General features: G+C 39.2%; 1 long non-coding RNA gene across 1 annotated transcript; it reads left to right on the top strand.

Moving 5' to 3' along the window:
- Positions 1-43,560: 43,560 nt before the first annotated feature.
- On the top strand, positions 43,561-64,851 carry LOC123019876. Its single transcript, XR_006413977.1, has 3 exons — positions 43,561-43,623; positions 46,674-46,679; positions 64,841-64,851. It is a non-coding gene; the product is annotated as an uncharacterized LOC123019876 (long non-coding RNA).
- Positions 64,852-72,089: the final 7,238 nt, after the last annotated feature.

The following is a 72,089-nucleotide window of genomic DNA, read 5'->3' as shown; positions in this document are numbered from 1 at the left end:
TTTTATTGCAGTGTCGGCACTTTGTGATAAAAGGGTTTGGGGTTGCAGTTTGGGCACTTGGTCTCTAAAAGATTCGCCATTACTGGTATATAGTATAAATTCAGAACACACACACATGCTATATAAATTCAATTAGAACTTGCCAAGCAAATCAGTTTGCGAATCTGTTAAAAATACCATAGTGGACCATCCAGATAGAAAACGTGCAACCAGTCAGAAACAGTTTCAGCAGCAAACCAGATTATATGGCATATATTTGCTTATCATCAGTTTTGCAACACAAAAAGAGAGCTGACAAACACGTCCCCACTCTCCTTCCATGTGTCGTGAACTCAGGTTGCTCCCTTTGCACATTCAAAAGCCACAGACCCTTTTTACAAAATGTTCTTTGCTGACCGAAGCATTTTTCAGAAGCACAAACACCCAGAATGAATCTCTGAGCTTGCATGGAGTGGTTCATTGAACGCAATCTAATATTCACTTCCAGAAACTCTCCTTATGAGCATGCCTGGGCCTCATCCCTTCAGGGTTTGGGGCTTTCTGGAAATGAGCACACGTCCCCTCTGCATGCTGATCTTCCAACTGGCCTGCCCTCCTTTGTCGACCTCACATCATGGGGGCAAGGGTTGTGCTGGCTTCATCTAGCTATGAGCAACTTCCCAGTTCCAAGTCCCTTCTCACCAACTGTACATTTTGGTTATTCCCAGAAGCTGCCTGCCTACCTGGGATGTCTGCCTTGAGATAAACACCTTCATTTCTCTCAAGTCAGTGTCTGGAATTGATCCACATCCCAAACAGCCTCCACTCCACAGCATTCCTTGAGAATGTGCACCCAAAACAGCTTTCTTTCTTATTTCCAACACCATGGCATCTTTCTTGCTATCTCATGCCTAGTATGTCCTGGGATAACAGTAGGAAGACTGGGGAGGAGAGGAGAGGTGGTACCTCAGGACCCATCCTATGTCCAATCATTAGTTAGGCAACATAGGGGTTTATGTTAACAATGTTAAGTCCCAACTGACTACATAGTCGTCTGGACCTGCCCTTAAAGTTTGGTGTCTGAACTTTACTCAAAATTACTAATATCACAACAAAACAGTGGGGCAAGAAAGAGGTGTAAGTAAAGGATGCTTGAACTTACTTCTCTGCAAGGCAAATCTCACCTGGAAGATCTTGTCCTTAATCCCCAACCTATGGCTGACAATGAGTCAGAACTGCTTTCTGCCCATATTAAAAAATGTAGCTAGCATTCATTTCAGATGTTTAGGTCAAGCATTTAATTGAATAAAGGTTCTAAGATCTCATGAAACCTGGATCATATTAAACTCTATCATAACTGATACCTTCTTATATATAGTGAATTATACATTGTAGGAATAGCTCCAAAACTGGTGACCAGCTGACAAGGCTTGCATGGTCCTGTAATAATAGCTAATTTCATGCCACAATTGGTTGCATCAATCAGCCACTGACAACACTCTGAGAGAGCATTTTCCTAAATAGTTTTAAACCACAAACCGACAGAGAAGTAAGTTTAAATCTATTTGTTTTCTGGCCAGTGTAGGAAACATTGGGTGCTTGGGATGTTGGAAATGTCATTGTGCATGGAAATATTTGTCTTTCTGTTTTGATATGATCACACTTTGGAAGCTGTTGGAGCTAGCAGCTTCTAAAACACATATAATCATATCACAATATGCATTCTTCACACACTAAAATTTGCTGTTGTTTCTATGTGCCATCAAGTCATCTCCAATTTATGGCAATGCTCTGAATGAAAGCCCTCCAGAATGTCCTGTCCATGACAACCCTGCTTAGCTCTTCTAAAATCAGTGTTCCAGCTTCCTTTAATCAATCTTTTCATACTCGGAACTCGGTCTTCTTTCATCATAGGGTTTTCCAGACAAGAAAAAGCAGAAGTGGTTTACCATTTCCCCTTTTACACAGTACTAACCAGAATTAGTTTGGAGGTCGCTGCCACTTTCTGCAAAAGATCCTCCATCAGTGTCATCTTCAGCTACCACTGCTGTGCAGTGGCTGCCCTTCAGAAGTTTCTCTGCCCATCAGCTTTAGAGAGATCCATTCTGTTCTGCTAATGTGACCATTACTCCTGAAGAAGTGGGTGCATCTTAGTATGGTGCCTCAGCTTTGACCATTCTGCCTTGGGTGACTCTGTTAGGAGACCAGCCTAGTGAGACAGTCTGACCACCCAGAGGCACTGCTCTCAGCTTCCCTGTCTTTCTTGACCCTCTCACCACATTAAGGTGCACATCCAAGAGGAGGGACATTCAGTCTACATGTTTTCAATACTTTTTCCCCTACCCAGATACATCTCTGAAAAGGAAAAAGTGTGGAATGCTAAGCATTCCTAAGTGGATTCTAGGTCTTGACATGCCCTTCACTTTGTAGTTACTCATATCCCAAGACACGCCAGGAAGGGTGCTGAACTCATCACATACTAATAGGTGATGTTCAGCACTGGAAGAACTTCATTGTGAAGGAGTTTGCTGAGCTGCACTAGTGAGCCAAGAAGTTTTTCAAAAAGAACAGAAGTGGCGGAAATGCTGAATAACAATGTGCAATATTGATCCTACGTAGATGACAACTGGGATTTACAGGGGGACCACCTTTTCCTCTGTTCTGTGCATGTTTTTTACTCTAGGACTGCTTAAATATTCTTTTGGAGTGAATCCAACGTTACGCATAGATCTGGCATAAATCACAGATGAAGTTAGCTGTCCAGATTCATTTCATATTGCTTTTAACACCACTAGTTCAAATGATCCAACCCTACAAACATCTACCTGTGAATGCTCTGATAAGTCTGAACAGTCAAGTTCTATTGTTCCAGGATTTCAGCACTGTCATCGAGCAGATAGAAGAAAATCCCAGGATAGTGACCTTGAATATGATTTGCAGAGCTGCTGAGAGGGGGTGGGGTGGACTTGGTGTTGGAAAGGGACCTCTCTAGCAATCTGTGCTGAAAACAAAGCGATATTACACACCCAAGGGATCCAAGGGAGAGAAAGAGAAGGAGAAAACAAGTCTCACCAAGTTGTTTATCAAGGTGGTCTCTCCAGCAAGAGGATGTTTTATATATAAGTTATCACAAGCAACTTGTTACTACCAATTTGCTGGGTCTGCTTTGATATTCTATTGCTGTTTTTCCCTTTTTGCTTTGTGTTAATGTGCTTTATACATGAGGATGTTTTTTCAACTGCTTCCTGGTAGCCTATTTTCTCCCTACAACTCCTGGAAGAGTTAGGAAGTAAAAGAGAGAAAGCAGGAGCTGAATCACGGCTCTCAATTGACTGACAACATCCTTCTCTATTATTAGGGCTTACAGACTGCCAAAAAACTAATGTACTTCAGATATCAAATGTAATTAATTCAGGACTACAAATCTGAATCGCAAATCTGCAATATATGGAAAGAAATCCACTCTAGAACAGGAGGAAAAAAATTACCCTTTTGCACAACTACCTCTAATTTTGTGAAGAGGGTATAAATTAAACATTCTTTGATAATAATATGCGATGACAGTATAATCATATGCTAAATTTTAATCACCTTTCATATACAATATTACCCTGATTCTTCTTTAAAATTTTATGTTGTATATTGCTGTACATTTTTCTTGCTGATTGATTCTCTTTATTACTCCTGATTTTATTTATGTGGCTAATTTTTTTCTTTTTCTTTCTTTCCTTTTTTTTTTAAAGAAGCATATATTTTAATGAGTAGTTTTGTTCCACTAACATCTACAGAATAAGAGAATTCAGCACACCTGCCTAAATAAGATGCTTGAGATCACTGAGGAAAGAAATTGACATTTTACTTTACCCTCAGCATGGAGCCAGGGGCAAAGTTTGATCTGAAAACTTGCAAATTAACCAAAACTGTCACTCAGGAGTTATGGGCCTGAATGCTGCAAAATATGTTCTTTGAAGTCCTCATTTCAGCAAAATTATTAAAAACTTTATATCTAATTAAAATTGTAACTGCATTCCCATTTTTCAAAATCTCTGTATCCTGGGGGCCAATTGGGATGAGTGAATCCGCACCCTCCTTTCTGCAGCACACGGAACTGCTCCTACAGCAATATCAGATCATTACCATCTCCCCAGCTGAGAGGGAGCAGCCATTATCATGCAGCATTATTAATCTTCTTGTCTTATCAACTTGCAAATCACAAGCCATTGAGCCTTATGGCATGGTTCTGGGTCCATAGTTATTCATTTTGTAGGTCTACCTAGCCTTTGAGTCTCCTTAATCACCTGAAGATTGTCAGTCTCTTACCTCGGCCTGCCCCTGTGGCCCTCCTCAGCTTCTGTGAAAAGTCCATGATGTTCTCTCAAAAAAGGACCTTTTTATTTAAAGAGAGAGAGAGAGAGGGAGAGGGGGAGAGAGAAGGAGCAGTAAGGAGGATAAATTTCATTAATAGATGTGAATTAACAACCTACTGCCAAGAGCTGACCCTTTCTCCTGACATGTACGTCTAAGTCATTCTTGTCACTCTTTCCCCCATTAATATTCCGAAAAAGACAGAGCATTGAAGAGAATAGAATACGATAGTTCCCTTAAACAGGCACTGTTGACCTTAGGTTGGGGATTTTTCTTTAATTTGCTTTTCTTAAAAAATAAAATATTAATCATATTGGCAAAGGCAAGCAGAGTTCCTTTACATTTTCAATATATTCCATTTAAAATATTGCATTCATTAAATGAAGGCATTGAACATTTTGGGATATTTTCTTAAGTGCCAAAGGAAAATAGAAATGTAATTTTCATGGGAAAGTAGACGTGACAGGCTAAGGGACCCTGATGACAACTTTGATTTTTTCCAACTTCAATAACAGGGGTGCCACAAATACAAATCTAGGAATATTTTGCATCTTTACAGCCTGTACTCATTTCAAACTGTATTTTTAAAAAGAAAGAAATTGTTCACACTAACTTTCATAAACATAATTTTATACCAGTTTTGGCAAGCAATATGTATGGATAATAGATCGTATGCATTACTGTGTATGATTACACCAGAAAGAAAACCAGAACCACTAGCATAAATTAGCATTTAATTCAAACAGTGAGAGGTATGTACAGAAATGTGGATTTAAAAAGAAATCCTGTTATTTCAGGGGTACAATAACCCCACATTAGCTTGCTTAATGATAACATGATGACTTCTTAATTGGAATCGTTTTGTATTGTAAAAAATAATAATATGCCAATAATCATTTGACAGAAACCTTTGCCCTTCTTTCACTGCTTAGAAAAGGTTTTTGGGGATTTTTTTAAAAGAAATTGATAGAACTATGAAAAGGTATGTTGTGGCCTAATGCACTAGATATTCTTCTAAGGAAGTTAGAAACTAAAACTTGATTTAGGCTTCAGATGTGACAACATGACAGCCTAAGATTAAACCTGAGTTTGGTTTTATAATACAGACATAGCTAGCCACAAAGTCTGCATTAAATTCTGGAAAAGCCTATTTGTGGAGACTTTCAGTCAATACAAAAGTACAGGAGAATCAATGTGATGAAAGATCACCCCTTATTTTTCAGGGCATCATAGCCTCACTCAGGTCTTCTGCTTTAGGATACAAAGTACACATGATGAGGATTCCACTGTTATCTTCTCCCATCCTGTAGCAGCTCTTGTCCTCCAGGTATGGAGTGTGAGCATCTACAGAGAGGCCTCTTGCCTATTTGTCCTTATGCATCAGTACAGTCTCCTGGCACGATTCTGAGCTCAGGAAATCACTGGGAAACATTACAGAGGGAACCTGTATCCACACAAAAAGTGCTTCTCTGCAAAGGGTTTCCCTCCACATCAAGACAAAGGCGATGAGGATGGCAATGGAGGGGTGGAGTGAGCATGCTTATCCCTACTTTTCACCCTTGTGGGCTACTTGTGACCCAATGGGACTAATAAGGATCTCAATTCAGAGTTGCTGAGACACTCTCACTTCCTGTTTCTTTGGTAATGCCTTGAAAAACAGCTTAAGAATTTTTTGAGTCAGACTCTTTGCCTTCTAGCTCAGCATTGCTTTTACTGACAGGCAGCAGTTCTAGAGATATAAACATAGCAACACTGATCAATTTAAATATAGAGTTAAGAAGATTTGGCTTTCACACATCTAAACAATCACACTACAACCACAACAGAGAAAAGTAGTATCTAAAGTTGAAAAAGCCAGGGGAAATTTTTAAAAGACCATTCCCTGGAAAAGGTACTCTAGGATGTACCACTGAACTGCTTTCTTGTGGGAGAGCGGTCCTCTTTCCCTTAGTGCAAGGGTTTGTCTGAGAAATAAACCCATCCAGGTTTTTCTCACTGACCCCGAATTCTGCCCTGGTTAGACAGAGAAGTCAGACATCATTGTGTTTTGGCATTTCCCCCTGTGTGATCTATGTTCCCATAAGATCCCATTATAAATGAATTCAAGATCCAATAGCAGATGAAATGTTAAAACAGAAGGCACCTCAAAACAGAAAGTGCTTCCAATTTCAGCACAGACCATGCCTTCCAGAAAGGGTGACAGTGAAGGGTGAAATTGCCCATCCTTCCTTCTGGAGAAGAGGAACATTCTTATGTCCAGCGAAAAGCAGGGAATGACTGGAGAATTGTGAAGCACTGCAATGCCAAACTGCATATGGCACCACTCTTTATGCTACATTTACTGTTCTGGAAATACGCACTAAATCCTGTGCAGGCTGTCAGCAACTGTATCCCTGAAAATGTCATTCAAGCAATAATCTTCAATTAGAGATTGGTCTGCACTCTGAGGTATGAGGATTTATCATTTATTCCACATTGTTAATTGTTCCATTAATGTAAATAGGTTAACATGAATTAGCAAGCGAAGCCAAAAGTATATTAAAAGATAAACACAAACACCAGCACCAGTGCAATTTGGAGGGCACAGAAATGGATGGGTTGAAATAGTGGTTTTGTGTTTCAAAGGTAAAAAGCTGCGGGGTTAGCAAGTTGGGCTTGCTTGGTAACTTATATAAATAAGTAGTTTCATGTCCAGTCAGGATGTGAATCAAGAGCCATTTCAGAGGTAGGAGAGTCTTATTCAGCATAGCTGTTAGGAAACGCCCATTTCAGGGGTGGCCAAATTCAGGGGACTGAGTTCCTCTTTAGGATGGCTGGAAGGCAAGCACTGTCCTGGAGAAGGCAATACTTAGTAAGTATAAAAGGCACGGCCAGCCATCCAGTGAGGAATCTGGAGTATGCAACTCTGGATGGAGTAATCCACTGGTTAGAGTAGATTATGCTCCTCTCGCAAATGCCCTTTTAAAGGATATTGTTAGCACTGCCACCTGTATATCAGTAAACTTACAGTCAGAGGGTGTTTGCTTGTGTTTTAAACCTTGGATGTAGAATAAAGGAGAAGTGGTTAGCTCTGAAGTACTGAAGACACCCGTGCTGTACCTTAACCAATGCTCGGCGTTGAATTCCTTTGTGGTTTTCATTCTGTAACTCTTAACCCACAAAAAGCTAAGTTCTCCTCATAAGTATACTATTTCCCCTGAAACAGGCACTCTGAGAGAATTTCAATTCATTGCCACTTGAATGGGTTCCCTAGACTCTAAAAGCGGGAAAGCACGTCCCTAGGGAGGAGAGGAGTTTCAACTACTGAGCGCAAGCAAGGCAGCTGACTGGTCCCTGATCCAGCTGTGAGAGACACTGGCCAGCTGCCTCAGCTACACCATCACTTGCCAGCACAGACAACCAGGCATTCAGGACTTCTCACCTGTTTACCCATCTGTAGAATCAAACAAATATCGGTCTGTGTCATAGAGTTGTTCTAACAGCTGCTGCAAACATTCATAAAAAGCCCGTGCTTTTGTAAGCATGTGAGGTAGCAGTGCAGTCCTACACATGCCTATTCAGAAATCAGTCCCATTCAATGGGACTTAGTTCAAGGTAGGTGTACATAGCATTGCAGCCGAGGAGGGGGAGCCAGTGTGGTTGGCCATAACACTTGTTCTCCAATTACAGCCATCTAAATGTTCTCCCCTCCTGATCAGGGGAACAGACTGAGGCACCAACCAAAATTACTTGGAGGATGGTGGTGCCTCACTCCTTATCTTCTTCCAGCATGCCCCCATGCCAGCTTTGAAGATGGACTTCTGCCATCACAGGCTAGCTCTTGTTGAAAGAACTGCTTTGGCTGCAAGGGAAGAGTGGGAGTCTTCTGATGACAGAGTCCAAGCTCTGACCTTGAACAGAATCCATGGTCAGAACTGGGACGCCAACCTATTCTATGGCTGCCCAGAGAATATAGGAAATTGTACCCTAAATGTGCTTAATTTTGAATGAATTATAGCCACTGTTTATCAATTTATATTTCCTAGTAAGATGAAAAGGATTCATACATCTGGTTTTCTCATGATACATATTGAAAAGCACTGGAAATAATAATTTTATGATTAGGAACAAGAAAAGGACAATTTGGAAGAGGGCACACATTCACATATGCCAGAAGCCTCAAAGACAAGAGGAGTGATGAATTGGAGTTAGAATTGGAGTGATTAGTACTTAAAGAGAGCAAGCTATAGAAAGCATATTAGTAACCTGGTAGAACAAGGAAAAGCTGTGGAATAAAGCTATGGAAAAACCTGTTCTTTTATCCTTGGTCTAAGGAGCAACATACTACATCTTTCTGATGTTCATTAAAACCATGTTCTCCAACTTGGTTTTAATGGACATCACAGAACATGGGTTGTTGGAGAGCTTCACTCACTCTGCATTTTTAGAGAACTGATCTAATTTAACATCCCAGATAGATCAACCTATGGGTATCATTCAGAATGCACATTTCCCCGAGCTTCCCAATCCGTGCAAAACAAGTATAAAACCCAACAAACAAACATTTTAGGAAGACAAGAAAAAGGAAAAAATGCATTTTCAAGGGCAAAGCCATACAATTTTTCACATTTAAAAAGGGGATAAAAGATCACTTAAGATTGAACACAATCTTAATGGAAATTATACAGATTCATCCACCTTTAGAATGTAGTGATAAATATTCTTATCCATACAATTGATAGAAGTGGCAGAAATTCCACTGTACACTATGACCAAGTGCTTAATAAAGAGGACAGCTATCTAAAGGGTGCCTGGCAGAATCGCCAAACACACACACACATACAACCAAACCAAACCAAACGGCCTCTCTTGAACAGTATCAGAACAGAATTGGCCCAGTCTGTATAAATAGTCACTGTCCGGATAGCTTTCTGGGCTGGATTCCAGAGAGAGATTGTGGTCTCTGCCTTGCCCAGAACTTTCATGTTTCCCAAACTTTGCCATCTTGAGTTAGCAGGGGATGAGTCTGATGCTTGTCATGTATCAACAACTAAATCTTCCTCCTCATGTTAGGTTTTCATCCAGCCAAATGAAGAGGAGCACATCATTATTCTTGTGCTTGTATTCAAAGTGTCATGTTGCCTAGCAATGTACCATTAAACACACATAAGTCTCTGCTTCTACAGACCATTCTACTAAGGCGATCATACATAGGAGCAAATATAGTTTTTTCCTCTTGATGGCACACGAGCACGGTCCCTTCATGCTCATCTCAGACCGAGCACCAGCCACCAAGATAGGCAAGCCCTGCGAGTGATGTGGCAGAGCTGTAGCCATGGCAAGGAGTGTTCCTCTACATAGTCCAAGGGGGTAAAAGAGAAACCTGCCTTTTGTCCTGCTTTGGCTGAAGCAGAATCTGGGTAAAAAGGGTAATCCGATATGCAAAATAATGCATGCAAATGTTCAAGCAGAAATCTTTCAGTCCAGAGAGGATCAGAGTAGTCAAAGGAGCAGGCAGAGGTCAAACATTTAAGCAAGCATGAATGGCTTTCACTGGTAGATTCTGCTAAGCATCGCCCAGGACCCAGCTAATAAAATGGAAGGAGGTAGTTTTCAGTTCTCCAACCTCTCTCTCCTCTTCCTTCTGGATGGGCCTCTGAGCCAATCCAGAGTAGCCCTTTTTCCAGGGGCAGGGCGAGGGCTGGGAAGCAACTGCTGTAGCCTGGCCTCTCCACCCATTGGAATGTCCATTTCAGACCTCCAAGACTGACCTTGCAGCCTCAGAAAGAAGCCAGCACAATTTTTCCGTGGCAGCTATGAGGGAGCCGGAGTAGGAGGGATCTGCTTCCCAAGTCTCCTTCTGAAGTCTTATCGGTGTTTACAGTCTTGGAAGGGAGACTCTGAAGAATCCTATGACCCCTGAATGGTCTCCCCATAGGACCATAGACTTGCTGTCCCAATGAGAAAACCATAAAGAATCATTCTGGTATATGGACAGAGCTGCATCAGTCATTGTCACAGTGTAACCTGCTGTACATTATGGTAATGGTTAGGGTTGATGTTTCAAGAAAAGTACAGCAAGTTTGGCCAAACCACATGTTAGAAGACAACATGTGAATTTAAGCCCTGACAGGTTTTTCAAGGGAAGCAAGTTTGGGAAGGGACAATTTGGAACAGAGAAATGGTGAAAGATGAAGAATGCTCTTCTGTAACATTCAGGCTCTTTTTCAGATATCCTTGATAAGCAAAAAAAAAAAAAAAAAAAAACCTTATCATGCTTTCGTGTAGAATCAGTGCTTGGCTGACTTCAAGGCCTTTGCAATACAATATAAGCCTACAGAGTTTGAATGTTGTTGTTTGAGAAGGGTTAATAAGCACTGGTTTTGCTTTGACAAAAAAAATTAAAAATCTGTAAGCATCAGCAATTATTAGTACAATGCATGCCATATTTACAGCAAGGGAGGTAAATGCTGAATTGATGCCGTTTATCTGCAAATTAAATAAATCTATTTTTCCCTGCCCTTGAGAGCTAGTTGATTTATCAGTTAATAAAATAATCATAAACTATAGACTAGTGCTTCCAATTTATTTTAAAAAGAACTAACATTGCATTTTTGACATATATGAATACAAATGTAACACTAGAAGAGACTTGGTTCAAAGCAATATAATATACATCTATAGCAAGGCATGAATTACATTGCTTGCTTTTATGTTGCTATTTATAAGATTGATCTGGTAAATACTAACTTCCTATGCTAGTCTTGCTTATGCCACATCCAATGGACCTCAGCAAGATTATTTATCTGTGTGGAAATTATTCACATGAGTAAGAACCGCATGATCCAGCTGGACACAAAACTGTGGTATGATTTTAATTATGCACTCTAAACTCTGTAGAAAAAGCAAAGTTCACTGTAAATGGAATAAATCACGAAAGGCTGTTTCACCATTTTATGTTCTTCCTGAAAAAGCAAAGATGGCAAACAAAACACAGTCTTTCATTCTATCTGAAGAACCCATGAACACCAAGTCTTTAATTTGGATCACTGAGAGCCATAGATGGATACCATTCCGAGCCGACAAACAGTTTCATTGTGCTTGTTCATGAAGACTGCATACTTCCTTAAAAAGATCATTCTAAATTTACATATTTTAAAAGAGCATTTTCACAATATAGGTTTTTTTTTAAGACAATGTGTCTTACACTGAGCAATTAAAGTAATTTGCGATGCATTGAACATTCCTCTCTGCATCACGGGTCCCTGCTTTCAGAGCTTTTTGACTAAAGCAGGGCATTCATGTGATTTCTTTCAGTGTGAGGAATTGCTCTCCCAGCAGTAAAGTTTGCATGAACAGGTCCTAACTTCTGAGCTGTGGTTGCAATCTAGGTTTTGTTTTTTGGTGTGTGTTTTTTTTTCTTTTTTAAGAATTCCCATTCCATTCCTACTGCTCTAATAATCTTCTAAGATGGTGCACACCATCTTGAAATCCCCTCAGCTGTCTCTGGTATCTTAGCCCTAGCCATGCTTTGTTATCTTTGCTGCTTGTTTCCTACCCCTCCAGTCAGTCATCTCCCTCTGTTGTGTTCTTCAGGGACCTTCAACATTCCTGCACAATTGAACAGCTTTTACTCTGAGTTTCTTTTCATATTTTATAAACTCAGGGCTATATTCCTCCTGAGAGGAAATTGGTGGTGGGAGGGGGACCAAAACAGAAACTCCACTCCTTTTAGTTGTGAAGACAAATACTCATTTCAAATGGATCATGGTTTCTACCAGAGGAAAGACTGGGCCTCCATCACAGGGAATTCTTAGGCTGCCTGCTTTCTGCTTTGCCAGTTCAACTACAAACTGTTCCAGCTACTAACTATTGTTTTACTACAGAGCATAGTCCTTCTTGCTCCAAGTTGTCCCTTTCCAATAATGTTTTTTTTCCTAGAAAGCTTTGGAGCTGGTCCCAAGCTAATAAAAGAGATGAAATGATTAGTGTATTGTACTGGGATTTAGGATATCTGAGTTCTAGTCCCTACTCAGCCAGGATAACTGAGTGGGGAATAGAACTGAGCACCTTTGGGCCAGTCACTAAGCCCAACTGACCTCAAAGAGTTACAGGATAAATGGAAAGGAGTAGCCGCCTTGAGATCCTTGTAGGAAAAGCTGTCTTAATATCTCACTTTATAGGAAAAAGTGGGATATTAATATAATATAATAAAATGAATGAATGAATAATTTACATAATGAGAAAAAGCAATGCACCAGAAGCATCTCCAACATGAGTTCCTTTGAAAGAAATGGCAGATTAACAATAGCTGATCCACAACTCTCATTAACATGAATGGTTCCAGTTGGGCTCTGCTGGCTGAAGGTCTGACCTATTAAGTCAATGGTAGGAAGATGTCTTAACAGGAAACTAAAGCCAAAGCCTTACACAGGCTGAGAAGGCTTCTGCCCCACCACACACTGGGCATTTGAGGGACCTTTCTCTGATTTTGTTGCCTTAGACTTCTGGAGTCCAGAGAAACTGAGGTTCTGCAGGGACTTGTTCTCTGAGACAGAGGTGTGTGGCAAACATTTGTCCTCTCAGCAAGACAGCCCTGAATAACATTGCTTGCCTTTCATCTGAGGAAGTAGCCTGAGCTCCATCTTATTAGAGTCCCTCCACTGCATCCTGCAAGGTACAAGGGCTAATGACAGGTAAGGGCCAAAATATGGTGGTAGATCATCTACTTGACCCACCAACTCCAGTTAAAAGGATTTTCAGGCTCAGTGACAGGAAAAAACAAGTCAACAGATAGCCATGTAGGATAAATTGGAGTAGATCAAACCCTTAGAATGATTCAAGACTAGGTGGCCCCTTCCGGATAAGAACATAAATATTATATTTTGTGCAGGTAAGATTTCAGTGTCAGTTTCTGACACCTCCAATTAAAATAACATTGCACTGCAGAGCTGGGAAAGACACCTGCCGGTGTTTTGGAGAGCTGGTACCACTCAGAACAAGCAATAACAATGAAATAGGGGCAACCAGAGCTAAGAGGAAACCCATGATGGATGTTCCTTGGCCTGCTCTGTTCACATATACCGTGTGGTGGCAAGTTGGTTTGTACACATTAGAGTGGGTGCTATGAGCGATCTGAGCTGGGAGGCCTGAAACACAGGCAGACAATTTAAATATAGGGAAAATTTGACTTCTTTCACCTGCTGATCCCATTTGATTCCCCTATTCCTTTTGATAGAAACATTTTATTTGACTTCCAATTTTCAACTTTTAGCATACACAGAGCAGATATAATTAAACAAACACAGCTCTTCCCAGTCTCACTGCACGTACTTTGGTCCTTAGATAGACCAATTCACTAGTAAGCAACTATTTAAGTGTGTTGTCCTGCCACATTCTCCTAAACAAAAAGATCTGTGGAAGGATCATAACATTCTTCTGACCAGGAGAACTCTGTTTGTATCTCTGCATAAAACATGAACATCTTCTTTTTCCAAAACTGTTGCTCTTAACTCCTAATCATCAGGCATGATGGATGATCTTTCCTGGCGTTAGAACATTTTGTTTTATTATTTTTTTCCAAGTGGTCATTTTATAATCACACTAAATGCTCTGGGCCAAGGGGTAGTGCTGATTAATCCACACCTCAGCTGTGCAAGAAGCAGGAGCTGGAATGCACCCAAGGTGTGCATTAATGAGCCCTCCCGTACAGTCTGTCATGTCTTACTGTTTAATTAAATCCCCAACCAAATAGTTTTGAAGAGAAGGTTAGAAATGAACATTTCTAATGTTTTTTGTCCTTCTTTAGATGATCTTCTTTGCCAAGCAGGGAAAAAACAAGATATATTTAGAACAATATTTTAATTTGTGACACTTTGCGCGATTAGATGAAAAGAATGTAATAGTTTATACAAAAAAGAGGAAGAAAAATGTGATTAAGATGCTTAAGTGCACAGTATATTACATGAAATTTCTGATCATAAAAAGGTAATATCTACTCAAAATTATAATTTCTGTACTTTGAAATCATCTCAGCAAGAATTATCTACCCATATCAAATTGTAGCACTTGTCAAAATCAACTGTAAAGCAGCTCAAGTGCTCTTCTGAATCAACAAAACAGATGTACAGCGATGTGAGGTTGCAGTGAGATGGAAATAAAAGTGAACTATATGCCAGTCATTGCCCTTAATCTCTTGAACCCAACACTTAACAAAGTGGATATCATAGGTCTTTGAGACACTATTTATAATGGGGGGGAAATCAAGGCTTGAATCTTAATAATATATGCAAAAACACTCTATAAAATTATTTGCTTCTGGTTTTGTTAGACTGCAAAGCTCACAGGGACTCGTTCATAAACATGGGCAGGAGGGGGGAAGATGAGAATACATTTCTTCAGGTTTCTCCAAGGTCAGTGATAACTCTGGTTTTCTATAGGAAATTAACTCTTGACCTGAGTGAACAGGTGCCAAGTAATCTGGCCGATTCAATGGTGCTTCTGCTTTTCAGTAGAATTAAGCAGAACAGAAAACTGAACTTAAACTGAACTGTGGTTGCAGTAGGAAAATCCAGGCAAAAACTTCCTTTAAAAAACTTTGTAAAATGTAAAGCATAAATGAGCCACAGCAGTACAAGAGGGCCATGGATGGTTTTCTGCATCGCAAAACATCAGACATACCATGAGCCAGGCCCCATGTTCCTTTCCGTGTTGCTAACAGCCTTGCACAATTCCTGCACACAGATGCCGTTAGCTGGGTAGTGTGATTGGGAAGCACGACTGCACTGATTGGTTGCTTGTGGGCTGCCAGGCATCAGGTTGACACTATCCATAAGTATGTAAGGCTATAAGAAGTGCCATGCCAGTTCAGACCAAATGCCTCCTAGTTCAGCCTTTTGTTCTACTGTAGCCAGCCAGATGTCAATGGGAAGCCTGCAAGCAGGACTTGAGAACAGTATAATCCTTCCGTTTCTGTTCTACAACAATATAGGCATATGTGCTTCTGGTACTGGAAGTAAGATATAGACATCATATCCAGTAGCTATTCACAGCTACTAGTTCACCTTCCATGAATTTGTCCAACCCCCTTTCAAAGCTATTCAAGTTGGGGCCACCTTGTGTTAGTGAAACTCATCGTTTAGGCTTATTAAGAACAGAATACTTAAGTAGATAGCATGGTGCTTTGGTTCAGCAGAGCTCTTATATACTTTAGCTGAAGAGACCAAGTCACCACGTAAGAAGTGCATGTCTGAATTCAGTGTTCTCACGAACATCAGATCTGACATTTCATATGAAATAAGGAGTTGCTGGAAATAGGCTCTTCCATTATTGACATTGTCCTGATGCTACTATATAGGGAATGGAAGAAACACTTCCCATTTAATGCATCTTGTGGCTCTCTGGCCTACAGAATGAATCAATGAGCAGGGCAGAGAGGTACGTGGACTTCAAATATGGGGCTGAGATTCCAAAAGGCACTGGCTTCAGTGACAATTTGTACAGCACAGATCCATGAACATGGTCCAAAATATTGGTCCTTTAATGCTGAGCCAGTCATTTTCCCCAAGAATTTCATACATGAAATTAATTTCTACCAGGTGCCTAATTTGCAACATGCTGCTGCCTGCCTAACCATTATTGGGTTCGTCGTACATGCCGCATGCAGTGTATACATTTTGTCAACGCATTAGTTCTCTCACCCTGGTGCATCTATTTTTTTACACTAAACTAAACTGTCACATGCATTTTAGCTATCTCAGGAATTACCTGGCATGCAGATTTCACCAGCACCACTGAAGGCAGCCTTATCTTTTTCAGAAAGATTTTTTTTTTTTTTTTTTTTTTTTTTGCTCTTTAATTTACCCTCCTCATTTTCCAGTTTTGGCTATTCAGTGCAACGTGAAGCAATGCAGCATTATCTGTATCATCCTCCTGCTTACATTGTTGTTCCCAAAGGTTTACTTGTAACATTCACAGCACCATTTATTTGGCTTCTTTTCCCCCCACTGTCATTTCTGTACAGATTTAATACAACAGAAACATGGCTTCCACTGAGAGCTACAGGTAGCATCGTTCGGAAGCTCCCTATAATTGGTGTCTGCCATGCCAGCTGACAGCAAGTTATGTAAATCACAGCAAGGACCCTACAACCCCTAAAGGCATGATTTTTTAAAACTCAGTGCACAGGAAAACTATAGTAAAGTACCTTCCACCAAAGGGATCGCCACAGCCATGCACATTCAACCTTTTCAAACGGGCTGTGTTCAGTTCTGCAGGTTATAAAGCCCCTTTGAAGGGCAGTAGAGCAAGCCACCAGAAGTGACATTATTGTCATGGCTCCTTTCACTCTTACCTTTCTGGCAGCTTCTATTTACATGCATTCAAAGTAGTAACAGTCTCCTAGTTCTGAATGATGACTGTCTTGTTATGAAAAGGATGTATGTTTACCTTTAGCAGAGGAAATGGATTGTACATCCAACAGACTGCAAGAATACCTGTAAATTTACAGCAATCTGTTGTTACCTGATTCTGATAATGGTCAGTACTAAAAGCATGTGCTTTGGGTAGCCTGGTGGGACACCACCTCCGGTTGTATCACAGCCATGCCCTCCAAGAAGCTTCGCTGAGCTAACTTCCACCTTTTGCTATTCCAACAGCTGTACAATGCCTGTCTCACAAATAGGCAGCCAGTTTCTGTGCAGGGTGGATAAAAACCTAAAGCAGAAAGCTTTACTATCACATGTGTAGCAACGGCAGTGGTACGTGTACTATTGGTTTCCAGACAAACAGAGAGTCATACACAGAGAGCTACTGATACCATACTCATTGCTGCAAGACCACAGTACAGGCACAGTCACTGTCTCAATCCAGCAATCATTTCTCTGGACTGAGGGCCCCCTCTCAATGTTACCCCCTCCCAAGTATGGAAGTATCTCCCCACAGAGGCTACCGGGTGCCAACACTGTCTGAATGCCAGGTTAAACTTGGCCTATACTTCCAGCCAATTAATTGCACGTGACAGAGCACTTAAGTTAGCATTCTTTAGCAGGCGGAATATTGCATTTATATTAAATTTTTAGCGGCTTAAACTGAAAAAGGGGAGGTAGATTGTGTTGGGAATTCCGAGGGAAGTTGCATGAACAGAACAGATAAGAATGGGTAACAAAATATAGCTAAGGCAAAAGAAAGGGAGTAAGGGAAAAGAAAAATGGGAAAATCAAAAAGAAGCATGGTGGTAATGAACACAATTGTCCCGAGCTTTCACTTGATGAACTTCTTCCACTGGATAGTATGCAGAGAGAGAGAGAGAGAGAGAGAGAGAGAGAGAGAGAGAGAGAGAGAGCGAGCGCACACGTGCGTACTTGTGTGTGCAGGCATGCCCAGATGCATTTATGTGTCTGGCAATGTTCCCATTTCTATCGACATATTGCACCTGGTCCAACTCCCACTCCTAACCATCAGTTGACAGCATTGTGGAAGGCAAACGTGTATCCACAGCTGTGACCACTGAGTATATATTTGAAGGCTGAGTGTTCTGTGTAAATAAAAGAATCACCAAAGATTCTCATATACATAGAGGCTGTATTATATTTGGAGCAAATTCATCTGCAAACAGAATTTGGCCATCACTTACATTTTGTCTAATCAGCTTTCCCATTGCTTCTACATACCTGGTCCTCCTGTATTTATTTATATTTTCGTTTAAATAAGATGAACTAACTTCTTTCATCTCGTGTTTTGCAAGAATCTACATGAAAGGTTGGGCAGAAAAGTCACCTTGTTTCAAAATTACAGCCCAGAGATTTGACAGTAGGAAAGAATGAAACATGTTCAGATGATAATGGACCTGCAGCTTATTTTTCAGATGTTAAAGTGACTTAACAGTTCATTTATTTACCAGTGCTAAGACTTGTTTAAGGCTGCCAAAGAGCCATAGAAAACCTTTTAAAATCCATGAAAAGTATCATTATTTCTCCTTCACTGTCCAAAATCAAGCTGCAATAGCACAGTTGCAAAATGTCTCTTGAGATTCCTAAACTAAGAATATGTTGGGCCTGGAATATTCACTCTCTTTTGTCATTTGAGTCCATAGGTAGTAGAGTGAATAATACATATTTTACCTCATTATCCAAGACTCCAAACTGAAGGTTAGATTTAGGCTAGTTTTGACTGAGCCGTAAGCCTTTTTCCAGGTTGAAGTCATTATTGTCTGGAAAAAAATATGCTGGAGGAGAGGAAAAAGAGAAACAAGTGTTATAAAATTTTTGCATCACCCGAGGTTATGTCAGATGAGTTATGATATGGAATACTGACTTTGACATGAAGCATCACATCACGTAAAAAAAAATAAAATAAAAAAGGAAAGGAGGGGTAGCTCATAAAGATTATATTCCAAAATTGTGGTATGGTTAACTTCATGGGCTGGGATTGTTTTTCTACCTTTTTTATGACCTTTCATATAAAAGGTAGCTAGTACTGTCTCGCACTTACACACAAACACATACATATGGATTTTGGGCCTGCTCAAAACTTTTCACAGTTAATTAGTAATGCCTGTATCAAAACACTCACCCTACCTCTGGGCTTTGGGGGATTGTCCTGTTTCATGGTAAGTGATTTATTTTTTAAAGTTGTTTGGCACATCTCCACCAAAAATGCTTCCAAGAAATTTCAGCCCAGGATCAGCTGGGAAACATCAGCTTCACATGCTGACACACAGAGGCGGCTTTTGGAAATGGAGCCCTCCAGTTGACACATCAGTGGGAATCTTTTAGCTCTGTTTGAGTCTGCGATACACCAAGTGCCTCTATTCAAGGTTTTAAACCTCTTAAAGGAGGAAGTCCCACCTGGTTACCTTGCTATGCATTTCCCAGTCTAGGAATACTGTTTTTACCTGCTTGTTCCTTTTTCATGAGAAAGTTCACTTGGAATCTTTTCTTCAGCATCTAAAATGTTTCTATTTCCCCCTCCATTCCACACTCGTGGTCCAACAATACATTAACTCAAGAAGAAACAGAGGAACTATGCTCTGTTCGTGTCTTGTTCTAGGACGATCTTGCTTCTTCCTGACACACAGCAAACTCCAACAAGATGAGAGCGGCCTCATGCTTCTTCTTGTGGTATTTCAAGGATAGAAATGTTTAGAAAGCGATGCAACACTTGCAGAACTAGGGTCATTTCATTGCCACTGTTGTACTGGCATTGAATGCTGTTGAATGCACTCTTGCTTTGGTAATGATGCAATAGCAGGGGTTATCAGTTTCAGACTAGCAAGAGCCAGTACAGCTGCACTTCACACATTGCTACCCTGTGATGCAAATTTCCCCAACACACAGCTATGGTAATGCAAGCTAATCTGCATTCCATCTTGCAAGTCCTGGTGGACCACATGGTGCCATTAGTGACCAATGGGCTCCCAGACACTTTTCTGGGTACCTACCAAACTCCCTTACCCCTCCCACTCACAGAATGGATATGCATGTGCATGTATGAACGGGACAGAGAGTATAGGGCAGGGGTGAGTTGACTTGCAGTAGAGGAGGCAGGAAAGAAAAAGAGTTTGCTTTGTGTGAAATAGGCACTGAAATCTGTGGGTTCAAAGGAATCATTTAGTCTGTTGGAGTTCAGACTCCATTTCTGCCTTGTCCTCAGCCTTTTGGGATGGTTCCTTATGGATTGTGACTAGCCATGCCTCCCATGCCATTTGATGCACACGGCAGTTCGACAAATCCCAAAAGAGTGTCCCCAACCCAGGCAGATTGCTGTATCTACACAGCCGGATGTGTCCATATCAGTCATCTCACTATCAGTCCTAGAAATTAACTGGGAATAGCATTTTCAGCCTGTGTCTTCTCTGTGTAGTATTTTGTGATCCTATCTAATACTGCCGTGTGTGACCAGCAGTAAGATTATTCCTTAGTTTTGTGCTTAAGGAGGGAGGTTTGTAACAAAGGTTATGTTATGTTTTATGTCATTTGTGAAGTTGTGCCCGACCCATTGCAAGCTCATGGGCAACAAGAATGGCAAGTTATGGGGAAAGATATGAATTGTGGTTGGGAAGACATAAACAACTAATTTTGAAATCCTTTGCCAGGGAAGAATAAATTCTTCCTGTTCTCTCAGAAAGCCTCCTTTGCTTTGTGAGGAAAGATTCTTGGAGGAAGGGTTGGTAGAGAAATAGGACATACTCCATAGGCTTTGCATCTCTGGGACATAATTTGTCCTCATGATACTTTTGGTGTTAAAGGGGCAAGGTCTCTTCACTACTGCAAATATCTCTTTGGAAGAAGGATTAGGATCCTTTGGAGATGTGTTCTAAAGCCCCAATTCTTTCTCCACTTCTGACAAGCTTCCCTTTCAGCGTGCTTCCTTTCTGCATCAAGGCTCCTGTATGAATGCTGGCCTCTGCTGTCAAAACATCAATGCTGCCCCATGTGGTGTCTGGCCCATTATTACAGAACACAGCAGATAGGTTATCACCACAGTTGGCCAACTGGACATGGGTGCCTTCCCTGCTGAAAGAACTCCCCTGGCATCTGATTTGCTTCCAGGCCCAATTCAAAATGCTTGTGATTAGGAATTGTGGCCACGTTACCTGAAGGACAGTGTTCACTTGTATGAGCCGGCCCACCTGCTAAGGTTGTCAGTAGATGGCTTTTTAAGTACCCCATCTGTTCAGATGGTCTGTCCTGTCAGGATCAGGAAGCAGGCCTTTGGAGTAGATGCATCTAGGCTTTGGAGCTCCTGAGGAAAGGTCTTCTTGTCCATGCAACAATAGCTTCTCCTGTACACTGAGGCCTTTCATTTTTAGGAAGACTTTTGGATTGACCACAAGTGATCAAGCTTGTAGAAAAACTCTTGTATCCTTCTAAAAATGTCATGATCTCAGGCACCATTTTGACCTGACTACATAAATGACAGCATATTTACTGTGAGCACAATGCAATGGCCAAGCACTGCATAAAACACACCAATACCCAACCCTGCTCCTAAAGCTCCCAGGCTGCAGTAGCACTGTGCAGTGCAGCACAATGTCTCTCACCATTTCACTTGCACACATCATCTAGCAGCCTGTTCCTTCAAGGTTCTCAGGCTGATGCTTTCTTGTGGCAAGAGTGATGCCACAGGTGGGGCCCTCAGCTGGAGCAGTCCCGGGATCTTCAAGGTGGGAGAGCATGTCCTTGGCTGGTTGTTAGTGGCCTGACTTGTTAGCATGCATCCAGGACCTCTCTGAGTCGACCTGAATGGAAGTGTCATGTTGTTGGAGGCCTCAGAGGGGTTTTGCTGCAGTCCTGTAAAGAGTCCCTTTACATGCATAGTATAAGGACACATGCAGGATTATGACTTACATGCATCCACAGAAATATTAGTATCTAAAACACACACACACATCTGGATCAGGATGATAAGACGCTAACAGTCCATCTGATCTTTGATTAAAACAATATTCAGCTTTTATACTCCAGTTGAAAGCTACAAGTTAGTTACGCAACATTATTTGTTTAACTATCCCTTTACATTCCTCTGTGATCAAATGAGAGGGCATTCTGAGCCTTCTGAGAGACAAAGACTGTATTTGGTTAGGATAACAGCCTTGTTATGTTCCATTTAGCTTAATACCATTGAGCTTTTGGATCTAGAATTGTCATCTGTCGCCAAGATTAATAGACAGTATTTTCTTTCTCAGTCTGTGGGTTTCATTTCACAAATTAACCGATCACACCGAAAGTTGGCTTCAGTTCATGAGCTGTTAAGCCTACAGTAGCAATGCTATTTGAAAGCAAAATAAATAGATAAATTGGTGTGAGTAATCTCTGATGTTCACTTTTCCCTTGGAACCCTTATCACTTGGCACATGATATGCAGTTCATTTTCTGTTTATTTATTTGCAGCATTTATTACTCCAGCCTTTAGTCCAAAGGGCTCTCAGAGAAGCTTACAAAAGATGAGTAACTTGACAATCCTTGGCTTCAACTTTACGCCTAAATTTAAGACACAGTACACAAAGAATAAGCAGGAGGGAAGGAGGGAGGAACATGTTTATTTCAACTTCCTCTCCAGTTCACAAGATGGTTATTTTGAATGGCCTCTGAAGGGGAGGAAGAGCCCACCTGGCCGGAGCAGAAGGGGATAGAGGCAGATCCCCTCCTGGGTTGCTTCTTCCTGGCCTGTTCACAGGCAGTGGCAGACAATGTTAAGGGTGGGATTTCCATGCATGTTTAGACGGGGGGGGGGGGGGGAAGGTTTGTAGGAGAAGTTGGACAATGTAGCACTTTTCTGTCTAAATAAGCATAAGAATTGCACCATAAGTCATACAAACCTAGATGAGACATCCATGGAACACTTTTGTCATCAGGGAAAGATGGTGAGCAGATCATATTGGCCACAGAGGTTCTCTGCCAAGATGATGGCTTGAAGATGTCCAAAAATCTGTCAGTCTTTGTATAATTGGGAGTGAAATAGCATCTTTCTATTAGCCTTCCCTACTCCTTATTTTAAACTAACTGTAACTTTATTTTATATTCATTCTAATTTCTATGAGCCAGCACTTGGTCTAAAAATTAAAAGTTCAGGAAAGCATTATGATCAAGTAAGAAATACTGAGAAAACGAGTGTTCATGCATTTCTTTGTCACCTGGTACACAGTGAGCAGCCCGATTCAGGAGTCAATGGTAGTCTCCATTTGTCATTATATTAGACTTGCTCATTAATACATTTGTGATGGGCCAATTTTCTTTTTTTAAAATGAAATTAAAAGTAAAAGTAAAGAGAAAATTAGTCTTGTTAAAAAAAAACCATTAAACTTATAAAAGTTTTAAAAGCTTTTTCCTTAGTATTATTTTGTGTTGGTCCAAAATAATATAGTAAACTTTCAAACCTGCCTGTGTTAAAAATGAGGAGCAGAATAAATGTGGAACAGAATAAATAAGTCTAACGACTAAGAGCCAGTGTGGCGCAGTGGTTAAGAGCGTGGGACTGGGACTCAGGCGATCTGGGTTCTAGTCCCCGCTCAGCCATGAAACCAACTGGGTGACTTTGGGCCAGTCACAGACTCTCAGCCCAACCTACCTCACAGGGTTGTTGTTGTTGTGGGGATAAGATGGAGAAGGAGAATGATGTAAGCTGCCTTGAGCCCTTTCTAGGAAAAAGGCAGGATATAAATCGGGAAATAAATTAATAATAATAAATAAATAAATAAATCGTCCTGCTAAAGGCCAGTAAAAGGAAGGACATTCCAAAGATGCGCAACTACCAACAAGAAAAAGGAAAAATAAACTGCCCCTGGGAGCAGCAATCTCACAGCTCTTGCTAATGGATCAGAGAAGGTCCTCAGATGCTGACTTAAAGCTGGGCAGGCTCATGAGATAAAGGTCATCCTTCAGATAACCTGGCCCCAGACTGTTTAGGGCTACATATCAAACTTGAACCAGTTCTACAAAAGTGTCTTCTCCACGATGTGCAATCCATGGCACATGCCTGCGTGGATGAGACAGGAAGCCAATAAAAATGTATTCAGGCCAATGGCTATTTTTAGCCAGCAGGTGGGCAAGGGCAGCGTGTGCCAGAGCCGTCTGAGCACCTGCCCCTAAGCCTGCTGAGTCGGTGCATGGCGCACCTGGTCCACTTTGACCTGGCTGACAAAGATGTGGTGTTGTGGCTTGGACATGTTCTAATTCAAGATGCGATTCTTGAACTACTTATCTGAGTGAGTCCCACTGAAATGAATGGGACTGACTTCTGAGTGGGCATGAATAAGCATGTGCTTTCAGTGCCAAATCATACACATGTGTGCACATGCATTTGTGTGCACAAGCACACATTGTCTGTAGCTTTCTTACCTGGTATAATAGTGAAAGAAAACCATATTTTTATTCAAGCATTTTAATGAACTAGCCAAACCTATCTTAAACAAAATGTGCATGTAGAACAAAGAAAAATTAAGCTTTATTTAAAGTCATTTTTTGTACTATGTTAAAACATAAAGCAGTTTATAAAGTAAGAAGGAACTTTCTTTTTCCTTGGCTATACCATTAAATAGTATGTTCACTCTAAGTGAAAATTTAATAATTTTAATGCTGAATTTTACTAACAGAATATAGCAAGGTTTCATCTATTTGCATAACTTTTGTTCCTATTTTTTAAAAAACCAAAGACTTGGAACATGAAATATAAAATGTCATGATTAACAAGTATCACTATATACTTTTTAATATTTTTTGTTTTCCTGGGGATACTAAGCATAAAAAATGGGTCAGCTATCAGGTCATTCGCAAAGGGGAATTAAATTGGAACAGAATGAATCAAATGCTTTTGTTCAGCCAACTACATAATCAAAGGATAAAGATTCCAATTGAACAATTTAGTATCCAACTTCCCTAAGTAATCTTTTTTGTTATAAATCACAATATTTCACTTCAGAGTTAGCCAGAGTTAGTTTTAGATTTAGGGACGAAGCACAAGGGGACGGAGTTTTATGGGTAGTTGGGAGTTTGCCTCTTTGGCACAGTTGTCCTTCCAGAGCCGCAATGACATGATGGCAGAAGCCTGAGAGAGACCCCACAGCAGGACACCAAGTCCCTGGAAGGCTGAGTGGCACCCCCTTTTCACCCTTTCTCTGTGTCTGGCCATTGTGACAATAGTACCTTTAAAGGAACCTAAATACAAAGGCTTCCCCGGTCCCCCAGTACTTTGATATCTTATAAGATTCAGTATCTTAGAGCTTCTCTGTTACAGAATGAAAGTGCTTTAGTTTTTTAGATGTTACAGCTTGACTTCAAGGTGGTATAGCTGCTTTTGAATAGGGAGCCCCTTGACAGTGCAATCATTCCCTGTGATCATGTATGCAAAAAGACACACACACATCCCCAAAACTGGGTACCTAAGGTTAGGTGCTTGAATTGGTATGTACAAGAGATGGCCTTTGAGACTTGAACAGTGGCCAGGTTTTGAAAGAAACTGAGCAGCTGCAATTCCCATGAATTTCCTGTAATGCTTAAATCAATGGAAGCTGTGGGTGACCATCCTATTTATTTGCTCCACAGGAAACATTCTTTTCATAGTCTATAATGGTTAAAATGTGTGGTTTTGTATGTTAGTTTGCATACAGTTTAAAGCCTCAAGCAACCATCTTGAAGTTATATTCTGAAGGTACACAATCTGGAATGCTGAAACTTTAAAAAGCCATGTTAAACCTGAGTGAGATGACTCTGCCATTGCAGAAATACTTCTCAGATACTTCTGGAAGCTGCACAATAGTGTTTTTAAACTGCAAGCCATTTTACTATTTCACAAGATGTCATTCAGATATCATGTTTCCCCAGTTACCTCTTCCTCTTACCCTCTTTGTATCACTAAAGAGGACACCAATAATCTCACCACACATCAACTGGGTGATGAAATAAGGGATCTCTCCTATCATTTAAATCCACTAGGGAAAAGGATTTCAATGATGAGGGTCAGGAGAGCTTCTACTGTCAGTGTTATGTTTAATTTGATTTACTGATTTATATGCTGCTTTTGAAATAGAAGATTTCTCAAGTCAGTTTACAGTGGCTATCAAAAGCATTTTAAAGCCAAAGTTTATTATTTATTTGTATTTATTGCATCCAAATCACTAGAATAAAAAACAGCAGCATGAAAATTGAATTTCTACAAACACTATAGCAGAGATTGGGAGTTATCAGTCAAACAAAGCTTTTACAAAAGATTTAGAATTACTGTACTGTCCTTTCAAGCAACTATCTTGACATCATTCTTTTTGGGATACCCAACCAAAACAAACCTTGCTGACACATTTTTAAATACACTCCAGAGAGATTTTCTGTAGCTGTAGAAGAAAGGGTGATTTGTAAGATGAAAAAGTTGACTTAGAAGCTTCTGGCATCCAAGATGTTCATCATAGGGTTCACAGTGTTTTGGAAGTCCAATTCATGAAAGAAGTAAAAGAGATGCAGCTAGCTGGATATTACATCTATTGGCCAGAGAACCTCTGCTGTCATGATCAATTTTCTTGCCAAGTAGTAGGAGCACAGAATACTACATTTGTCTTCTTCACATCTAAGCTGCTATTATTGCCTGAGTAATACCACATGGAGTGTTCGATGTTCACGTGTTCTACACTCAGGTCCTAGAAGGCTCCTTTTGGAACTTTTGAAGCTAGAGATCCTTCAGGCTATTGGGCAGTATAAAAATGTCATCTTTGCAAGGTCCTCCACAGGACCTCGTTCAGAGAATTTACTGTGCCTGCTTCTGTATCCATGTTCTTCAGCCACTGGTTGCTCCTAGTGCTAATGAGGCTAACAAAACACAGGAAGGTGAGTGAGCAACATGGCAGCATAAATATATACAATGCACAGAATACAACGTAATGTTTTACGAATGCTAGTGCAAAATCAAAAATGTGAATCCTCTGTCATTACCTGCAGCCTGACAATGAAACCAAAAGCCCCAGGAGCTATAAGTTATTTATTTATTTACTTCATTTTCATGCTGCCCAATAACTGAGGCTCACTGGTCAGTTTAAAAAAAGGTTTAAAACACACAAACAAGAAAATAATCAACATACGCCAATCAAACCACAGCAATGGCCAGTGCTGTGGGAAGAGGTGCTGGGATGTGGCTGGATGGCTTTTTTTACTGCTAATAGCTGTCCCCTAATCAGCCACTTCCACATACTTTTCTTTTTGCTCCTCAGTCAGCATCACACAGACATTAGAAGCAAGAAGCAAGAAACATTACAAATTAGTAATGTTAGAGATGTCTAGGATTCCCTAAACTATATATTGTCACTCATCTAATTCTTGTTTGCATTTACAATCACTGCTTACTCTACATGTACGGGAAAATTGTGCAAATCAAGGAGTGATCAAACATGAAATTTGTGCAAGTTTACCCAAAGTCATTCAACATTTCTAATTTGTAAATTTTCTCAATTAACTAATGTGAGGCTGATTCAGAGTACAGGGGAAATTTGTGCAAATTGAATATGTACAAATAGAATGCAGGCCAGCATCTGACCGCTGATTATCTTTTGGGGCAGATATGAGCTCACACTCAAGACCATGCCTGAGGCTTTGAACAGGACACACTGACATGTTTTCTGAGTGAAAACACATTTTTCATACACTCCTAATTAGAACAGTGTGAGATTACAGCCACAGCCAAGTCCCAGTGTTTCAGCTTTGGCATTTTCTCCAGCATGAAGAAATAATGAGCTTTACACACATCTTTGTGGTTACCTATCACCATCCACACCTGTGAGAAATTCAAAATAAAAAGGAAGCAAACACACCCCAGTTTGGACACTCGCTTCCACATCTGGTAAGGGGAACATGGAAAGGAACAGGGAGAGATGACACAAGCCCTTAGACATCTTCTGAATTCACAATGCAAAGATACTATGTAGAAAGGAACCGTAGAGTCCTGGTACCTATTGTGAGGAACCTCTCATGCCTGTAAGCGTTAAAAGAAATATACGTGACCTGCAGACTGACTTTATGCACATTTTATCAGGAATACAAAGGAAGAGACTTAACATTATCCTCCTGCTTCTAGAGATCATACAATGCCACCTCCATTGTGGAACTATACAGGGAACACTTGTGTTAGTTTGTTTCTTTTATGCATTGTTTTGCCTGCACTGGTTGTTTGGTTTACCTGTGTTACTTGCTAGCTTTCTTTCTCCCAAGCCTAGCAACAAGAACAAATTCTTCCCAATCTAGATCTTGAAAGGAGGAAATACAAAAATCACAGGAAGCAAGAGCTAGCATTTTGTTCTCAGAAGAAATGGCATGAATGGTAGTGGGAAGCCTGTGATCTCACTTTTCTCTTAGCATAACATGATTCCAGCCCCCGCAATGAGCTTCCTGCCTCTGATCGGTTGTTGGATAATATGGCATTGCAAGCAGGCTTTCCTTGAAGGACTGGAGAACCAAGAGAAGCTCGAGCAAGCTCTCTGTTAACTGCTTTTCTGAACCTCAGCAAGTTATGAATATGCATGCATTTGGGGTGGCACAAATGTTAATATCTAAATGTGCTAAAGTAACTTACTGCTTCATGCTCCTGTCTTTCATAAGCACTAGGGAATTCTAGGGTTAGGCTTTTGCAGTATCTGTTTCCTTGGGTGAAAGCTTACTTGAGATTCAACCTGTCAGTCCTCTCCACAAATAGAACACTTATACAGGTTCATGAAGTCCACATTCCTGGTTCTGGAACACCAGTTGGCCCTCAGTGGTCATTAAGCTGATTAGATAGAGCAGAGGACCCCGGATAGTGCGTGTGAAGCCTTCACTGCCTGCCCCCTTCAAAAATGTGAAAATAGAAACATAGAAACATAGAAAACAGAGCGAGTCAGAAGGGGTCTCCCGGGCCATCTAGTCTGACCTCCGGCACCAGCTGGCTCCACTCACGACATGCCCACCATGTGGACGTCCAGCCTATCCTTGAACACCCGCACTGATGGGGCCTCAGCGACCTCTCGTGGAAGCCCATTCCACACCCTCGGGGTCCTGACAGTCAGGAAGTGCTTCCTGGCATCCAAATGGAACCTTGGCTCCCTGAGCTTTGCTCCGTTGGAGCGCGTCCTGCCTTCCTCTGCAGGGGAGAAGAGGTCTCTACCCATCTCCATTTGACTGATTAGGGTGTCATGATCCCTTCCTGTTCCAGAACCTTCTGCTGATTAGCTGCTCACACCACAAAAATAGAAAGAAAGAGTTGCTTCTTGCCCCCATCCAATCTTCTATCTGCATAGACCTTTCTCCTTTGGCCCAGTGATGCTTACTACTGATGCCAGGAGGAAAAGGAAACTGCAGCTTCAGCTCCGAAGTGATTGCACAGCAGCCTGTGCTGCTGATTCCACAGCACGAATTGTTGCTTGGCAGTAGTAATAGTTGTTAGGGTCACTGGAACAGGGAGGAAGCTAAAGCCAAAGCCTCCTCTGATTTCCAGCAGTCAAGACCCCATCAGTAGTGCTGCTTTTGTGCCTCTACGTTATCAAAATCAAAACCACCATCATCATCTTTATTTATTTCTATAATGTACAATAACTGAAGCTCTCTGTGAAGTTTAGCAAAGTTCATGGAAGCAGCTATTTTTGTTGGGGTCACTGATGATGTGGTGAAGGCGTTAGCTTCCCTGACATTTAGTAATCCCTGAATCCATTCCTCACTAACCAGCCTAGTGATTTCTCCAACCTGAACCCATTATATGTGTGTGTGCATGAGTGTGTGCGCATGCACATACAGACTCACATGTTATTTCCCTGGCCTTCTGCCAGTGCTTAACGCAGGCCTCAGAATCAAAATGGGTCCCTGTTCTAGATTAATATACTGATAGTCTATATAAAAAGTATAAAGAAACTGGCATGTATTCCAAAAGCTGAAATATACATTTCTACTATTGTGTGCCAGTATGGAGCAATACACCCTGTGTATATGTTGCAGTACCACAAACACTGAGAGCTTTTGAGGTTATGGACACCAAGCAAATTTCTTTCTTCAAAAGGGCATAACTAACTTAAAACATAGAACAAAGAAACAGATGGACATTTGTACATATCAACAATGATAAAATATGGGATGGGGGGTTGTCCATGAATGTTTGTTTGGTTTATTCCACGCCTTACTTTCTCAGGATACTGTAAAAGTTTACATGGGGTTTTCTGGTTTCCATTCAATAGGATTTGAAAGAAGAGTGCTAGTTGTTGTGAAGCCAATGCAAACTTTTCTTTCCTCTGCAGAAGCAAGACTGAGGAATGTTTAACTTCTCTGGTTTAAATTCTTTATTAAAAAGTGAGAGTTTGTGTTGGCAGAAAAACTGCTGTTGCAAGCTGCTTGTGCATCAACCTCATAGGCTTGATATATTTTTAAAAGGCTTGATATATTGCCAGATACTGTACTGTTCAGAAGATAGATGATGAAGAAAACTATTAGGATTCAGTATTTGTTCCATTCATGGATTTCAAACAAGTAAATAAATATGTACTAGTCCTCATATATCCATGACAAAAAGAAATAGAGAATAAATTGATACTGCACTAGGCAAGTCATTCCAAAAACAGAGTGAAATATGACAGGAGACCGCAGTTCTTTGGGGTGATATGACTGGCATAGTTTGAAGAAAGTGGTCTCACAACTTGACACAGAGAGCTCTACTCATTTTGCTTGCAAGTGAAATAATTGTATGGAGTTATTACACCACTTAGCCCTCTTAAGAATTATAATATCAGGGTCCTAAAGTTGTAATGTGCCATTTCAACTGTAAGTACTTTAACATTTAATATCTCAGCCACTCTGGATTCTTTCCACCTAAAAGTTGGCAAGCACCACTGTCTATACAGAGTTGGTTTTTGTTTTGTTTTGTTTTGTTTTTTATGGTTTAAAATTAGTTATGGTGCAGCCACAAGACCTGGCTAAGCTGGCTTTATACATTTTCTGAAATAAACTAGCTCTTGTTTTTTTTCCTAAAAAAGAAAGAAAGTAGGCTACACACACATACCCAATTGGCTTTGATTCTCCCAGAATATTGATCTTAATATTTTGAGACCAAAGCAAAATTGGACTTATTGTAACATTTTCTCTCATGGGGAAGACCAATTTTCTTTGGAATAAAACTGCTGTAAGCACTACTAGGTTTTCTGAAGTGGAATGAGAAGTGGGGGGCTGATCAAACTGTTTCCCAGAATTGGTACAATCCATTTAAAATACTGAACTTTTAATGGTTAATTAAATCAAATATCAGCACAATAAATCACTAAGAGAAGGAATACTCTAGATAGAACAGGAAAAGAGAGTAACCCTAACCCAGATATTTCATTCTGAAACTTGGATGAGGTAAACTGCTCTGATAAAAATGAAAATTGGACTTAATGCTAAGTTCAATTTTTCTGGCAATTATATCAGAAGGAGAGGACAATTGCTCCAAACCATTTTTCATCCCAAAGATGCATCTGCTTAAAGCCACTAGGCATCAATGTTGTAAAGTGAAAGAACACATGAATAGCTGGGGAAATTTTTAAAAACACAATTCCACCAAAATGCCTCTTCCAGTGGAGATGCTCTGATCCCCTATGTGTGTGGGGGTGACTGGGGTCATTCACTTGCTTTGCATATTGACCCAACCACTTTGCAAGGGTTCTGATGATTACATGATTTTAATATACCATATGTTATTTAATTAATTGTTGAATCTATAAGTTATATTTGCATATGGGTAAAACGATATTCCTGAACCAAACAGCAGACTTTGTTTTGCTTGTGTAATAACACCTACTATAGCAGGTTTTCCCTCCTATAGGAGAAAATAGAAACTGTCTGCTAAGATGGTACTTGACATCTGCAAGTTTTTACAAGCTCATGGATTAAAAAAGCTAGGCATCCATCCAGCCATTCATTCATTTAAAGTCACTGCCTGATTCAGTGTGGCACCTTTTAGCCAATTAAAGTTGCTTTGTTTTTGTTTTGTTTTTTGTTTTTATCAGCTGAACTCAAAAGGAAAAGCAGAGACTCAGAAGCAGTGCTTTTTTTTTTTTTTTTTGTCATAGAATGCACTGGAATGGAGTTCTGGCACCTTTTTTTGACAGATTTTCCAAGTTTTAAAAGTAACTTTTGAAAATTTGATGTTTGGTCCACGTGGATTCGAATCGCCCTGTCGAGCGTAGCAGGTTGGCGGCAAAATCATTAAAAGGGTGCATGCAGACTGCTTGCGTGTCGAATCCGATGCATGCGTACTTCGTCCACACTGGTTGTGATGGTGCTGCTCAGCTTGTGGCACTTCTTGGCTTGTGATTGGTCGTGTGGTCACGCACTGAGTGCTTACTGCGGGCGATGACCGTTATGTTTCGTTACACAACTGACGTGTGTGGGTGTGTGTACAGTGATTGACTACGTGTGAAAGGTAAATAATTTCATGAGCTCCGGCACCTTTTTTCTTACAAAAAAAAGCACTGCTCAGAACAGTACCCAAGAACGACTGCTTTGAATGAAGGTCTCAGACAAACTGTTCCTCAGGAAAGCAAAAGTTCCTACATGCAAGTTTACCATATGCAACTGTTTCCAGCACTGCTGTAACCAGCCCTAAAGTCTAAGGAAATGGCTTCCAGGATTCTTTTATCTGGAGTTGAATGACTGTAATCACCACAACGGACATCTCTGGAATTAGAGTAAGGCCTATTGACCCTCATGCTATCCAGTGGATTTTTGTCCCTTTTTGGAGGGGAGGGTGACCAGACATCCTACTTTACAGAGGACTGTCCTGTCTTCTTTTAAAGGTATCTCATTTGATTTAGGTTAAAGATAAAGAACATGAAAATTGGGAACAGTATATTGGAAGCTGCCCATTAAGAGTTAACACATAGACTGCAGGAGATAAATCACCTGATCCCATTTTTGCCCTTTATGGTGCAATGCTTTATATTTCTAATTAAATAAGAGAAAATATTTCCAAATTTGCATCTTTAAATCTTTAACCCCTCCTTTTCCTGAATCTTTCTGCCTTTTTTGTTAAATAAAATTTCTTCTGAAATCAAATTCCTGTGGGCCTGAACTCGAGATATTTTCGGTACGTACCACTTCCTCTGTCCATCTTCACTGTGTTGAACTGGCTGACTGAAGAGTTTTAGTTCCAAAGGGATGGTAGTTACATGGGACCTGAAGCCCATGAAGGTGTCATGGCAGCCATGGCTCTGCAATAGAGGTTGAAGACACATTCACAATGTGAAGGACCAATGTATGAAGACCATCTTTAATCCCCTTATTACCCAGATGGATAGAGATTCTTCCCTTTTCACCAATCATATGTTTCTTGGATGTTTTGGTAAGTCTGAGTTTCTCTCACCCCCCCCCCCCCGCCACACTGTTTCGGGTATTTCCATTCCCTTTCTCCTGATTTGCTCACACTATTGGCTAAATACTACCATTGTGCCCAAACATCTTTTGCCATTGGATCCCAAGTGGTTTTTGTTGTTGCAGGAGTTTTAGATTTTTTCCCTAGTTTGTGACTACATTTAAGAGTCTGAGATGTGTTGATCCAGTAAAAAATTGGTGTAAGCCAGCATCCTTACCTAGACAAGATTGAACCATTCTACTCTTCCTCTAATATTTTCAATGTTTCTGATGCATTGGATGATTTTAAGGCATATCCATACTACCTTGGTTTAGCGTGATTGTCTTGGCTTTCATCCTCTGGCCAGAATAGTCCCTGTTCTCAGAAGATATAATATTGGTATGTGAGTGTGCAGAGGGTTCAAAACAAGGAGGGATTAAGACTTATTTGGCCAGTCATTGGATCTGCCCAATCCTTTGGTCTTCAACTGGGGGTGGTGGGGGGATATTACTCTTCCTGGAAGAACTCCAGCATTAAGATGGTACTTTTGACAGCTTTGTTTTTGCACCTTCCGTTTGGCATTGTTGCGGAAGTTTTTGATGAGTTGTATGCTGCTGCGGCAACTTTTGCACCACTGGAGGGGAGTTCTCAGCCATGAAAACTCTCAGCCATTTATGGTATACTTCATCTTCTCCATTACAGCACTGTAAAAGTGTTTCTCATGTGTGGTCTGACACTATCTGTGGATGAGAGGTAGCAGGCCTGACCATGTGTGTTTCCCTCTTCACTTTTCCTGAACTGAAATTCCCTTCCTAAAGCAAAGAGGAATCCACATTTGGCATTGTTTCCATCATTGCAATGGCTAGCTTGCTGGCATGCCACATGATGCTCACCTCCAAGTTGTCCTTAACACACTATGTGTGTGTTGCTTCCCAGATCTCTTCAGACCAGTTATATCATGGCTTGCATTTTCTCATGCAATATATTGTAGTGGGTGGTGCTAAACTTGTAGAGGTTTGCAGGGAGAAAAGAGTGGTTTCAGTGTGTTGGGAGTAAGGAGTTGTACTTTAAGAGGTAGTAACTATCAAGCTTTTTCAATATCAACACTTTGCTGCTTTTCCAGCTTCTCATACCCCTCCTCTGAAATACTACTTCCCTTCTCCCTTCCCTTGCCCTTTCAGATAATAACATTTGCCATGTCTTTTCAAACTTTCCCAGTTGTCTCCTGTGTCCTCTTGCTTGAAGGAACGCTTAGCTGAAACATGTCTACTCAGTAAATCACACTGACTTCAATGGAACTTACTTGTGGGAAAGTCAGCAGTGGGAGAGGGACTGGACTTGCTTGCTTTTGGGTGAAGGAGAATGGAATGCTAGTCCTGTTGGCTTTACCCCTCTCAGGATCAAGCTGCCTTTCCGTGATTTTATTTTTTGCAGGGAAAAAATCACAGCTGTTCATAGCTAACAGACTGGCAGTGGAGTGTGCATGTGGAATATCCCTGCACACGTTCCTTTCTAGCTTCTCCTCCTTCTCTTGCAATTTATTTATTTATTTATTCGATTTATAACCTGCTTTTTTCCTACAAAGGGCTCAAGGCAGCTTACATCATTCTCCTCCTCCATCTTATTGCATTTGTGTGTGACACAAGATCATATTGTCAACACAGTGGAAGGTATGCTGTATTCACTAGCGTGTGCCTCAACTGTGATAAATGTGTTTTGCATAAATATCATGATTGTGCCTCATCCTGCTACTTCCCAAAGCATATTTTGCCAGTTAGGAAGAAATGATATCTCACATCTTTTCTGGGTAAAGGGATGAAAAAAAAATCTTGTTTGTGTGTGTGTGGGGGGGGATCCCTGGTTCTACCTGAAGGAGGAAGAGGAGGAATTTCATTCTCCACTAAACAGCTCTTCTCTAGCAACTGAGAAGCAGAATTTAAATGTCTCAAAGGTATAAGTGTAGAAATTACATGTTAAATCTCAGGTTGCTTGAATTGTCAACTAAATCTGTAGCACATTTTCTTAAAACCAGGTTTTAATATAGTGATTGGAACTAAAGTCACTGAAATACACAGTGAAATTCATTAGCTAAACCACACAGTGTCAGTCTTGCTGTGTAGCCTGTCTAAACTTTGTCTAAACTTCTAAGTGGCCAGAAAAGAATTTGACTAAACATATCTTTCCCTCAAGAAGAAACATTTTACCCAGTTTTAGAAACTGAAAATTTTAAAGATTTTTTTTTAAAAAAACAGACTTTAATATGAAAAACAAACTTGCACCTCTGCAGTGTTCTTCTATTATTTTTTTGCAGTACTTTTTTTATTAAATTTTAAAACAGTACTAAAAACATCAATCATCACAAACATCAGAACTACTGAGTCAGCCCTTTACTACATATCTTTTAACATTCTGTAATCATATTCAGATCCATTTATGAAATCTTAAAAAACATTTTTGGATCTAAACCAAGTCCCGTTTCTCCAGCCAATAATAAAAAAAAAATGGTTCCAAATTTGATAGAAGTCACTATCTTCTTTCTCCTTCTGCAGTAAGATCAGTCCATCCATTTCTTACAGAGTCTTGTTTTCCTTGACCGATATTAAAAGAAAGATTCTCCAAATTTGATAAAAGTCAATATCTTCTTTCTTCTTCGATAGTAGCTTCAGTCTAACCAACTCTACACAATTCCAGATCTTTTCATTTTTCTAATATTTAACAGATAAACTCCTCATTATAATAGTTACAAATACGATCAAATACATTTTTGCTTGCTAGTATTCCAGTCTAATATCCACTAAAAAGGAAAGTGAAAGAGAAGAAAAGTTCCAAGCTTAAAAAAGAACTAAAGACTTTTAACCCAATTTATGTTCACATGTCTAACATCCATTTAGCATCTTTAAGGACATCTTATCTAATCTATTTAATGACAACAATTATCTATGATATCTTTTAAACAAATTTTCTTTAAGCTAATTTATTAAAGTTTCATCTAGCTTACACTTCACTTAATCACATACAATTAACTCCTTATGAGTCCAGCTCCTTACAATCTTTAATATATCTCGCTTGTAAAAAGAAATCTATTTAGTACAGCTCCTCCTACTCCCACAATAGTCATTTTCTGGTATAGCAATTCAAAGACAAAAGAGTCATGCAACTTAGCTTTTGGTCATTCATTTTTAAGATAAAAAAAAGAAAAGAAAAAGAAAAAGAAAAGAATCTCTCATTTTCCCTTATATCAACCACAAAGGAGAGAAAAAAAAGGGGGGGGAGGACTCCACTCCTATTCTTCTCCTTCTTAATTCAGTTTAAATCTTATCTTATAATCGCTTCATAATTCAATACATTTAAATGTAGAAAAGCTTCCACAGTTAAAATCATATACCTTTCCTTAGCCTTTCCATACCACAAAAAACATGCCAACCCATTTATACCATTCCTTTTTAAGATTTCTTTTTTACACCTCTTCCAAATCGCTTTTGTTTTAATAGGGTTTGTTGAAAATCAATATTTTTAAACTTTACATCTCCAGCCCATCTTTCTCCCCTTGGTGTTATTTGTTGAAAATCAACCCACTTCAAAGTCTGTATTTCAATTTTCACTATTTCTTGCTTTACCTTCAGTGATTGTAGCATTTGTTGTAGGTCAGTATTTATTCCCAATGGCTGTTTTTTGCTGCAAATCAACCTTCACTGTTTCTTCTTCCTCAGAATCAATTTTAATTAATTTAGGATCCATCCATCCTTCAAAAAAATATTCCTTCCTTTAGTGACCAAATTTGTTTCTTTTTATCCACAGTTTCAAATTTTTCAAATTTTTCATATACTTGTTGCATTTCTTGTATATTCTGTTCAGTTTTGGATTCTACATCAATCACCATCTCCTTAAAAGAAGCATCAAGCTTATCAAAGTGCTTTTTTTGTACAATTGAGAAGATTTTCTGTTGTCTCAACATCACCTCTTGGTATATTTGTAAAGTTGTTAAAGATTCTTGTATTTCCAAAAAAAATCTCTTCAGCTCTACCATCGTTGCAATAATTCCAATAGCCACAAAGTGGCAACCAAGATCAGTTCCACTTTTCTTTTCTCTAGATCACTAGCGGTCAGAAGGTTGGCAAGTTGCCAAATACTTTGGCAGAGGTCCCAGAAATGCAGGAGAAGAAATGGAGATTCTTATATCTTTCCTCTTTCCTCCCTTTTCTCTTTTTTTATGCCAATTAACACCAGATATAGTTTTTTCACAAGTAGTATTGCAAAAGGAAAATAGGAATGCTCACCCAAACAGTCGTCACATTAAAGAAGAAAGCATCCGACAATGTGAAAAATATCCTGGTGAGTGTCCAGTTGATCTTGGCAGTAGTCCAAACAGATATCCAAAATGATTGGTCAAAGCTTTGAATTCCTATCACGTAATTGCACCTTAAAAATGTAAACTAATTTTATACCCTTAGAGAGGTTAGAAGAAAAAGTCTTTTTCTTCGGCTTCAACTTGGACAAAAGCCTCAGCACTCTCTCATCTCAGTTGCCGCCTAAACATCCGGAGGGTTTTTCTTTTCTTAATGCCAAATTATAAATAAATGCAGCTTTTCCACGGGTAATATTGCGAAAGAAGTAAAAAATATTTACTCAGCAGTTCCAATGCTTATCTAGCTAATAAAAATCCTAAGCTAATTTTCTAAGATGTCGAGAACTTGAAGGGGCTGAGACCACCCCCTGTGTTACTCGGTTGAGAAGTACCTGAATTGCTCTCAGCAGATATGAGATTGCCATCTCACATCAAGCCAAAAGCGTGCCCAGGCAATCTGTCTTCACCCCGGCAGGGCTTAGATGAGTCTCCCACGACTCGCTGCCGAGTAATACCGGTGTGATAAACGAACTCCGTTAATCACATCCGTCTCGTTCCGATGCCATCTTGGAATCCTGCAGTGTTCTTCTATTGATCTACTAAATTAAAGAATGGATTTTGTATAAACATATGCTGAATTCTATTGCAAGTTGCCACTTCCTACTTCAAAATGCTAGCTTCTTCTGCACACCCACTATTAGATATTGTCAAATGTGATTTCTGTGTGCTAGATTCTGCTCAGTGTTAAACAAGCACTGCATTTTAGCTTTCATACATCAACAAATATGAACAGTGGCATGTCATATGCTGACTATTACCACACTGAGAAGTTATATCTGATCAAATACCCAATACTTTAGCTTGGATACTATAGAAATGGACAGCTGATGCATGACAGCTGTCAAATATTGTTTTATTCTTTCTTTCTAACACTTGTTATTGAACCAACCATCCAACCTACTCAAAGGATCTTTCCTGTAGCTTCAAAACTACAACGAACAATTAATGCAATAAATATAAAATCAGGGAAAATATAGATAAAACAACCAGCAGTTAATAAAGTTATCTCGATATTTTGACAAAATTTTAAAATATTTTAAAGAACTTTTAAATGACAGAAGCTGACCAATAGATGGTGTTGGATAGGGAGTTTTCAGTGTCACTGAGAAAGCTCTAGTACAAGTTGCCAACAGGTCCAACACAAACACAGACTATGTCAGAGCCTTCACTGAGATGGTGGAAATGGAACATGTGCTAGAAGGAACTCCTTCAGTCTCAGGGTATTCAGGGCATCAAATTGGTCAAAAGAAGCACTTAATATTGAGCCTGGAAATTGTCTGGTAATCAATGCAGTAAGGAGCAATGTTATGATTTTGCTACCACATGCCAGCTGTCAGATGCTATTAAATGTTGACTACCACTATTACTTGGAGGCATCAAATTCTATTGATGAACATAAAATATCTGCCAAATATTTGCACAGCCAGAGATTTGTTGGCAAATTTTCAACAAAATCAGCAGAGATGGCTCAGCTCTAGTTTCTTATATTACTATTTAAAACAAAAAACTAAAAAATAAAACTAAGTTGCCGGAATTGTTTCCAGATTTTTCCCAATATGAAAAATGTAAGGGAATAGTTGCCACCATAATCTTAACAAATATCCTTTTGTATTTAAAAATGCTGATGCAGGTCATTTAATTCCATTGAGCTGAATGGGAAAGCCATGTGAGTGAAGATCTATCTCCACATAAGCCCTTCCATAGCTAGGCGGCCTTATTACAGCAATTACAATTTTATCCATTATCAAAAGGTACAAAACATTAATTAGTGGTATTTCAATGATGTAATGACAATGTTCCGGCCACATTTTATCTTAAATTATGTAATATCAATTCAACGTTCAGCTGTAGGACCGTTTTTCCACACTTAAGGCTTAGACATTTTGTGAAAAGATCCTAAAAGGTATAGAAGGACAATGCACATGAGGAGTTCATGAGATTAAAAGGCTTTGAAGGCAGTGTAAAAGGATTATTACAAAATAACCTTTTACATAAATAGACACCCACATATATAATCAAATGTCCACTGCAAGTTAATAAAATGAATGTATGGCTTGCCAACAGACTCGAATAATTTGGCAACAAATTTCTGTGTTTGCTGGTTTGTATTTGCTTAATCAGACCAAGATTTATAGGAATGCCTTGTTCTGATAGATGAAGGCATAGAAGATCTATGAAACATGAGGAAGGGGCATGTAGAGCCAAACTCTGTATACTCAATGATGCCCCACAAAACTTTGTATTATAACCAAGATGTTTATCTACAGATGCACACCAAAGGAAGAATCCTGTGACTACAGAGCTATAACTTGTGACTGGCTTTAAAAAAAGGCATCCTTGTGACTAGCTTTAAAAAAGCATCACCTAATGCTTCATAAAATCTGATTTTCCTTGATCCCACAATTTTGCTTGGGACCACTCTGATTGAAATATTTGCCATTGACACTAGGGGTTTGTTTGCCAGGGCTGAAACATCTGCACAGAGCCATACTGAGTATTCGGCTGTCCTGCATACAAATGATGAGCCACTATGCGCCACTTTGGCATGTACTTACCAATGGCAAAAACAGAGCTGCACCCAAAAGGATCCAGGCAACAAAGAGTGGAGGTACGCATTCACTCAGCCATGCTCTGCCATTATGCAAATGCACCACTGAAGAAGGGGCACTTGACATTGGCAGCATTTTGAAAATGTAGGAGTCCACCTATTTAGTAACAATTGCATGTTAAATCTTATTTCATGCAGTACTGAGATGAAGACATTATCCCAAAATGAAAAATTGTGCTGGCACACAACAGCCTGTTCCATTTTCAGAGCAAACCGCCTGGCTGTAACATTTGTGCATTAGCTAAATAACATCTCAAGGGGAGCTGGAGATACAACCTTGATGTCTCCTGATTGTACATGTGTGAGTTTGTGCTCTCAAAGGATGGTCCTTAAAACGTTCCCTGCTGGAAGCTTTTGTGCATATTGTAAAAGGACCATTGCTAAGTACCAATTGAGCCAGTTCTGTATACTTGCCATTTTTAAAAAGAAGATTTCATACCACTTGATTATGTTAAATAGGAATGTTTGAAATTTAGACTGAATTACATCAAAATGCCACTGTAGCAGCTATTCTTTCCATAACTAATCTCAATCCCTTCTGGTGGATGGTTTTATGTGTAACAGTGACAAGACATATTACTGGAGATGTTTAGAGAGCCTTGATATTAAAAAATTCCTAAAGACATACAATAATAGAACACAAGTATGTGCTCGTATTAATAGGAAAAAATGACTCTTTTAAGGCCAACGGCATTTCCTATGCAGCTCAAGAGCCAACCAAGAAAAGACAGCTGGTTTCATCTTGAAATCCACCATTGTACAGAATTGCCTACACCTGGCAGGGAGATAATAGTTTTGCCTGAATACTTTCCATTGTTTCTGTTCCTAATCTGTTCTATCAGAAGAGAGTACCGGTCACCTAAACTGTCTGTAGGGCTACCCTGGGGCCAGGATGTCGGTGAGCATCCATGCCCTGCCAACCCAGCATCCCTCATGCCCAGCTAGTTCCAAGACCATCTCGTACTGAGTGCAAACTTCTGCAACATGGCTTGTGAGTTTGGCCAAACGCACCTACACAGCTCCTGTGGGTAAAGCAGGGTTTCCGGTTGCAGGACCAGTATCAGTCAAAGGGCCCCATTGTGTCTGGTACAGTGAAGAGCAAGGCAGCCAAGAGTGGAAAGAGAAAAGGTTACTAGGAGAAGCTAATGTTAATAATAAAGAGAAGCCCTATCAATGGCAGAGGCAATGGTAAGAAAAGGGCCAAGGGCAAAAACCAGGCAGAAAGTCTCTCTCTCACCCACAACACAAACATGAGGCCTTCTTTCATGCTCTGTTTCTCATGCACATGTAATCAGATGCCATGCACACACAAACAAGGCCTTCTCTCACTCTCATGCATGTATACACTTATGCACTTACACCAACACAAAAAAGAGTTTCCTTCTTACACACACACGCGCGCGCGCACACACACACGTGCAAGACACTTTCTGGAGGTCTCTGGGATAGCAAGCACTTGCTCACAAACATCCTGTCCCCAGTTTGGTCCTATATATGATACGGGCAAATGCTTGTCTAGGGATTTCACTGAGGCTAGATCTGGGAAAAGGATCAGAAGCCTCCTGGGCTTCTTGTGTGAATGAGTGCTCTGGTATATAAGTCAGTGGAATGCCAGTGATGATTTCACAAGTGTGTACCCATGGGCTAGCTTTCTAGAGAGGTGTTCTTAGGTGGCACTTTATTTAGCAACCTAAATAAGTACTGCACATGCAGTGCACTAGTGTAATTTAGGAAGGAGTTTTGGGACATCTTCCCACATTTACAACTTCCTTGGGGCAAAGCTTCCCAATCTGCCTATGTCAATGGCAGGTGGAGCCCATTTTTTCTGGTAGGGTAGAAGGCAGAAACAGGAGTAACGGGTGAATTTAATGGCAATAGGAATAGGCAGAAAACATTACAATATTCAAAAGAAGGGAAGGGAAGGGAAGGGAAGGGAAGGGAAGGGGGCCATGGATTTGCAAGGAGTCACTCACACACTGGCTTCTTGCAAACCTCTCTTTTAGTCTTTTGGAATAATGAAGCAAAAACTCAAACTCCCACTTCCTGTGATCCCAGCTGGCTAGTAACCTGCTTCTACAGTTCTTCACTGCTAAATATGTGCGCTCACTCTCTCCCCCCCCCCCCCTTCCTTTCTCTGGATTTGGAGACCGATACAAGCAGAAATGCAACAACATGGTTGGCAGGAGGCATCGTGTGTTAAAAACCTATTAACAAACGGACACATGAGTGTGTCCCGATGAGTTTTGGGCAAAACTGGACAAAATTCAGGACCAAACTGGAGGAATTGGGCAGCATGTCTGGAAGGAATGTTCTGTTTGACTTAAAGTCTATGGAACCCACATAGGATCCTGAGCAAGTACAGCAAGGGCACCATGAGAGGACAGAGCGCTAAGTGTTAATGCAAATGCAGCAACCTGTAGTCAAGAAGAAAGCAGGTGCTAAAGAAGTTGCTTAATGCAATGTATCTACATAGCGGGGTCTGGGGACGGGAGAAAGACTAGAGGGGTAGGCAGAAGGGCACCACCCCTTGCCATTAGTAAGAAATCACCTCTTTGATTTTGGGTGTATTCTTCAAAGCCAGCTTATTCTGCTTATTTAAGGAAATTTTAAACAGTTCACTCTGAAAGGGAAATGGGTCTAGACTAGATGGAAGATCTGTGTAAGTTTGGGCTGTAACAGAAAGTTGGAGAAGAGCGTTTGCAAGTTGTGCAATGGTGGAGATTTTTCAGAGTAAGAGTCTAGAACTGAAAATGTCCACCTCATTCAACATTATGCTAGAATGGCGATGTGCTTGTCTAAGCAGTGTTTCATTCTAAAAAGAATGCTGATCTACAAGTCCCTGCCCACACAAAACACTAGTCCTGACCCAAAAAACTACGGAGTCAGCAGAAGACTACTGCAACCACTGCTAATCTAAGCTTAGTGTCCTATGCTGGGCCAGACCAAAAGTTCCTCTGGTCTAAAACTCACTTCTAACAATAACCAAGTAGATGCTGCCGGGAAGTTGACAAGCTGAAATTGAAGGCCAGCATTTCATGCTGTTTCCAGCATTGAGCTATGTCCCTGTTGATAAGTACATTGCCATGGCCAAAGATAGGCCCATGTATTCTTGTTGAACCAACTCTTTTGCAGCCGTCTAAGTGGGTGACCATTCCCATATCTTCTGTCAATAATTTAGATATGTTTTACAATAAGTGAAGAATTATTTCTCACTAATCTGGCTGCCAATCAATTTCATTTGCTGGCTTCAGGTTTGAGGGGGGTGTGTGTGTGTGTGTGTGTGTGACAGAGAGAGAGAGAGAAAATTATGTCTGTGATCTTTGAACACTGTTCATAACTAGAGTTGGTGAGGTATAAATGATTAAGAGACTTAGGAATCTGAGTTCTCTTCCCTGTTTGGCCAAGAAGCTCACTGAGTGACTTTGGGCTTCTCACAGACTCTCAGGCTGGCCTACCTTACATGGTTGTTGTAAGGAAGGTGAACTTTGGAAGCTGCTTTTAGATTCCTTGTAAGAGGAAGAAAGGAGGAATACAAATGCAATCTGATGATAATTCTAACTACAAGCATCCCCAAATTATATGACATCAGATTTATACTGGTGTGGTATAAAAATACTTTACCAAATGAAATTATTTCCAAGAGGCTTGCTTATAGCTCATACAATCTGTCCATATGCGGAAACCTCTTTTGACAAAGACTGTATTATTTGGAGTGGTAAAGCTGAGTTCTATACAGCATTAGCGGGAGAAAACCAGAAGAGTAACAAAGAAAGAAGCAGAGAGCAGCCCTGCTTATTTAGGTGAAGAATGCAGAACAATTAGAAGTCCTAGGTTTATGAAAGCATTAATTATGTATCGTTACCATGTAAGAGGCATCCGGGTTAGGATTTATAAGGGAGCAGTCAAGTATGTACCATCTACTAGACACAGCCCAACCAAAGGAATAGAATATGTGCAATACTTCCACTCTGTGGATTGCGTTCTGTGCCATCATAGTAAAGGTACATGGTACTAAAAGCACGGACTATAAGAAGTCATAACAAATGAGTGATGAAAGCTCAGAATATGTAGGGTACTATTGTACTTTAATAGAACACTCACACACTGAAATATTTAAAAATGTATAGATTTGAAATAATAAAGAAAATCCTTTTTTACATTTTGCTTTGAATTTTTATGCTGAATTTTATTGAAGCACACTTTTTAAAATCAGTCATTTTAGTATCCATTTTTATCAAATTATAATCCCTTATCACTTAATAATAGAGGAGCAGAAGCTTTTTAAGCACATAACAACTGTGACATTTTGATGGAATTTAGTTGGAGTAATAGTTTTATCAAATCATATATTTCTTTTCTTTTTCTCCCCCCTAAAATACCATTTATTAAAACATTATCTACAATTGTAAGCTATGGCATAGTAAAGAAAATCTCATCCTGAAAACACCAGCCCCACCCTTGCTTGAAATCATGAGTCAATCACAACACATTACACTAAGTGCTGGCATGCTTTTAGAAATAAGAGATTTTGTATAAACATTAGTAGACTCTGTTTGGAAAACAGAATTCCCAGGCAGCATCCCACCAGTTACTCTTATGCACCCCCTTCTACCTCTAATTTTCAAATGCTTTGCAGTCTTCACTGGGTTTGTTCTCACAACAGCCCTCTCAGGTAGACTCCAATTATATTGCCATTTCACCTCCACCAGGTGCTCATGAAATAAAATCACCTAATCAGTCAAACTCGTATGTCTAACACTTTTTTATCCTACTATAAGTGATGGGTCAGAACTTGCAAGCCAAGTGTGTCATAACCTGTTCCTGTGGTGCTAAGAACAGATTTATCAAAAACAACTTTGGCTCAGACACTGAAGTCCTATACTCGGGGCAGCTCACAGTAAGCATTTCAGTAAGTGGTCTTACACAATGAAAGGCATCATAATAATGGAGGCCACCTTGTCATTCTTGCTTTCAAACATGGAAAGACCTTCCCAAATAAGTATCAGATGGGACGTAGAAGACATTCAGAATAAGGATCTTATTGGCCAAGAAAGTTTGTACCCCAAGAGCTCTTGCCTTTCAGGCAAAACATAAATTGAGACCAGCTTGCCAAATGCATCTTTGCATGCAACAAGGAACAACATACATTAGCTAGTGTCAGGTGTACACTTGGATGCAGTAAAATATCAACAACTGTTCCTTCTGGACATCATTCTCTCTCTCCTATTTCATCCTGAAGCTGCTCATATGCTAAAAGCAAATTTTGCAAGAATCTGGCAAAATCTGAAAGTAGTGCTCCCAGTATCCTGAAAACCCACTAGAGCATATTTGGATTTTTTTTCTGGGTTACAAAACTTTTAGGTGAACTCTTTATCTTTTAAGATACAGTCCCAGTGGTCATTTTGAGCCTAATTTGTACATTCTTTCTCTTTCTAGAAATTATTTTTGGAGGGGCCAATAATGTAGCTCAAACAATTTTTCTGATTTGGGACATTGTTGAATGTAATCTTAACTTTAAGAACCTATTGTTTGTGGATTGCCCAGTAATGTAAAATTATCATTACTATAAAAGTTTGCGTGTGTGTGTGTGCCAACAATAACCCTTCAATGTCACTTCGGTTAAGTGATAGTTACTTGCCCAATGCCATCCAATGAGCTTCACAGGTGAGATAGGAATGACCCTGACCCAGATTCAACCTCTGGTCAAGTTCATTCCTGGCTCTGCTATAACATGAGATGGTAACTCTGAATTTCCTATTGTCAATAGACAGAGGCACAGTTTGTCTGAATTATTCGACATACACGAAAAATTCACCTGATGCAAACACTCACTATTTAGGCTGGAAGACCTTCCTTGACTCACTTGCAATTGCAATCAAGTGAGGAATAAGCAGAGGTGCTTCGTCCTCTTTAAAGAATAAGGCTAGGAGACAAGACACCGTGTCCTAAAGCAGTGGTTCTTAAACGGTGGGCCAGGACCCATGAATGACTCACTGCTTCTGTGCTGCATGCTGATCAGTGCCGGTTTGCTTGATCACCCTGTGCCAGGTCACACACATGGCATAAGTAGGCATGGCAGCACAAACAAAGCTAGTATTAATAATAATAAGGAAAGAACAGAAAGGAATAAGAGAGAGAAGCTGTTATCGGAAGAAGTGCATTTAAAAGTAACAGAAGGAAGAGATTAAAAAACTGGGTAGTGTACAAATTAAATGTGGAAGAAGAGGAGGAGGAGGAGAAATGACAGAAGATGGGCAAAATGACTTTGAAAAGAATGTGGTAGAGAAGAGAAAAACAATGTAAGCAACTGTCTTTACTTAGAGTTCAGGCTCTTATCCTGTTTGGGTTGGTGGGCACATGTGGGATTTTCAGGAAGTGTTATAGGCACTCTCCCAAATATAGGCTGCTGTGGTGAGTCTTATTCATAAAATGGCAATGGCCAGTCCAAAAACATCCATTTTCCTGGAGGATGAGCCTAACAGGAAAGTAATTAATCCAAGAACCTAACGCAAGGCAGAGGTGGGGGTCTAAGATCCAAAACACAAATCCATTTTTGAAATCCGAAAGGGATGGTGCTAGAGTGTAGCATTTTGCTTGGTAGCATACCAATCCCCCAGTTAAAAATAATTTTAAATACACTTAAGAAATACAGTTAAAAGCAGGAGACGCAGGGAAGCTGGTGGGTGCCAACATAATGGATCTCATGTTGTTAAACAAAAATTAAAGCCTCTGGAGCAACCGATTCTCCCCAGAATGGAAAGACTGAGTAATGATACCTCCACATTATCAAAAGCAAAGTCACATGAAGATTAAAGTGGCTGCCACATGAGGGTGTCTTGGCCTAACAACGAGTGGGCTTAGTAAAGCTCTGGCAGTGGAAGCTGCGAGTCATAACTTACATTCTTCTCCAAAGCAGAAGGCAATAGTATTGGCAATTTTCTGCCACACATGTAATATTAACAATGCACCAATGTACACCAATCAACAAGGTGGAGAGACTGAAAAATGGAAAGGGGGGAGGAGTAAAAAGGAGAAAATTGTTAAGTTATAAGACACATCTCACTGATGAAGTGGAACTCTACAAAGAAAGTTCTCCGTGATATATTTGCAGCAGTATCCAAAACAGCATTGAGCAGGAGGGTGCTTCTCCTGCCCCTGAAAGCATATGGAATAGATACAAATTTGGGGTTTGTTAGAAAGTTTCATCCATTGTGTGGTTCACCCCCAGCATCCATGTGTCTGCCTGCACAGGGACCGTGAAGAAATGTAGGCATGACATATTTCTGAGCCTGTAGAAACATTATAGCCACTTACTAATGGGTCCCCGCAGCTGTCTCCCCATAGTATGAGGTAAAAGGGTTGTCAGGTCAGATACCTGTGGCTGACATCTCTCTGTTTAGGAGTACATATTTGAAGAAGAACTTCTAATTATCTGTGTTCTGCTTTACATAGTACATGAACAGAATACTTTGTTCTGAAAGATCTTATAGGAATATTTCATGTGATTTGCATTTGCTTGTTTAAACATGGTAAAAACACTGAGATAGTCCTCAGTTCTATGTTTAGATGAAAGTATGTGTGCTTTGTTTATTTCATAATGACATGTTGCAGAGCTGTATTTGTATTCTTCCATGTGTCTCCTCAGAAGAATTTAAGCTTGGGAATTTTGTTACACTGCTTTTAATAGCTCTCAGTTGTTTGGTTTTTTCCACAAGACAACGAACAGACCACAGCTTGAGTGCTGTGTGCAAATATTCATGCACTGGAGTTGCAATGGATACAAAACCCAGAATTTGGTCAATTATTAGATTAGAGTTTTCCTTAACCATACACTAGGATTAAAATGCCATTATAGCTATGCTGTGATGGAAGACAACCACTAGAATGTGACAGATTTTTAACAAGGAGAGGGTAACTTTGCATTATTTTCCATTATTCTTACTCTCTTTGTCAAGGAATGGAGCCATGCTGTGCCATTCTGTTCTGGGTATCAGAGCATGAGTCTGATACACTGGAATTTGAATGCCTCATATTCTGAAATGGATAATGGTTGCACTTGATTTCTTTCACCTCTCGGTTTTCAGCATTTTGATAGGCAAGTGCCACTTCACCCTAAGGATCTCTGTTGACCTTTAGCACAGTGGGGTAGTTTTAGTGATGGATTTATTCTTATGGTCCCTGCTTTCCTGGGTGGAGGTGGCATATTAAAGCACATTTCTTACATATTCACTATGGCATTCTGAATATTACATTTTTCTAATATTTCCATCAGTTTTGCAGAACAGGTAAAATAGTGCATTTACAAGGTTGTTGGTTGGGTGGTTGGTTTGTTTTTAAGGAAGTACCTTTCTGCTACACCACTAGAGATATTTAAAACCCATGCTAGTATTGTATTATATTTAGCATATTTTTTTCTCATGCTAAATAATTACATAAAATATTTTGCTGAGCACTCCTCAGACATTGGGAAAAAATGAAAAAAGAGGGTTTCAGGAAGGAATGGTTATAAATATTGAAAAGACTGTGATTTCTGTTTTGGAGAGAGGAAAGTTTGTGGTGTGTTTTTTATGGAAATATAGAGAAAAGGTGAAATTATGCAATACTTTATCAAACTGAGTTGACTACTTTAAGGCTGTAATTTTGTACCTAATTACCTGGATATAACCCCATTGAACTCACTGGGGCTTATTTCTGCATAGATATGTATAGGAGTACATTTAAGATGTTGAAGTACTCTTTGTTTTAATTAAGAAATAAAATTGTACTATTTGCTATGTGTGTGTGTAAAACATTTGAAATTGGTTCCTCTGTGTCACTACTGAGAGTGTTGCTGTTTCAAAGTCTAAATACCATAATTTTATTCAAACAATAATTACAAATGTACAATACCTTTTTCACAATGCTTAAAATATGGACATTATTAGAGATGGAGCTGCTAGCTGCTGGACTTTAAGGCTGCAATTCCAAACCTATTTAGTAGAGAGTAAGTACCACTAAATATATATTTCTGAGAAAACAAGTGGCTGTTATGTTGCATGCTGCTTTAGATTTCCACTTCGGAAACACAGGAATAAAATCATGGAAAAAGAATCAGTGAAAATTGTAAGTCATCTGAAGGAAAGTTTTCTTTACAGGCTTTATTATCGATGCTTATAAAAAGTAGGATGGATTTAAAAATACAGCTTAATATACCTAAAGATTGTGTTTTCCAAATAGCTGATTCCATTGCAAATATCTGAAAATGGTGTTAAAGCAGTTTGTGATAATCCATTGGGGTCTGCAATAAATGTTTGTAAACCACCCAGAGAGCCCTCTGGGCTATTGGGGTGGTATATAAATGCAATAAATAAATAAAATAAAAAAGAAGAGACAAGCCAAAACGCATTCCTCCACCTTTGACTGCCTAAAACAATTCCTTGAAATGTGGCCAGTATGAAAGCCTCAGCTTTATCACACAGAAGCTTATTTTTAGAAAACAACCCCATGCAATTAAGAGTAGCAATACTTTTGATCCAAGTGAACTTGACAGTAACATTTTAACTCTTCACTTGCGTATAGTGATCCTGTATAGTACAACAGCTGAATTCAGGTAAACTTCTAAGCAAATACAACTAGGGTTAGGTCAAAAGTGTCATAGAATCTCTAGATATAATTGCTAGCATATTTATTTATTTCCCTCCAGCAGAGTTCATACTATAACACTGAAATACCAGCATAACTGGTATGTATTTATTTATTTTTCTGATCAGAATCATTACCTGAATAAACCAGAGGTTCTGATTCTGATCTTTCACTTTGACATTGTGAGCCTCAGAAGATTGGAACAAGCTTCTCTGCTCTTAACTGGATATGTGAAACTCCAGCTCTTTCATTTGGAGAATGGAAGAATCAGAAGCAAGTGACAAGCAGGCTATGTCAGAGGCTGCGTTGTGCCAAGGGAACTGGCACTGTTGCAGGAATATTCTGCTTGGCAAATACAAAAGTACTCCTGGACTAAATACCTGAAGATATTTCGGATTCAGGCTTTCTAAAAAGTGTTTCCAGCATCAAATCCTAAGTGTCCTGCTTGTTTATTAACCAGTCCCATACAGGAGCAGTGCTACAATCACAAGATAATTGTATTTGAATATATGAATTGGTTGTCACGTACACATGTGTGCATACCGCATGATCTCACTTATGATTCTGATAGGCAAAATACAGTACCAACATGTGTTTTTCAGTGTTTCCATTTGTATTGATGCGAGCTATTGTATTGCAATACTTTACTGCGAATAAGCTATTTTTGACCCTTTTGGTGCTTCATAACCACTAAGGGTGCCATTTATAGTGTGTGTGAATGAGTGTGTGTGTGAATAGTACCCATAAGGGGGTATAACCTTTGAAACAAAAACAGACCCAGTTGTCCTATAGCAACTCACTGTAAAATGGGGAGTGTTTACTCCACACTTTTCATTGTTACTTGGCCTCCAGTTTCAAAACTTACTTATACCACATAATAAATCTGTTAAAGTAAACAATATTATTTGTTTTACCAAATATCTGCTGTTAGCAGCAAGACTTTATTCAGTTCCCTATTTAAAACTCAGACTAGCAGCAGCTCTTGAGTTTTTAAAAGATGTTGCCGTGAAGAATCTTTCACTTCCAGCTTGAATCTCTTTGCCAGTCAGTGTCTGTTCTGCTCTTGGGTCAAAGAGGCCAGAAAGAAAAAGATATTGCCATCTACAAACAGTCATGTTTTCCCTTCTGCTGGATTCATTATAGTAATTGATGCTGACTTAATCTTTGGTACTTAAATATTTATCACAATTGAAAGAGCTCTGTCCTGATTTTTGACTATCTTTTTAAGAGGCAAGGTAACAAACTAGTCCAAAAGAAACACCTACTGATGTCATTCGCAGGTTTTGCTTGTATGTACGATTCTAGTTGCAGTGTCAGTCTGTCCTACTTTAGACAGGATATTCCTCTGTTTGAAGGCAGCCTCGAAGTTAAAGCCTGTCCGTTAACTTTCTTATCTTTATTAACGATAAAGAACTGCAAGACTAAGGAGCAGCAGCCCTTAAGTTTCCCGTCAGTACATTGTGCCTGGATATCAGACCGAATGGGCACACAGTCTTCCTTAATGTGCTGATATGTGCAGTATTTCCATTTAAATTATAGTAATTATTTCTAAATATGCATCTGTGCATATAAATTAGTGCATCATTTTTCCTGATACACTTTTTTTCCATTGGAGATTCCCAACTAGCCATCCTTGTTCTAGTCCCATTCCATCTGCTGTCAGTGAAAAGATAAAACAAAAATTCTTTATTATGTTTCCTTCTAGGACATGCTCGTTTTTTTCACATATTGGCGATAAAAGCCATGCGTGCTGATTTTGAAGCTCAGTTACTGCATCTCATCATATCTGTTTGTTTTTCTACAACTGCTAGGAATCCTCCTAGCGAGAGCCATTCAGTCTCCCATTTCTTCCTATTTAGGAATCTGAATGTTGCTGTCTCTTGAGCAAAAGGCAGCCAATGAATATAAGTCAAGTAAAGCTGAATTTACTCCAAACCCTGCAGCTGTACCCTCATTCTGTTGGTGAAAACAAGCAATGTAGATTTCATTGATTTATTGTTTCCTAAGTGTCAGGGCTAATGAAAAATATATTTCCAACCATATGTTACTTGTTGGATAGTTGTTAATCTAGTTTGTTTGCTGCATGTATACTGGAAAACTGAAATGGGAATATTTAGCAAAACATCTATCAAATTGATATTCAAAAAGAAATGATGTTACTGAAATTATTATTTGCATATTCATACAGTCTTCCCTTCAGGCATCAGTTTCAGAAGGCTCTCTTCACAAGCAATGTATTAATGATACATAAAAACAAATATTTAGCAGAATAAGTTGATAAGAAATCTGCAACACATATTACCCTATTTTAGTGTTTTATTTGAAATTTACCAGTCAGTACAGTTGCTAAAAGTATTGTGACACCATATAAAATTTCTGCTCGCTGGAAGCTTTAGGATGCCCAAATAATAATAACAACAACAACAACACAACAACAACACTCCTTCATTATTTTCTATTCCCCCACCCCATTTTCTTCCTACATTGGAACACCACATTAAAACTTTTGCTCCTTCAGTCAGAATGAGTTCATTTAAACTCCGTATGAGTTTGTTTAAACTCACCAATTTTATGGGAAATATTTTGACTCCAGATTCCATTTATTTAAAATTTAGATTTAGGTGTGGTCAGTTCTCTACAAAACATACACCATAGCAGTGGAATGGGAGTGAAGATAATTTTGATAACTATGGATGTGATAAAGGCACAGACATGAAAATGACTATAACCTTGTTCTCTGCTGCAGTTTCCCCATCAAGTTAGGAAAAAAAAAGGTTTAAAAGGAGAATGCAACCAGACAAACTCGGAAATCTGTCAATTATCATTATGCAAGATGCTTATTTCATCTCTCCCAAACTCAGTGGGAAACTATATGTTATGTCTGTACCCTCAAGTATAAATGTGGCTGGTGGCTCAGTGTAGATTTGTATCCACCCAGGTTATGGCTGGAACTTTTAAGGAGCTATCCCTGGTGCTGAGCTGTATCCCCCAAAACTCTACTTCCCCACTGACATTTGAACCACAAATCACAGCTGACCAGATCATCTTTCCAAAGGAAGATTTGATGTTCTACTTTCCAGAAGCAGACCTTTTCAAACAGCCATCTTGCAAATTAGGTCAACTTCCAAAGCATAGTTCCATCTAATGTGATATAAGCACACATGCTCCTGCAGTTACATGAAGGTGTTCTTTGTATTGTGGGCCTAAGGATCAATCTCGGTCTGCACGCACACATGGAAAACTGAAATGGGAGTATTTAGCAAGCATGTGTATGACAACATACTCTTTACAGAAACTCATGCTAGGCACTCCGAACTCAGCAGGCAATGCTAGAGAATGATAAAAATAAATAATCTATATGAACTGCTATGTAATGTTATTTCATTGTTTGATGTAAGTTTTTCATAGAGTACACTAAGCATTTCAGCACTTTAGGGCCTGGTCAAATTTCAGCATCTTTCTCATGAATCATACTTTGCCTCAATAATTTCAGTCACAGTATACTTAGTTTACCACTTACATTTTTGGGCATGATTAAAAAAGGAATCTTTGATCAGAACATTCTTCCTCCTGAACCCTAAGCAACATGCTTGGAAGTCCACTGCATTGCAGTTAATGGGATCTACATCTTAAGTACATGCATCTATTGTAAGTTAGCTAGAAAATACAGAGAACACAGAAATACATTATTAAATACACTAACAATAGTTAATTTGAACTTTACAAAAAACTGAATTAAACAGCCTCTTTGAAGTGAAAAGTTGAATAGACAAATCAAGCCCAAACTTGTATGACAGGCAAAAAGAGTGAAAGAAGTAATCTTTTATCAGGCATAATAGTTGTTGCACATTCATACATCTTATGCGGTTGGGTTAATTTTCTGAGATGAGAATGAAATCTGCCTCAGCTGAAGACAATTCCTCTGCTTTAGGATAAATTAAAAGTGTGTTCTTGCAATTTCGTCTTCCTAAGCAGACATCCTGCAAGCTCTGTAGTGAATGTCAAAACCTGCTGTCTATAACAGAGTCAACTCCAAGTTTGTGTATCCCAGTCCACTCTACCTTTCCATCAGGCAGTACATGTGGAAATGAAAAAGTAGCTCTCTAATTAATCAAAGTCAGATCTGCCTGAATGCCTGGAGTTGCTGCTGATCCTTGTCCCAGCTTCTCCCATGTTCTCTCTATACGTTTTTACCTTGAAAACTTCTGCTCTGAGCTGGGAATGCCTGAAGGGCTTGCACGGTAAGTCAATGTGAAATTATCTCAGCAGGAAGAAGTTGCTTTTCAGCTTAAATGATTTAAGGCAGCAATTTTTCACACTCTCAAACTCTGACAAACGCACAGATTGCCTCTCATGTTTGACTTCAAAATATTCAAAGAAAAGCTATTTTTATTAAAAACACTCTAGAGAAAATTGTATGTCACTTGTTCTCTGATATAACTTCATTTCTCCTGACAGTGACAATTTTCACCTCAGTACAATTTCTTTATTTTTTCCAAAGCTAATTCTGCTTAATATTAGTATTTATACAAACTCATATCAACTTGTCTCTGTGAAACGTTCAGGGGTGTCAGGTAAATGTTGCTCACTGTCAGTCATCTTCTTTGGCACTCAAAAGGATCAATAGATTAAAAAGTGAAGCTTGTTGCTTGGGATATGAGTGTTTTATTTGTAAGAGAGAACTTAACAAATGCTTACTTTGCTTGACAAAAATGTTTCCTGGAAACTATGAAAATTTCAAAAACTTGAAGGCAACTACTGGTATAAAAGACTTTGAAAAAGTTCCTAGGCAGAAATTGATGTGTTCTGTGTCTTTAGATAAAGGAGTGCAGTGGAACACTTTTTTCTTGCAAAGTTTCAGTACTGACATAGTGTATTTGCTTCATTTTGTTTTAATATATAATTGTATACAATATCACATTACAATCACTCCAAACTAGACTGTATTCTGCATGCTTTCAGATGTGTGAACAATTCCCTGTACTTCAGCAGAATTAACATCAACAGGAACAGGAATGACAGAAGATTCAATGTTACAGAGACATCTGAAACCGTGACGTTTTGACACTGAGAAGGTATGTCAATATGTAGAAAGGTATTTGTGGCCTGTGACCTCAGGATAGTCTTGTGGTCTCACCATGTTTCTCAGGGACAAAAACATACATCCAGTCAACTGTATGTCTCTGTATAATGTGCCACTTTGGACAATGGACTTTTAAACAGTATTATACACATTCATAACACCAATAAATACAATGTCTATGACATAATTAAATACATAGTTATTTTCAAAATGGCACACATAACGAATATTTGATTTACTGTCTGAAATATATTCTATTTCAAAGCCAAACTGCATATATTTTTATTCCATAGCTATGCATGTCATGGCAATTAAGGCAGAATTTACAATATTGCTCTACCTAGCATGAGTTTAAATGAAGTACATCCAACATGGAAGTAAGCTTTGGAAATTGCTCTAGCTTAAAAGTCTTAGATAGTCTGCAAGGTCAATCTAGCTATAGAATAAATGTTTTAACACCTTTTTCCCTGTCAGATGTATCAATTTGGTTTCATGATTGACTTACTAGAAGTAAATTACTATGATCATTCCCATAATTTGCTTTATTTATTATTCCGTGTTTATTGTGATACACCACTATGATGCTTATTTTGGTATGAATAGTCTTCAGCAGCAACATTGTTAGGTTAACCCCTGATGAAACATTATTTCCATAGCTGAAAAAAATACCTGTAGTGATATTAATGCACAGTGGCTACATGGCAATGAACTGGTGAAGAGATTATTCAGCGGATGCTACTCTGACCCTTCTTTTCAGTTCATCAAATTAACTTTCTTAATAATGCAGCAGAATTTTCACAGTGAAAATTTAAAAGAGCACTAAATACAGAGGGCATCATGATCTTCAAATGATCATTTAGTATGGATTTTCACTTTTAGGAGGCTGTCATCTAATAAGCTATTACAAGATATGCCTCCCGCTTGTAAATGCAAATCAAACTTTATTTCTTTGTTGCTTGCAAAGGTGTTAAGAAATAATATCAAGTCATTTAAAAGCTCACACCAGTGAAATTGCTGTCCAATTAAAGGAATGCCTTGTATTAGATACTAGGCATTATTGGTCATTTAAAAACAAACACATGTTATTATCTTCTATAGCATTTTGAACAGAAATAGAACCGCTTCCATTTGTATTAAAAGGTACTCAAGTCAGGATGTTCATTAAATTATATCACTTGCCTAATGCTTATTAATAAAAAGTTTGTCTGACAGAAAATATTGTGCAGTTAAAAAGTTATTTTTGTTCATTGTTTGCACATGTATCATGCACAATTTGTTTCCACGTGTTGTGCATTAAAGAAATTTGACTAATTTCAATTATTCTTGATTTAAAAAATCAAGTCAGAGGAATTTGTCTCTCTTCATTTTTTCCAAAACTAATTTCTCTATGACCTTATTCTTCTTTTGCCCCATATATGTTTAATTGCTCTACTAATTTGTGATAGGTGATTGGTTCATACAGCGATATATACAAATTTCAGACAGATATAGTTGAGGGACAATTTAGCATTTCCTGGATCTGTTTGAATCATTGTCTGTATATGAATTGTTCAGTTATACACTTCCAGTATTCTTAGACAAGCCTCAACATAGTGCTGTATTTGAGATCCATAAAAGTTTATTTAGATCTTTTCAAATGATATGTCAGGAATCAAGCAAAGTGATAAAAACAGGAAAAGTAAACTGCATCAGTGGATACTCATCCTGGCAAGAGCTGACACTTTTACAAAAGAAAAACAAACACAGAGGGAGTTCATTTTAAAGAAATGGAACAAAGCTTTACCCCATTACGTTCCATGACATTATATAAATCTGTATTGATATCACTAAAGCTTCACACTCAAAAGAAATAAATGCACCTTTAAGCACAGTTGTTCAATGGTCCTGCATCAAGTTTACTGTTGTCTCAACAGCTCATCATTATAAACAACCCGGAAACAACTATCCTTAAAACAATCAAGACAATATATCTCAACAAAAGAGAAAATCAATTTAACAACAAACACTTGATTTATCTGTATTGATTAGAGAGGATTCAGTGTAATTTTAGTGAATTATGTGTGCCTTTCATTTCCCAGCAGAAATTTTTCTTGTGATGATCAAAAGGCAGATCACAAACTACTACATGAACTTTTGTGTGCTACCTACATAATATCAAACTAATTACCTTTCAAAGTAACATTGATGTGCAAATGGACAAAGAATATTTTCTTCTTTACACTTGGTATCTTGCTGAAAATTCATAGGACGGAGCTTATAGCACTTACCTAAGAGCCTGATGTCATCTTCTCAATTCATTAATACAGAAATCAACACTGCACTAAGAGTCAGTGTAAAAGGAACAAATCCAAGATGATCTTAGGAGGGAAGAATTAGAAAGATTAAAAAAGTAATATGATTTTTCTTCTTAAATAGGAGTAATTTCCAGGGAATAGTTAACTCTGTAATACCCAAAACTTTTTAAATAGCAATAAGACAAGAGTAACTGAATTAGACGGAGATAAAGACAATTCAGTAGTGCTGAATTTTTGATATAATTGCTGTCACATTATAATTATGGACTAATTGGAACTAAAAAGGCTACTTATTTTGTCAAGTAAAGTACATTAGTTTAAGTCAGTGTCTTGTCTTGTGTGTTTTTAATCTCCTATAATATTCAAAAACGTCTCACTTTAGGACAGAAGGTATCATTTGGTCATGCAAAGCATCACTAATATAAAAGGTGTCTACACATATTTCATGCAGTGACCAATTAATCTGTTTACTGATTTTAAGTACTCACAGTTGGATATTAATCCACAGGCATCCTCTGAATTATCCTGAATAAAGCCTTCCACAACCTTTTCAGAAAAGGGACTGAAAAAATTAAACACAATAATTTACTAAATACACCTTAGACATCTTTCTGCACTTGCAGCAAATAAGGTCCTCTTTCATATGATTAGGGAATATGTAATTTTTCCACATATAATCTTTCTGAATCAATGAAATCATAGTTTTTACTAAATCCTCATATGGTAAAGATGCTATATCTTGGCATTTTGCTATTTTGCCATATGTATTCTGACAATGCATTTGCAGTCAAGGTGGATTCATTCGCTGTGATCTGGCTTAATATAAATATTTTGCTGGTTCTTACAATATAAAAATTATAAGCCAAAAATTACAAAAGTTTAAAATGCATCATTATATTTCACTTTGTGACAGCCCAACAATGGCAACAACTTTTGCAATATGTGCAGAAATTCAGAATGGATAAGTGTGTGTGTGTAAATAAAAGAGAAACATGTTGCACTTGGATTAATTATCAGGAGGAAAATTTCCAATCTGCTGGTAAAAATCAAGCATATAATTCATTCAACCAAAGCTAAGCATAATTAAATCACATTTATTTCAATGAAACAGATTTAAGCACATGTGTAGCTCTCCATTGAAATCAATGGGCCTTAAAAGTACTTAAGGTTTGGCTGGATCATGTCCTAATTGTGTTTTTTATTCTCCATTTTATCTGAATTATCCACAGGAAACTGCCATTCTTAATTAGAAAAACATAAAGACAGTGCTATAAACACAGAGATAAATGTAAAAAGCAAAATTATCATTAGAAAATATTTTCTGTTTTATTGGTTAGAACTACTAAGGTTTAGGAGGGGAATATATCCATTTTGGAGAGCAAAGCTCATTGATCAGTATAGATATATAGTTTAAAAGATTGTTGATCAGTATAGATATATGGCCTTGTTACTTGATGCTTTCTTTGGGCCCAAAAAAGGGGGGAAAAAATAGAACTGAAGACAATTTCCCTGCAAATGTTATAACTTTGCCCCCACACCCCCCAAGAGATGGAAAATATATTCTGTGCACAGGATCATATCTCTATTCAGGCATCACCCCCTCCCTGTGTGGACAAGAGGCTCCATCAGGAATGCACACAACAAGTCTGCAAAGCCTCAGCCACAGACCCCAACGTACAGCCAAAGCTGAGCTTTTCCATGGCTCTTGCCCTTCCTTCTGTTCAACTTTATGCCAGTCTGCCTCCTCCAAATAACCACCAATCATTTGCTAGAAGAAAGCGTAGTGAATATTTCTGCTTCAAATGGTCTGAATGTTTTTTAAGCCTAAAGTGGATATGCCCTGATGAAATTATCCTGAATGCTAGAATCACATTTTCAAAATGGACATGTGATTTCCATAATTTATATTGATTTAGGAAAGATTGTTTGTTGTTACCTTTTTTTAAAATGCCATGAATTTTTACACCTACTTCCCCGTGGAGGAATCCTATTGACATTAATGGATTTAGCAGTGCAAAAGTGAAAACTGAATACACAAACCTTTAAAGGGAAGCACATTTCTAATGCAGTCTGTCCCACTGATTTTCAGAATCCTATGTGACTGCTCTTTCCACATACATTGGCATGGGGTTAAAGTCAATAAATTTGCAACTTTAATGCTGAAAAAATATTGTCTAGAAAAGGTATAACATGGCAGCCATAACAAATTACGTGACCTCCAAAAATACTTCTGTGGGAATGTTTTTTTAAAGTTACCTCACATTAAATTGAAATACACTTTAGTATTAAATTACTTTGTCAAGCACACTTAAAAGTGCATATATAAGTTTTGTTTTATATAATTAGATTAAAATTGAACCATTATAAAATTTGCATTTTGTATCTGAGACTGAAGCCTTTTTCAGAAATAGAAAAAAAAAAGACATGCAAGCTTTTTATCTGGAAAGATCATTCTTGAATTTTAATAAACCAATAACAACGTTATTGTTGGACAGGTAATAATTGTCTCCATATAAACTGAAAAATATTGTTTGGGGTGATTAATATACAAAGCTGCATTATGCATTTGGGAGTGTTGATGCATAATTTTTAGTTCTAATGTTATTATGTAATTGAGAGAACATGTTCATTTGCACTAATAACTACTAAGATGCACTTAATAAAATGAAATGTAATAATACTTGTAATTTAATCTATTCATGGAAGTAATTTTAAAAGTCTACTATTCTCCTTAATGTAGATAACATTCATAATTTATAAAGTGTTGTGATGCCGAATTGACAATGCCATTGTTTTTTCCACTCTGAGATGATTCTGCAGCCTTCATTATCTGCATACCAACCTCAGGATTATCAAGGGCAAACAAAAGATAATTAACACCAGAAATAGGCAAATGCAGGAGCTACTGCCTAAGGTTTTTCATTTAATGCAATACCTCAGAAAACATGGAAAGGGAGTAACTGTTAAAATCCATTTCTTCCAATGCAGAAAACACTTTTTAGGCATATTTAAGTCTGTAGATTTAAAATGATATTTTGCTTCTAAAAACTATTTCTCAGAAGACTAATTGCCATAATCCCCACTTACCACCTTCATTGGGTGCATAGATAAAAGGAAAGTATTATTCAAAATAACAAATGCCAGTGCTTTACACTGGACTATTGTTTATAGTAGCAGCCTCATAGGACACCTGTGTTGTATTTACACACTTGCCACCTGAACCTAACTTTGTTTCTTCATGCCTCATTTACAATGAAGTACCACTAGCAGTACCACATTTACCATGAAAGCTTCCAATACCACTTATATTTTAGAGACAAGGTTTCAGCAGGTAAGGAGCAGTAAATGCAGTATAAAAGAGAAACAGCCTTAAAGCTTTTATAACTATATCATTTTATCATCTATCATCATGGAGAGATGCAAAAAACAGTAGATGTGCAGAATTCAAATCTGTATATTAGTAATACATTTGAGGAGAAATAAGTAAGAAAACAGGATACATCTTTGGATTGGAACCTAGTAAACCTATGTAGTAGTAAAGAGTTCTAAAAAAACCTGAACAATTTGAAGCAGAAAAACTTCAACTTTTTACTGATCACTACTGCAACTGACTTGTCTTGCTTGCCCAATTCCTTGTTGTACTATTTTGGTCACTTTTGCTTTCTCTGTCTTGTACTATACTACACGGCTTGTGATATCCCTGCTGGGCCCACTTAATTCAGCACTAGGACAGCACTAAACTTGGTTTCTCTGATAACTCCATTATTGCCAGCTCACTGAACTATGCAGTAGGTTCTCTGTGACATAGGTTTGATATTGTTGTGGTGGATTCTGTTTAATGGGGAGCAGATATGAAGGTGCTGGTGGAATCTTCCAAGCCCACTGATTATTGTTCTTCCATGCTTGTCATTTATAGTACTACATTACGGGGCAGAGAATAGTTCCCAAAACAGCTACTTCCAGCCTCATAGTGCAATACTGCAGGCAGTGAGCATGGAACATAAAGCATTACACCTAATCTGACTGGCAGGCAGCCCCACTATTATTGTATTTATTCTCCATTAAACAGAGTGCACCACAATATCTATTCTCTTGTCATGTCTCCACTAGAAGACTTGTTTTCTGATGAGGAAAGACGTATGTCTGGCCCAGGACTTCAGTTCAGCAGACAGGGAAGATCTGTCTTTGGATCAGGAAGCTTCTCCAGTGGAGAAATTAGGACATAGTCAGACATTGGCAGGAGCCAGGCCCCTCCCAACAGAACCTTAATAGTCTGTCTCCGCAGCAAGGCAGCTTGCTGTCAAAACCAGAGGAGGAATCACCTCTCAGCCCTCAAGAGAGATACCACCATAAGAGGAAGATGCAAACACTCCTTTGGAGGATGAGTGCTTGACAGCAAGCTAAGACCATAGATGAGAGAAAGAGCTCTGCACTGGAGCAGAGTGTTATCAGCAACTGTGAGGGTAAATGTGTGGTTCAGCTGAGCCTGGCTTTGTCGGACAACTGACACTAGAAAACAACTTTTTGAAACCTGTGACTGTGACATATGGACCTCTTGAAATCCTGGAATCCTACTTACTTACTATACTACTATGCTTTTTCCCTTTTTTGCTACTAGGACAGATGAATGTACTGATATCAGCCCATCCATGGTAATATCTTCTTTTCTTATCTTACCTTGTAATGTTCTACTTCCTAGTAACTGACCTCATACTATTGCTCTTTACTATCATCCTCTAAACCAAGATATAGCCATATATTTAGGAAGCCAGATTCTTCCGCTATTCCAAAAAGTTCATTTCACTTTCCAGATAATTCATGTCCCACTAAAAATTCTCCCAGAGAATGAGGACAAGCTTCTTGAAGAACACCACTTATTCTTTTGATCATTATCTATCCTGGTTATTGAAACCAGATGGCGATAGGGGCTTCCAATCTTGTGATGCTTCCCAGAGGAAGAGCAGTATTCACTGTTTTAAGGCCTGACCCTTTGTTTAAAAATACCTTAAATCCCATAAATTCACTTACCATTCTTCATCAACATGCTAGAGACAGTTTGGAATACATGGTTTGGATCTGTTCCAGTCTGTTTTCAGGCCTGGTTTTTAGACAGAAACTTTGATCAGCCTGGTGGATGACTTACACTGGAGTATGGATGTATAACCTGTCGGTTTTTCTGGAGCTCTCAAAGACTTTGGATGCTATCTATTATGGCATTCTTCTGGATCACCTTGCTGCGATGGGTCAGAGTGGTACAGTGACTCCAGTCCTTTCTAAAGCAACTGTATCGGAAGGTGATGATAGAGGACTTCTGGTCTAGCTCATGATTATTAACTTATTAATACCATTTCCTCATGCTGTTTGACATCTACATGAAATTGCTGGGAGACATAATCCAGAGATATGAATGTTATCAGTGTGTGGATGACAAAGAGCTCTACCCCTCCTGTCTATCTGCTGATTCCAAGGAAGTTATGATACACTTGAATGGTGTGGACATGGCATCAGATACATGATAGCAAACAGCTGAAGCTTAATTCAGAGAAGACAGTAAGGAAATTGTCTGATCCCAGTGGAGGGTTGCAACCAGCCCTGGATGAAATTACAAGACTTCTCTTCCCTCTGTTCACAGTTTGGAGATTTTCCTAGACTTGGCACCATCTGTGGAAGCACAGGTGGCACGTACTTTTTATTATCAACATTGAAAGCAGAATATGAAGTCACTATTTGTCAGCCTCAGTGTCTTGGAAGTCATAATAATGGGCAATGTCCAACTGTATCATTACAGAAACTCAAATCAGTGAGGTCTGCTGAATCCATTATGCAAGCTCTTGACTATTAGGCTGCGCAAGCACACTCTTGTCAGATTCCTCGCTTGCACATAGTTTGGAATCTAATCTCTGTTAGTGCAGCTAAAAGAATAACAGGGTTGGATGCTGCCCATTTTCTCACAGGTCAAGTTGCTGGCAAAATTAGAAAATATTGTGTAAATGGTTGTATTATAGCTAGGAACCATAATTTAAAGCAATCCTATATAAGGTTTGCAGAGTTCTAAAAAGGATTTGCAAATCTTTGCATTCCACAGTTAATAACGGAAAGGTTTGTACTCACTATCTTCCAAATTTTGCCAAATCATTTTTAGTTTTAATCTACCTACTGGATTCAAATTAGAGTTGCCAACTTGCAAGAAAAAATGCAGCTAGACCTTTAACAGCAGCTGTTAAAATCAGGCAGGGGCAGATGTAAAAGTCAGAAGGGGCAGTTTTCACAGCCAAGGTAAGCATTATCTTTTGCTGATTCTGCAGATCAAATAGCTGCTAAAGACACTGGAGCAGAGGGCTGGCAACTCTAATTTGAATGCAGATAGGTGCACAGCCAAGGACAAGCCTTAACTGTCACAGGGATACAATCTTCTGCTCAAATATTATGCATGTACTTACACAACCATCCTTCAATTGTCCACTGCTACAATCAGTCAGTGTCACTAAAAGTTTGTTTCAAAATAAATCACATTTAGCCCTATGCTCAGAAAGTCTCTTGGTAGTATCAGAAATCCATAAACAAGGAATGTCTTTTGCCTTTGAATCAGTGCCCTTTGGTCACCACGTCAGACCCTCACAAGCCTCTTTTTTCTTGTAAACGGTTAGTCTAGAACCACAAACAGAGGTCAGGCGATAGCAACACTAGCTCCATTTTGCACTGGAGGCTAAGATTTGCTTTTTCACAGCAGACCAATTCTGTGCATGGTTACTCAGAAGAAACTCAGTAACTCAGAAGTGTTCAATCGGACTTCATTGTCTGTAGGATTGCATCCCAAATCTGCCAGTTAATCAAGCTGGCTATATGCATAGTCATGATCTCTAACTTGCATGTATCAAAATACAAGCTAAAGGACAGTATTACAGCACTTAAGAAACAGCAGCAGTGCATCCATAATTTGATTGATCTAGAATTTGATTTGCAGGGTAACTTTATTTACTCCTCCTTTGGATTCTCAAGGATTTTCACTACTCTCTCAGATGTATTTTTCCCACAAAAGAAGCCCAGATCTGTCCACTGGGGCTCAAAGCAAGTCCCATGATTCTTGGAATATCATGTTACAAGCATAACATGCTATGAAGAAACAGCATATATATAAGATACACTTAATATGCCATGTCTATTACACTATTTTGTGGTGTTTACCTCTGAGAGGCAATAATATACCTGAATAGTCCTTGCATTGTTACTTTCAATGGCTTGTGTAGCAGTTGTTTAGTGATATTCTGAGGGTGAGAGAGAGAAACACTTGTAATAGATGGGAACTGGATCACAAATTGGCCAAGGATGTTACATAGGTGGAAAAGGGCAGTTGGGGAATGACAATTGATAGATAGTGGTTGAGAAAACCTCTTGGTGGCCAGTGGCGAAGAAGGTCTTCTGGTTAGTGGATGGTGTTATAGAAGGACAATGAGCAACTGGAACAAAACATGAATAGCTAAGATCCATAACAGCAGAACCATGAAGATGAGGCACAGGCTACAAGCAGTTATGCCCGGAATCTGATAGAAAAATATTTCACAATCAGGCAGTAAAACCATACACACATATGCACACACATACACACAGAGTGTTCAGGCCAATCAAAATGCATCAGCAGAAGTTTTCCCAATCAGAGGAAGGCTATACTTTGTTGTGAATGAATTTAGCTAAGATGGAGACTTAGGGAAATTGGCCTCCGGTAAAAGAATTAATTAAGAGGCTTGAAATAGCACTAGTGTTTCTTGAATCCTGAAGAACTGTAAATAAGCAGCATTTGCAAAAGGAAAAAAATGGAAAAAATAGTATTCATTTTTATAGAAAATATCCCTAAAATAAATGATAAGAGCACCCATATACCCAAAACAATGTATTGTGGATCATAAGATCTTTCAGATTCCTATCTCTGAGATTGGAAAAGAGCTCTGACCTCAGTGTGGGATTCTCAGCTCTTCCCACATTTCACAGGATGCCCTTGGAGGTTTATGGACATCCATGCTAGCTTGCATCTAACGTTTAACAGGCCTTCTTGTCTGAGATGCTATTTCCCATCTCAGGTCTAAGCTTCTTATAACAAGGTAGATAGGAGGGTTTGAATATACTTGGAAAATTGGTGGCAACAGAGAAGGGTCAGTTTGCTGAACTCAAAGCTAGAGTGGCAGAGAGTTCCTCAGGCTTGGAGATATAAGCATTTCATATAAATAAGAAACCTCATAGATGGAGATTTCCAAGAGCAGGAACAATTTTGCTACAGGTGGTATGATTGCTAGAGAAAGAAAATCTCCTAACTATGGTATCTGAATTCATGGATAGATTTACCATAGCATCAGATGAGTAAGAGGCATAACAGTCCCAGCCTTACCATTGGGCAGAGTGAGGCAAGTGCAAGAAGGCGGAGAGTAATGGCATGTCATGGAGGACAGAGACAGGTGTGCCAGGAAGCAAGCCAGCTGTCCTCAGGTGGGCACTGTCCCATGTCCAGTGCTGAAGAAAAATTCAACTGCCACTTGGGTGAGCTTCTGTATACAGGAAGGGAACAGATGGTCTCCTGTCCCCTATCTCATGACCGGCCCTCATGTTTAATGAACTCTGCCTGAGATGTTTCTGAAGACATCCTTTAGAAAAGGTTGTGAATACAATGAATTAGATTTCTGTGAACTGGATTTACTGAGCTGGATTAAGTGAATCCAGGTGACTGCCTAGCATGTTCAATACAGCAGCCTTTCCACACCTTTGCTTTATCATTATTTTATTTAAAAGCTATTAAAATTGCAAACTACAGGACATAGTGCATGCCAACCTGTTACCTAATTAAAATATATTGTTGCAGAATTACTCCAGATGGTTGTGTCAGTTTTAAAAGTTTGAAATTTATAGCTGCAATGCACTTTAGTGAATATTATGGCTAGTGCCATGCCCCAGGGTTTCTCAGCAATATTAATCTATTTATTTATTGACAGTTGTTCCTTGCTTTCTACTCAATGAGTACCAAGGAGGTTTATACAGGCACAATGTAATATGGAACTAAAATAAACAGAATCAGACATGGCAAGTAGGAGCAGCATTAATATCCCATTGTGAACATTGAAAACCTGATAAAATAAATTAACACAATTTAACACAATTTATAATGTGGTTATGCTTCATATTTTGCCAGCTCCTAAACTATATTGGACTGATTCAGACAAATCCAGATGTCAGAACAGAAGCATTCTTCTTCCAAAGCAGCAAATCTAAATCTGAACCCCTCTGAAGACTTATTAGAAATTCAGATCCAGAGGAACAGAAAGACATGGGCAATAACTGACTTCTTGTGTTTACAGAAGAGGGAATAAGCCAGGGTGACATATTTTTCTGCTGCCTGTTTGCAGGAGGATTTATATAATTGAACCCAGCACGGGTGGCTTGCTGCTGTGGTTAAAAAGCTGCCCATGGGCTGTTTAGAAGTCTGGGGTGGCTTGTTAAACCTGGTAGCAAGCCACGTTCACCAAGTTTACTGGCAAGGATAATTAGGCAAATATTCCCTAGTTATGCAACCAACATGTGCCCAGCATACAGTGCAGGAGAGATAAGCCATGGGGACTTATTTTGCCCTCTATGCTTGTGCAAACAGGCACAATGTGTCTAGAAAATTAATACATGACTTTCCAAGCTCTCCATATAAGAAAAACAGGATATGGAGAGACGAAAGGAAGACATGCAGTTTTGTGTCAGGTAACTTTAATTTCTAATCACAAGGGTTCTACAATTCCAGTGGCTTGAGGCAGTATCTTGAAGTTGTACATCATGGAATTGTTCCTGCATTCATGTGATATTTGCAATTCTCTCTCCTTGGAACAAGACATTAAAAGAAGTTAGGTGGGATGGGGTCTAGGAAAGGGAAGAATTGGGTACTTGCATGAAAAATGCTGGATACCCAAGGTCTTCTGTCTCTGTCCCTGTGGGTTCCATTCTCCTACCCCATGGAATTTCTGTGACAAAAGAAAAGGGCTTAAACTGCTGGTCATTCATCATAATTTCCTAGCCACTGCACCCATCCTAAAATTTTGTTGATTTCTCCAGCCTTCCCCAACTTGATCCTCTTTAGTTGTTCACTTCTTATCAGTTGATCATCCAGAACTCTTGAGAATTATAGGCCAAAACATTTGAAAGGCAACAGGAAAGCTTGAATGCCACCACCCAAAATCAAACTAACAACTGCCCATTCTTTCATAGAAACTGAACTACAAACCATTTAGTCCACTGAGCACCTCACATTCTAATGCATCATTCCTGGCCAATCACTGCCTTGTACACAGGCGCAATGTAACACAGCTTTTGGTGCAAAGGTCCACATGGGCTACACAAATAAAAGATACAGGACAAATGTACAGATACATGATAAAGAATTTTTGCTCCTAAATACTTAACGTGATATAATTTAAAGAAAAATTAGAATAAGGAATCCAATGGGGCTGCTGCATTCCAGCTGCCTGTGCTGCACAAGCAAGAGCGACTGCTTGCACAACAGGGATTTAGCATTTCATAAAGTAAACTCACAAACAAGTGGAACTGCTCATTTCTGGATTGGGACAAGTCAGCTCAGCTCAATTTTGCAAGCTCCAGGAAAATCCCAAGAGCACAAGCAGTCACTCCTGGTGTTGCATGAGCATAAAGGATACTACCCCGTGTATTCTAAGTTTCACTGGCATTATGAGTCCCTTATTTTCCAGTTTCACAAGAGCAATTTTGCAGTATCTTGCACTTCTTTAACGTGTCTGCAGTATTCATGTTTTCATTTGAAATCTCACTGTAGACTAGGATTTGCAGAGATTTGTATTAAATAAAAGGGAATACTTAATACTGAGCTATCACAGTGAGCCAAAATAACCTGTGTGCTTCATATGTGAATATTTTAAAGCAACTCTTACCTTTACAATATATCTCACATATTAATGTTATGGACTCAGATTTTCCATTTATTTATTTTATCAAGAGCTTTTTCGGTCTTTATACACATATTTTTTCCAAGAATCAGTCAATAGCAGATTTTTCAAGCACCTTGCAAAATCCAAATCTTGGGACTAGATCTTATCAACACATATTCATATAAAATATGTATAAGCAATAAGGTGTTATCAAATTAATACGAGAGATAGACAGAAATGGATCATCTGAACAGCACTATTTTAATACAAGGCTGTTAAAAACAAATCTGTTTATATTGTTCAGAAGAGAAATAGTGCCTCTTTGCCAAAACCATATTGCCAAGTAGATTTCTCTTCTGCCTCTTAATTTGTCTTCACTAGTAACTCCTATATACATTCTTCAATTCCTTTTCCCATCCAACATCAGTGCTATGGGAAATGAAGTGGGAGGCAGCTAAATGTACTAAGGTTGGTCCCTTACAGGAAGATTAGCTTCTGGTGACATCTAGTTATATGTCCTTAAGTTGGAGGGAGGCAACCTATGGCCCTGGGCCTGCATGCATCCCTTGGACTAACTTCAAAGTCCCTTTGCAAGCAATAACTTCAGACCTCTGGAAAGAGCAATCAGTCAAGGGCACTTTTTGAATAATCCGAAGAGAGAAAACAGGTTGGACTGCCTACTTTCAGTTCTGGCCATTGCTGTCATGTCACCCCAGACATACATTCCAAGGCAAAGCAGACTATGACAGAAAAATGGTGACACACCCTGGCTTTATTTTTATTTTTCTATTGTTGGCTTTTCTTCAATGTTATCTGATTATCTATTCCAATTTTCTCTGTTGCATACAGTATCCTATTTAGGTTATAATGCAGAGGTGGTAGCAGCCACATGTATTGTAATCCAGCGGTCCCTAACCTTTTTGGCACCAGGGACTGGTTTCGTGAACACATTTTTTTCATGGACTGGGGCGGGGAAGGGATGATTTCAGGATGATTCAGGCACATGACATTTATTGTGTGCTTTATTTCTATTATTATTACACTGCAAGAAATAATGAAATAATTATGCAACTCATCACAATGCAGAGTCAGTGGGAGCCTCCCCCCGACCTGCAGCCCTGCCCTTACCTGCTTCCCGGTTCCCTCGCTGCTTGCACACGCCCTCCCCAGCTTCTCTGCAACACTTGCTGCCCAAATTTGCTGATGCCACGGCTGCCACTCCTTCCTCCTTTCAAGGCGCAGGAGCCAAAAGGGCCCTAATGATAATCTGTATTTGCAGCTGCTCCCCAGCAGTGAGGCTAATGTCGGGGAGCAGCTGCAAATACAGATGAAGTGCAGCCCTGTTGGGGGCCCCTCCTGTAACCTATAGATTATTTATATAAATAAATAAAGTAATGTAATCTAACCAGCCAAAAGAGTTACTTATAGAGGCAAGGTGGATTCTTGGAGAAGCCTAATTTAAGTAAGGGCTAAAAAGATAAAGGTTTCCCCTTGATGTTAAGTCCAGTCATGCCTGACTCTAGAGGGCGGTGCTCATCTCCATTTCCTAGCCGAGGGAGCCAGCGTTTGTCTGCAGGGAGTCTCCATGGTCATGTGGCCGGCATGACTAAACACCAAAGTGCACGGAATACTGTTACCTTCCCACCAAAGTGGTACCTTTTTATCTACTTGCATTTGCATGCTTTTGAACTGCAAGGTTGGGAGGAGCTGGGACAGAGCAACAGGAACTCATCTCGTTGTGCAGATTTGAACCGGCGACCTTTCAATCAACCAGCACAGCAGCACCGCAGTTTACACCACTGCGCCACCTGCATCCCTTAGTAAGGGCTACATGCATTGTAAACCATCCCGAGACTTTTGCAAAGGATGGCATATAAATATCCTAAATAAATAAATACCAGATTGCAGAGTCACATTATCAACAGGACACATTAAAAACCATGTATTTGTCAGGTTTGGCCGTCTCCTCATAAGTAGAGAAATGCACAGAAATATACAATGTGGCTCCTTTAGCCAATACCTATAAGGCAAGCTTTTGGGACACAATAAGAAGAATATAGAATGTTGTTTGCAACATTTTCATCTGAGACACCAAGAATATACACATAAAATATAAATAAAAACAAAATATAGTTGGAGCAGGGGCTGGAAACATTTGCTTGTCATATTTACACAGATATTTTTACTTTGATTGGAGAGCCTTCTTCTATTAGCCTTCTTGGTAGTCCAAATGGCCTGATGCAAAGAAATGGGAAATCAATTTTCTTTCATCAATGGACAGTCAGTTAATCCCTGTATGTGTTTGTAGCAAGAGGCAGCGTACAGGCATGGGTTAAGTGCTATTCTAGCTAGGTGAAGGCCATAGGTGGACCAAGACTGGGGCAGTGTGGAGACAGGCAAAGGTCCCAACAGAACTGTCTGCAGAGTCACTGTACCTCTCATGTGAGGACTGTAGCTTTTCTGGGTGCCACCCACATCTGGCAGTAGCACTGGAATCCTCATATACCTTCTTCCCTTTCAGGCTGTCAGCAAGTATGAACAGATTCCACTAGACAATTCCACTAGAAGGTATATCCTCTGAGATGGGATTAGTCCCCACAAATTGTCCCACAAAGAGAATTGGAAAAATAGTCCAAATCAAAGTTCTGAAGTTTTTCCTTGATGATTCCCACAAACTTGTGTTCCTCAGGGTTGTTAACCCAGGATTTTCTTTTCACTGTCTCTTGAAGGCAGGGTATACCTTCCTCCACAGCACCACCACAAAATAATGTAAGAGGGGGAGATTCCTGGAGGAGTTTAGACTTCTAGTCTGATTGGCTTCAAAGACTACTTAGCTTTCCCTTTACTGCCTGCTTTCTGAGCAGAAGTAGATAAATAGAACTATGGAATTATTTTCAGTTACTCAGGGATGAGACTGGAGGTCAGCATACAGTGAAAGAAATACAAGTCATCCCATGCAACACTGAGGAAAAGGCTAAAGGTCAACCAAGTGGTGACAATGATACCAAGGCTTGCAAGAACAAGAAGAGTCTTAGCTGTGAGAGACTCACTGCTATGTGGGATGGAAACACACGTATGTCGACCCGTGGACTCACCAAGTATGTTATCTCCCTAGAAGATAGATAAATGATGGAACTGAAGGGCTGTCACTGACACATATCCTTTTTTTCTTATACATGTGGGAACAACGAATACTGCCAAGTGAAGCAATGAAGAAATCACATCAGACTTTGAAGCTTTAGGGAGGAAAGTCAACAGCACTGGGGCTTTTGACTTCCACAGTTTTCTGGAATAGACATGGAAAGGAAAGTGGAGTCACACTATATGTTAAAGATGCATACCTATGAACAGAAAAACTGGAGGATGACCTTGATAACCCCATTGGATTAATATAAACAAAGCAAGGAATAAAAGGAAAATAGTGGTTGGAGTCTATTACTGACCACCCAGTCATGGAGATGAGGATGAAACTTTCGAAAAGCAAACTGCCAGTGTTTCAAGAAGGCACAATGTTGTAGTTATGGGAGACTCCAATTTCCCCAATATCTGTTAGGTGACAAATTCTGCCAATCATGGCTCCTCCAAGAGATTTATAACATGAGTTTCTTCTAATTTTGTCTAACAGAAAATGGAAAAAGGAACTAGACGAACCATTATCCTTGACTTGATTCTAACCAACAGGGAAAACTTAGTGGACAAAGGGACAGTTAAAGAAACTCCAGGGGAAAGTGACCATGCTGTACTTGAATTCTTAATTCTAAAGCCAAGTGTGGCCAAACATGTACCCTAGATTTTGAAAAAGCTGATTTTAATAAGTACAGAACAATGATAAGTAAAGTTCCATGGCAAGAGACTCTAATGAGAAAAGGAGTCCAAGATGAGTGAGGATTTTTTAAAAAGGAAATTCTAAAGGCACAATTACAAACAGCAGGAGAAGCTTAGAAATGATCTGAAAACAAAAATGGGCATGTATAGGAAGTGGAGGGCAGGCCAGGCTACAAAGGAAGGTAGC

Source organism: Varanus komodoensis, unplaced genomic scaffold, assembly GCF_004798865.1.
Source record: "Varanus komodoensis strain SLA01 unplaced genomic scaffold, ASM479886v1 scaffold13_1, whole genome shotgun sequence".
NCBI classification, from domain to species: domain Eukaryota; kingdom Metazoa; phylum Chordata; class Lepidosauria; order Squamata; family Varanidae; genus Varanus; species Varanus komodoensis.
Note: the sequence above shows the minus strand (reverse complement) of the source record. Positions and strands in the feature narration are given on the sequence as shown.